Genomic DNA, 72,089 nt, shown 5'->3' on the forward strand with positions numbered 1-72,089 from the left:
GTTCCTAAGTAAAACTCTCAGAGGTAGTGTACCATGGACATCTCTGATGTTCATACAGGTTAGTTGCTGCTATTTGTATATTGGAAACTGGTCTTGCTGTTGCTGCGTGCGGCCAAGTTTCTTTTTTACAGTTTATTTGGACCTATGTTCCAGTCGTTGGTTTATTGCCTTATTCAGCTCCGTCCGTGCATTGGAAAGGGAGCCTGTCTCCGCGAGTAGACGAGGTTCTATTAAAGAGATAGATATTTTGTAATAAATTGCAGTTGTTTCGCAATTTCTCTCAACTAAGCGATTACCTAAGCCTACTTGCAGGAATTCAGATACCACCATGTCCCCTCTGAATGCCATGCAGCACATTGCTGCATGCCTCATCACTGGACATCACAGGACTTAAAACTTTCAACCAGATCACCCTCAACCTCAATGAGCTGCACTGGCTACCCCTTAAAACAAGCATCATGCTCTAACCTCCTGCATCATCTAAGAAGCAATCTACTTGACCAAGAATCTCAGCATCTCTGGAGGCCAGGACAGCACAAGAAGCCAACACATTGCCAGGATGGAAACAAAGAACTGCAAGTGGGGAAAACAGGAAATCAGCCTTTTCCTGCTTTGTACCCTGTCTATCGGAAATATTACCAATAAATTTACGACAGTCCCACAAAATCCTTCACTTCAGAAAAACCATATTCTTCATCGCTGTACTCAACCTTATTCTCCCCCTCTTGAATGCCCCACTCACCTTCCCCTACTATTCTCGGCTTCTCTGCTACCAATGCACCCTACCCGAAAGCCTTTGGTGCCCATCTTTGTCGCTGAGGTCCATTGCTTACCAGCTAGGTCACCCTTTATAAATCACACACAACACAGTGTCATAAAGTCTTCAACAAGTTCACAAAAAGGCCTGATGTTATGTTGACAGCCAAAAGGGAAGGAGAAGAAGAGAATTCCAACACTGTCCTGCTGAATGGTGTTGAGAATGATAGCTCAGTAGCGGGAATAATACACTCTTTCCCACTGCCATCAGAATAGAAGGAAAACCTCTGAGTCTTCTCCAATCAGCTCTTCCGCCTCTTCTCCCTGCAACCAAGTCTGATTCACTGAGGTACCCATTGTATGTATTGTATTGTATTGTATGCAGATTTATAAAGTGCAGCAAAGACCCGAAGGCATCAATGTGCTAGGGGCAGCGAACCACCAGAGAGAGAGAAATAAGCGGCTGGACACCAAGCATACATGTTCTGAAATGCCTGCGGAAATCGGATAGTGCCCGAATGCTCCTGACGTGCAGAGGAAGAACATTCCACAACATCGAAGCCAGCACCGAAAAGGATCTCCCCCTGCCCGGGAGTGACAGAATAGTGGAACAGTTAACATAAACTGGTCGGTCGAGCAAAGGTCTCTCTTAGGATGATACAGAAACAACTTTGATAGAAGGAACGTAGCGTCTGTAGAATGGATGGCCCGATGGACCATACAGAGGATCTTGAACTTCTCCCGAGACCTCACAGGGAGACAGTGAATACCCTGGAGAAGGTCCTGAGAATGGGCTAATCTAGGGATGCAGAGAGCCATCTTAGCTGCCGCATCCTGGAGGATCTGAAGTCGATGGAGCAGAACATCTGGCTGGCCCAAATAGATGCCTTTGCAGTAATCAATGGCACCGATAATGGCAGCGGTAACATTTTGCTCCTTGCCTTTTTGGGAAGAAATGAGGGCACCTTCTTCAGTACCCTAGGTTTTACGAAGCAGCTTCGGCAAACCGCAGAGATCTGCACCTCACTAGAACCTGACGTCATGATCTTGATTCCAAGACTTTTTACTACAGTAGTTGATTTGGGACAAGGTCCCAAACATGTAGGCCAGTAGTCAGGAGTCCAGCCAATGGATGACTGGCCGATAACGAGTATTTCAGACTTTTCACCGTTCAATTTTAGCTAATTGTCTGACATTCAATGGCAGACAGCTGAGAGGCAATCTCTCAAAAGTACATAGAGACTCTGCATAGGGGAGTTCAGGCGATGTGGATATCGTCCGCCTGCTGGCAGAATCCTGTGCAGTGCCCTTAGGGACCACTACACACAATTAAGACCACAGGTGGCAATACAAGTTTTACCTTTGGTACAAGCCTGTACTACTATGTTAAAGTGGTAGCAGTAGCGGAGCAGCCAGGCTTTTCTCAAGAGTATATGAGCAGTAGCAGAGATTACACAAAGGGACCACAATTACTGTGACTCAAGCAAACACTGACTCAAGGTTTCAGGTAAAAAAATATAAGTACATTTATTTTTAAACCGTTTGTTATAAACACGACACTTCTATTAATTCAAAACCACACTACAATCAACCAATTCACTTTGCACGGTATAATTTCAAGGTAAGTACCCTATGTTTTAACAGACCTGTGTTGTGAAACAAAATACGTTACCGGGAATACATTTGCAAACACTTTTTGACAGTAATGACAGTTCGGTCTTACTAAAGAAACGCGTATCCGCGGCAAGAAATGTTACTGGGGCAAAAACACACTTACCACCTGAGATACCTAGAGAGAGTTGGGGGCAAAAATCATAGGCAATACTTTTGTCAAGGCAGACAGAATCAGAGAACACTCATAGACAGAAATTCAAGAGTCAATAGGCTGGAGCCAGTGTCAAGTGGAACCGGGTTCCTGTTGTCGAGGATCACACAGTCGGAAAGTTCACGATTCAACGTAGCCAGGAGTACTTAGATATTACTTAGATATTGTCAATAGAGGAAGCAAAAGTTATTAGAAGAAGGGAAGACAAGGGCAAGCTTTGCAGGCAAAGAAAAGGGATTCACCTTAATTCCTCAAGCAGAACACAGTATCTTATTCAATGAAGAATCTGGTGCCACGGCAGTTTACCTGGTAGTTTCCTGCAGACCCATGGTTCCTGGAGCTGCGAAGGAGGACGTCTGGAGTGGTCTGCACCACACAGGGCTGAAGCCAGCGGCAGCGACAGTGAATAAAATGTGCTCTCCTAAAAAACAGGAGAGGCTCTTCAGATGGCTATCCAGACCACTACAGCAGGGTGCAGCGATTTCGACCACGAAGAGGATCCTCTGGCTGAAGAAGATGAGCTGGTTATCCCCACCAGGCTCAAGGGAAGAAGACTCCGGACTGAATCTTTTCTAGTCGTTGAAGGGTAGATAGCTTAGCACTGTAGCAGGGCTTCACCAGGACAGGGCAGTTGCAGCAGCCGACTTATTCTCCGCTTTTCTTCAGTTCCTTGTAGTTCCAGTGGCGACTCTGACTTCTAGCCCAAGAGTCCTGCCTTTTATGCAAAAATCCCCCATTCACACAGCCTGGCTGTCAATCAAGCAGCAGGGGGGTTGTCCAGCCCGGACAACCACCTCAGCCAATCATGGCAAAGTGCGACCTGGGTTTCCTAGGATACCCTGTGCAGGGGGTGACTACACCCCTCCCTCACATTCAGCCCACCTAGACACCCAGGCGCTTACAGGAGGGCCCGCCAAAAGACAGTGAACAAAGAAGGCAAACCTGGTTTGCCGCGCAAAGTAAAAAACAAGAAGGACTTTAACAAAAAGAAATGGTGAATAAACCCGACCAGAGCCAAAAGAAAAAGTATTTGGTCAAGCGGGTTTATGTTTGAGGCTAATATAATAGCCTAAAACAATACCACATTTTTATAGTATAATCGCTGTACAAAAGTTAGGGTAGACACCACTGCCAACAGCCCAGTCTAAATGTTAAAAGAGTGAAACAATGCTGTAGGAGGTACAGATTAAAAGGGCCAAGGATTAACCCTTGCCAGTACTCCATGTAAGATGGGGTGTACTGGATCTGTGGTTAAATGACTAAGTAAAGTTAATGGAAACTTTACCCTTTTCTGGGGACAGTAGTCAGCCCCAGAAATGGAGTCAGTGGGAAGTCTAAAAGACAACCCTGTCTCACTGCATTGAAGGTGCTGTGTAACACACAAAAGAAGGGCCTTATTGAAGTGGTGTACTCCAGAGTCCACAATCACAAAAACAGAGGAAATACGCATGGCAAAACATGGGTAAGAGTGGGGGAAAAGCTCACACTCTTACCAAGTGGAAAGAAATAACTCCAGAAATCCAGCAAAGCTGCTGAGGGACTCACTAGGTAAGGGGAATTAGCCATTGAATGAGAATTCTCCCTAACACCGCCTACATAAAGAAATGCACCCCGAAGCTGGCAAGAAGCCGCGCCAAGGCAGCCATGTATAAGTTGAAAAGCAAAGGGAAAAGGGCCTATAACTTAGGGACTCTGAAAACCATTTCAAGGGCGTTCCCGAAACACCAGTGTCTGGTAGACACTGTAGCAATCTCAAGTGGTCGATGGTATCAAAGGCCACAGTAAGATCAAGTAAGATAAGAACAATCGTCTCTCCACGGTCTAATGCCAGAGCAACATCGCCATGGAGAGCAACCATAACGACTCTGTGCCCATCCCAGGACGGAAACCCGCCTGGAAGGGGTGAAGCATGTTGTTAGCCTCGAAGTAGGTTGAAAGCTGAGGAGTAACAATTGATTCCAACAATTTGGTCATAGAGGGAAGAAGCGATATTAGGTGGTAATTCTCTGCTGCCAATGGTTCTAAATGGGGCTTTTTAAGTTGCAGGGAGGCAACTGCGTGCTTGAGGGAAGGGGCAATCAAACCAGTAGTACATGACTATTGAAGCGCCTCAGTAAGTAATGGTCCCAAATTCAAAGATCGATCCCGCAAAATATGCAAAGGAATGGGATCCATAGGAGAGGCGGATTTAACTTTGAAAAGCATATCTTCAACCAGACTTTCTGTAATGATCGCAAAACTGAACGTGCTAGAACATTTGAAAGCTGGGCAATTCAATGGAATAGCAGTATTAGGATAAATAATTCCCTCAGCACAAATTGTATCTCTAATAGTGCAGATTTTGATTTGAAAAAAATAAGCTATAAGATCGCACTGAGATTGGGAGCGAGAGGCCAAAGAAGGAGATTGAGCAGGAGTAGTGAGCTCCTTGGCAACCGGCTCCATAGAGGAGCATGAGGCATTAAGGATACGAGCATAGTGCTATGTTTTAGCTGTTTTAACGGCCTCTTGATAATCATTCTTTGCTTGTGTGTATGCCTGTTTAGATTCGGGATTGGATAGTAAGCACCATTTACACTCCAGCCGATGACATTTCTGTTTCAGTGACCTCAGTTCTGAGGAGTACCAGGGGGCTGAAGGAACACTACGCATGGGGCGAAGCTGAAGTGGGGCTAACGCATCTGCTGAGACTTTAAGGGTTGCAACCAAAGCATTGCATGTATTCAAGCCCTTAATTATGTTGTGTTGGGTAGAATCAATAATAGCATGAGAGATAGTCTCAATAGGAACATGAGACCATCGCCGTTCGAATTTCATAGGAGTAGGGGGCTTGACTTTAGGGTAAGAGTAGGGCAAGGTGAAAGGAAACAGAAAATGGACCAAAACGTGGGCAGAGGCTCAAAGACATGGAGACCATGAATATTAGAGAACATTGGGTTCAGTTGGTTGCCCCCAATGTGAGAAGGATTATGGTTAGAAAGGGGGAAGCCGGAGTCTGTAAGAGAGACAACCAAACTCTGTGAGTGAGGGTCAGAGGGCTGCAATAAGTGAAGATTAAGTTGGAGTAGGTCATGGCAAGCTCTGCAATAGTTTGTATAAATTCCACAAAAAAACTGATTGGAGACATAGCCCAGTGCATTCTGGAGAAACCTGCAGTTTAGTAAGAAGCAATTCACAGGGGAGATTGTGAGCAAAAGGTACAACCTGGCAGTTGTAAAGTTTCTTCACTATTAGCGCAATACCACCGCCAGACTTGGGCGGAGGTCGATCAAGTTGCACTATGTCATAATTTACTGGCATGAGCTGCACAATGTCAGGGCCAGAGTATTAATTGAACCAAGTTTCGGTGATGCAAAACACATCGGGCGCATGAGTTCCAAAGATATATCTCGATGCGCAACCGCAGAGCTGGCACTGATCATAAGAGCATAGAAGGCCAGTCAATATCCTTCTGAGGTGCATGAACAAAGGGAAAAGTGGTGGGAAAACAAAAAAAGCCCACAGGCCATGTCTAGTTAGCCGGTGCCAAAGCTGTGAGGGCACACAGTGATTAGGAGATATGATCCTGAGTATGGGCAAGATCAGCATAATCAGAAGCCCAGAGCCCAGACTTAGCACAGACGACCACAGACCTCATACTGTTGACCATAGGTTTTTGGAAATCTACAATGTTAAAGTATGTCAGACAAAATCAATGGTAGCTTGTAGGCTATGGTAACAAACATGTTGGACCCAGGTTTGAGCTCGCCTCGAACCCGCGGTCTAGTCCTCTGGTTCTTGTCCTAAAAAATGATCCACTCACCTTTGTTTCTGCATGGATTCCTGCTTTCATTAAGACAGAGGCTCCCTTCTTAACTCAAGCTACGGAACTCATTATTGAGTTAAGTGAAGCTCAGTTTCTGATTACTGTACACAGGAGTGACATTTTTACTTATCACTCTGTTTAACCGGTTGAAACGGCCATGTCATCAACGCATTTTCTCCATTGTTTTAGGTCCGGCTTTATTTCTACTACACACCAGATACAGTCTTCGGAGACGCTTTTTGTCATTTTGCTTCTAGGTGGCTACTTTTAATTCGATAGGTGTCAAAGGACCTGCACCTGTATGTGCTAGGGTCTGATCGCAAATGCACTATGGAGAGTTTGAGAGTGTGATGTAGGTATCTTTTAAAGCACAGAGAAATTTAGGGGCCTGTGGTTCACTGGTGGACACAGAGTTGAGCACCTGCCTCGTCTACCCATAGGCGCACATTTTGCTCCGTGGTGTAACGTGAATGAAAGGTGGAAAGGCTTGCTCAAGGCATTTACACCTTTCTTTCACGCCATGCCACATTTTCATCCATTTGTATGGCTGAGAGGAGAGGTGGAACGCAATTAGAATTTCTATGGCATCTGCACAAATGCACCCGGAATTTGTGCTCGCATGCATTTCCATGCTGGCACAAATGCTGGGGATCACTCTGGAGCCTGCCAGTTTTATGCAACAACATAAAGCAGGCAGACTCCATAGGATTCATTGTACACAATGCTTGCCATGCTCACATGGGTAGGCAGCGCATACAATTCAATGTTTGCTACTTTGCTCGCATGACAGGCAGCGTTTTATTGTAATTGTAAATGCTGCCCGCTATGTGAGCATGGTAGGCAGCATCTACTCATTTGCACAGTGGAGTGTATGTCTACTAGTAATGACTCCCCGCTGCCAAATTACGAAATGGAGCAAAATGAGCTCCATAGTAGATTGGAGAATAGGGTTCCGGCCTGGTGATCACCGCTTCAATTTATTGAATGCCGTATCAACTGGATCAATGCCTCAAATAACTGGGCATCAGGTTTCAATCCGCTCCACCAAAGTTGTTTTGAAAACCTTGATTGGTGTGCCACCAATGAACTTTGTCTGAATAGCAGCAAGACGGATATCCTCCTCATCGGCACACCTTCACCATCCTTTCCCCTCACTCTCTGGCCGGCCTCCTTTGGCACTCCTCCTACCCCGTCCTGCGACGCTAAGAACCTCAGGGTCATCTTTGACTCCACCCTTTCCTTCTCCATCCACATCTCTGAGGTCTCTAAAAGTCAAATTTCCGACTGCACCTCCTTCCCCCAGTAGCTCATGGTATCCCAAGCTCTGGTTCTCTCTAGCTTGGACTAATGTAACATCCTCTTTCTAAATCTACCTGCCTCTACTCTCCGCCCTCTGCAACTAATCCAGAACAGGACTACGAGACTTGTCCTTGGCCTCAAGCCCTGGGATCGTATCTCTCCAGCTCTGAAATCTCTCCACTGGCTCCCAGTGAATGCAAGGATTAAATTCAAAATCCTCAGCATTGTCCACAAGGCTTTCTGCGGCCTGGGTCAAAAATACCTTTAGCTATCCCTCCGCAAATACCTCCCCTCTCGAGCTCTTCGCTTCTCTACCTCCAACTCACTCAGGGTCAGTCGTTTTTCTAAGAAACGAGCTGGGGGTAGATCTTTGTCTTATGCTGGGGCCTCCCTCTGCAACAGCATCCCTGCCACTCTAAAACTTGAGGAGAACCATCTCCGGTTCCGGAATCACCTCAAGACCTTCCTCTTTTCTTCTGCCTTCGCTCCCCCTCTCCCCTGCTGATCTGTTCTCTCTTGGCACCGTGCACCTGGCCACCCTCTGTCTTTTGGGCCCAGGTACCTGCTCATCCTGCCACCCTCCCACACTGCCTGCGGGCCACCCCTTGCACTGGGGTCTGTATCTGTACCCATACAGCCCCCCCTTTTTTTCCTGCACTTATCAGACCTACCCTGTCTGCTGCCTTAAACCTACCTGCATTACCACTGTTTGTTGCCTTTATTATTTATTTATTGTTATTTATCTGTTTCTTCGCTGCTTCGCACTTTCCACCTCTCCCCCCTTCCATGCACTTTTCCCCTCCCCCCTCTCCCATGCACTCACGCGTTCTCATTGTCACTGGGCCTAGTAAGATCGCTGTTTTGTTCTCCCCTGTTCCCCTCCCTTACCTTGTCGCGCTCTGAAACACTTGTGTATGAGCGCGATATAAATAAAATATCAATCAATCAATCAATCAAACCTTCAGTAAATTGGATATGTAGCACCATCATCATTTATTTATTATTGGTTGTTTTAATGTATCCCCAGTTTTTGTTTCAGTTATTCTTTGGTGTGAAAAAAAAACAGGTGACCCGAGTGAAATGCGTTCAGTATTCATTATGACTTATTTATTGTTTTTATGTATTGCTTACTGTTTGTACAGTATTTTCAATGCATGTGTTATTTCTCCCCCGTGTTCCTGGTAGTCTGGGAAGGAAGTGGGGTGCTATCTGTGTGTTCATTAACCCAATAGGAGACAACAGAACTTTCTGCTGGCCCACTAGATTTTGAATGACGGGTCGGGTGGGGGGGTTTGTTACCCTGAGAGGGGCGTGAAAATGCTCCCGTAGTTGTACTCCCTAAATCTTTTTTTTCAAAGAAAGCTCACCTCTCTTGACCACAGATAGTCATTATCAGTTCAAGGTGATGCCACTTGGCTTAACAAAAATCTCCTAAGAGGTAGATATAGTCAAATAAAGTAATACATCAAATCCACAATTGTTGTTGGATCACACCCTGTTGCCTCAGCACAAGGTCAGTAAACATGAATCAAGTAAGAAACATAACTTAATCTGTTTCTGAGTGTGCTCGCTCCTTGCCCTCCTTCCGGAGTTGCTTATAGCTTCTAAAACAGGGAGTACAACGGCAATCAACGGACATCTCATGGTTTGGTCTCTCAATACATTTCACAAAAAACATCATACTTATAATAAAAAGCCGTCATAGCTGACGTCAGCCTACGTATTTGTTAACATAATCTTCGAGGCAAACAACAAAAACCTAGTGGCAAATGTGAAAGGCTTAAGGGGAACATCTAGGTATACATTCCATACTAGTCTAGAAAGTGATAGGTTCTTCAACGTCAGGTGGAACTGCTAAGCCCATCCTTCAAACAAGTCACTAAATACATGACGTCCTATTGGTTATACAAACTATATGGCTCTTAATTATACAGCCCCTACAATTGGTTGGCACTCTTGCATTTGTCAGTACTTTTCCACCCACGTTAGCAGCACGCAGGCTGGACTTCCAGGTGCTGGTGAGCTGGTCATGACCATAGCTTCCCACCAATTAGCATATCATCTATCATCACCTCAGTGGTCTGCACGTCAATTAAGACTTTGAACTTGGCCTTGGAAATGTTTTTTGCTCTGGAGAATACAGGGGAGTAGAGACACGCTCTGCCTCTCTGTGTAGGTGTGGTTCATCATGTTTGTCCAAGTTCATCCCTCCACGTGACTGAAGACCACAAATTTAAGCTCTGGTGCATTTAAAATACTACTATTTAATGAAACTCTGACATCTTCCTTGTTTTTGTCCATGCCTTATGCAGGAGTTTCATTCTTTCACACGATTGTAACTAATGTCTGCTCAACCCAGTCCGATAAGGCCTTGGCTTCTTGGGGCTGGTCCAGCCTCGCCTTTCTGAAATTCACTTCTGTAATTCAATTGTTTTTTCAACTGCGACACACTGGAAAAGGCCTTTCTTCTCTGGTCCAGCTCTGCTATAACATGTTGTGGAAACATCCATTCTTTACTTATTCCTATATATGTATACGTTGGCACATGCCGCAATCTATTCACTACATAGCTAGCCTCAAGAATACTTTGTCTGCTTGTGTTTACTTGCATCTGTACAGTGTAAAATAATTTGATATCTTCATTGTTTCTGTAGCATAAGTTTCTTCATCTCAAGTCAGAGATGTCACTTTTCTTTGATACTTTCTTGATGCCTTATAGAATATCTTCATTCTCTCGTCCCTGCATCTCTTATATGCACATCAGTCTGGCTTTGTGTGACATCACCAATCTGCTCTTTCATTTATTGGTCCTGCTTCTTCTGGGATTTCATTCAAATGGCCATCATAATGTCTTGTATGCAGGTATGGCTTTCTCAATGGGAATCTTGCCTCCAGGATTCTCCTCGGTATCAGTATTTTCACTGGTACTGCATGTGTTTCAAACTCTGGTTTACAACATATAGGCAATATGGGTGAGATGGTTGAGGTGGGGCTTTTGGCTCCTTCTCTACAGGCGTATCACCAGCTGCATTCCCCGTAGCAGAACATATTCAGGACCTAGCGTGCGCTCGCTCCTCACTTTCCACAGACTGCAGAGAAATGCTTGGGCTTCTGGCATACTTTTATGTGTAATGCTCAGGAATCCTTTCCACCACCCCAACATCTGCTGCCCTGTCATTTTCTGACTGCCCGAATGTTGGTGGGTCACTTCTGCAATGTCTTCGACTTACATAGATCTTGAGACTGTTGCTTCCATCACCATCTCTACAGTGACCTCTGTGTCATCCACGACCACCTCGTCCTCGAGGGTGGACATCCTCGAGTGGCATGACAAATTGTTAGCCAGATTGTCTGCCCCTGTTCTGAATATCAATGTCACATCATACTCGTGTAACTCAAGGAGCCAGCGCTCGAGTCAGATCGGCAGTCTGAGTGCGGAAAAACCCAGGATGGGGACAAGAGGCTTGAGATCCATGAACACTGTGACGGGGTTGCCATAAATGTAAATGTGGAAGTGTTTGCACCACCAAAGCATGACCAGCGCTCCCTCTTCATCTGTGAGTACCTGTGTTGAGTAGGAGTGAGCACCTTGCTTGCAAAGGAAACCAGCTTCCTTTCGCCGACTCAGTACCTCCAGTAGCACTGCTCCCAGCACAACTGGCTCGCATCGAAGATCACCTCCAATTCTTTTGCTGGGTCAAAGTATGCATTGTGGTGTCGTTGGTGAGAGCCTCTTCAGTGGCATCAAACTCCTCCTGCTCAACCTTGCCCCAATTCCAGTCCTGGTCTTTTTTTGTTAGGATGCGTAAGGGCTCCGTGAGGGTGGTGAGGTTCAGGATAAAACTCCAGAAAAAATGTACCATTGCCAGGTAACTGCAGACTTTCTGAAGGGGTTGTTGGACTGGGGCTACTTTAATGTCCTCCACCTTCTTAGGGTCAGGCGACAGTCTCCCGTCATAGAAGACAAACTCAAAGAAGTACACCCTTGATTCCATGAATTTACACTTTCTCTGGTTCAGGGTGAGCCCTTGTTGCTATAGCCTTTCCAACACTGCCGTGAGTCGCCCATGTACTCGTTTAGAGATCTCGAATGAACAAGCATGTTTTCGCTCACGTTGATGACACCTGGGAGCACTGCCAGCACACCGCTGATGGCGTGCTCAAATACCTCTGCTGCCGATGACACCCCAAAGCTCAGTCGTCTGTACCTAAACAAGCGAATGTGGGACCAGAATGTCATGATGGCCCTGGAGTACAGGTACAGGGGAATCTGGCGATAGCCAGCTTTGAGGTCCAGTGTCAAAAACAGTTGAGCTCCTTGTAGGTCAGCCAAGATATTGTCCAATGTGAGTGTAGGATGTCTTTCTCTCCTGATTGCGCGATTGGGTAACCTCATATCAACACAGATGTGCACCTCCTCTGGGCATTTTCGCTTGGTCGCCAAAACGATCAGCGACACCCATGGTGTAGCCCCCTTGACACATAATTGTACCAGCACCTTCCAGCTTGAAGATCTCTCCCACCTTTTGTCACAGATGAAGTGGTATGCATCTGTGGCACAGCGTGACCAGCTGAATGGTAGGGTTGATGTGTAGCCAGACTTCATGTCCCTTTAGGCAACCTACGCCTTCGACAAGTCTGGTAAAATGGTCCTGCAGACATCCAATGTCCTGGTGGTAGATTTGGAAGGCAACATTTACCAGCCCTAGGTCTTCCGCCATAGCACAGCTGAGTACAGTTTCCTTGGCTAACGGCATTACAAAGAATGTGGCATCGATCCGGAAATCTTTGTGGCATACCAAAGCGGTGAAGGACCCATCCAGTGGCAGAGGCAATGGACCGCCTTATGTGAAGATGCGCATTTTGGGACTCTGCAATGTTGGCGTTGGGCTGAGCTTTCTGAACTCCACTGCAGGCATCACATTGGCCGATGCCCCAGTGTCCACCATGATTGACATTTTCGCACTCAGGATGGTGATTGAACAGTAAGGGTTTCTGCGCAGTCGTCTGGAGTCTAGGCAGATAGCTAAGATGAAAATGCCTCCTCAATGTCACCTGTCTGTTTCATTCTTGATAGGGTAGGGGCACCCGGCCGTGAGTCATCATCAACGGCCGCCACTTGCCGATACTGGCTTCTCCATGGAATAGGGGGGGTCAGGATGCCTGTGCAGACTGCCAGGGTACCCTACACATATGGGCGTAGTGGTTAACCTTACTGCATCGCTGCACGTGGCTCCTACTGCTGGGCAGGTTTGATCATAATGGGTCGGTCCTCTGCAGGCATCACATGGCTTCTGCCCCTCCCCCAGAAGCTTTAGATAATTCAGCCTGTTCTGCTTTGCGTACCTTCCACAGGATCTCGGTGACCCCCTTGATGACACCATTTGCACCATTTCTAGTCTGCCGCCTCCATTTGCACCGCCCTGGACGTGGACAGTTCCTGAGTCCTTCCCAGCTCCAGTATCCTGTGCAAGGGTATGTCAGGTTCCTTCAGTATTTGGCAGTACAGCTCCACCAACGAGCAACGCTGAATGATCTGTGCTCTTATTTTCATCTGTTTCATCAGCCAACCGGCACGTCATGGCTAACCGGCATAGTTGTGTACGATACGCATCCAGAGATTCTGCTGATTCTTGATGGGCATGCCGCAGACAATTCTTTTTTTCGTAATCTCTGTTAACTAGCAGTCGGAAATATTCCTGTAGTGTTTCTTTGGCAGCATCGTATGAATCATCCCGATCTGCAGAGTCTTGAAAAGTTGATGTACCACGCTGCCCGCATAGAACAGGAGCATGGCCTTCATAGCCGTGACGTCGGTCTCCTTGCTGGTGGCAAAGCACATTTCAAACCTTTCTACCCACATGTCCCACCTTGGGCCGAGAGCAGCGGGTGCTCCAGTGACATCAAATTCCGGTATTGGACAGCCAGTGAAGCTCTTGTGGGCCTCACATGGTGCGATGCTGCTCTTGCGCCCCATTCGCTCCTGGATGCCGACAGCGAGCGCCTGGACATGGGTATTCCTGCCTCATCCTCCTGATTTACGTCACTCATGATTGCTGGATTTACCATCTTCTGCACACTTTCCTGCACGGTCCCTCTTTGCAGTCGCTGTTGTATCAGCCCCCTGTAGCTTCTCTTGGCGGCATGAGCACCCCTGTGTTGTTAGCAATGGACACTAGCTTAGTTGACGGGCCAGACTTTTTAGGACAGTGTCCTCAGGGCCACAGAATCCTCCACCTGCAGAATGAGCACCCATACGATTGGGCCCCTCGCTGGGATATCACTTCCTTAGCCACCTGCGGAGCCTGGCCTGCTCACCAGGATTGGGGTGTTCAAGTCGGTTTTGCGCAAGGTATGGCCGTGAGATCTATAGCGTCGATGGGCATGGAGAGGGTTGCAAGTCCTTCTCCTGTCACTTCCCACCCCCACGAGTTCACCGGAGGACAGTCCCAGCACCAGTATTTTTATTTATTTAAATGTTTTTAAGCACAGAGGGGGAGACCCTTCCATGGTTTAAACACTGTATTCACCCTGTGTTTTATTTTTCTTTTGAAAAAAGGAATTCACTGCGCAACAGTGCGCAGACTCACCAGCCTCCCAGAACTCACCGGTGATGAAGCGCGGTCTGCTGGCTGAGCGTGAGAAACACCCCTGTGTCTTTGTTCGAGCTGTGAAGACTCCTGTTGCGTGGCCCAACACCTACTGGGGAAAACCTATCAGCGGTGTGCCAAGATGAACAGGAGTGACCACCAGAGCTATAAGCTTGGCATGGCACGCTGGGACAAATCAGCCGTCTCGTTGCCAGTTGTTATATGAATGGGCTGGGGCGCACCCTATACCTCTTGATATAGTCATAGAAACCACTCACGTTCCATGTAACCAAAGTTAATTCACCCATTGATGAATAAAAAGCAGTCCCCACATAAGTACACATTAATCACAAACTATCACTACATCCAGAAAACAACAAAATAATATCTACACATATTGACAACCCAACAACATCTCCCACTCACCACCCAAAAGGGCCCTATAAGTTTACCTTAACCAAAGGTTTCCTCCCAACAATACAAGACAACCCGAGGTTCCGTGCACAGGGCTGGCTCCAACACCGGACCAAAAATTAGAACTTTGTCCAAACAAAGGCACAAGGAAGAGTACTGAGGTCCACCACTCGGACAGGCGACCAACGATCCAAATGGGGCAATACCTCAAACGTTCAACACATCATTCTGGCCTTCTGTGTGGCAATCAAGTTTCTTCCATTACAGCCCAAGCCTTTACCCCCAGTATATGTTCACTGAATACTTTGATTCCGACCTATCTCACAATGCATTGGAAAACTTAAACATCAGCATTAAAAATGTAACTGCCCAACACAATAAATATCATTCAAATTGGTTAATAGAGAACAAAGGACTAAAGCAGTAAAGAAGCCAAGGAAAAAAAAGTGGCCCACCAAGAATCCAATCCTCAACCATCTGTTGGAAGTTCAATCCCTCTGCTGCGTACTGGAAGGTCTTGGACACTTACGGCCTAACATTCAGGGGAGAAATCAATCGTGGATGGGTGCCGGGTAACCTTGTATTCTGCAGCCAGGAACAATTTGATGGTCCCTTACACAGATGTCCGCAGCCGTGTCGCCTGGACGTTATCTCTCCCCAGTTGAAGGCAAAACCAGTGATAGCTCCCAATCTCTGTCTTTCAAAGAGGATTCGAAAAAATTAGTTTTGCTGTAATGTATTATCTTTTTCTTAGCTTGATGAAATAACTTCATCTTAATCTAAAATTTAAAGAATGTGACCATCCATTCCCAAACAAGATTACGCATAAGATTTGCGAACATTGTACTTGCGTGGGTTTAGTAGCCTGCATGGTCAACCGGAAGTTCCTCCTTCATGATTTAATCCTTCATAATCATTTGGTATTGATTTTCATATCTAGATTTAGAATTCTAGCCGAATTGCAATCATAACTTTGAAAAGGTCATGTTCAACAGATTGACAATCTACCTTGAAAAACTGCTAGGAGAGCATGAAACATGTGCCGGTAGAGAAGGAATAAGACCAAATAAATACAAAAAGTGTCAAAATTAGATTAGCTCAAGGAGAGATGGTAGAGAAGATGTCAAACGAGAAAAGTACTGAATGCAATAAATATGTTATTATTAATGTATTGTGTCTTATAGTTATAAATGAACTTTTCACACAAACAATCACAAGCACATACATAACATTCATATTAAATAAAAATGCAAATGTAATTGTTCTATACAAAATGAATAAATAATCTTCATAGAGGTACATACAAAAATAAACATTGCATTGCAACTTATCATATTCATATCAGCCACTGAAAAGTAAAAAAAGAAAATATATTTTAAAAGAGTGCCAATACACTATGAACATAATTTGAGAGCGCAATAATTAAACATGTCTGTTGTCCTTTTAGGATACGATTCCAGAAATGTTTTGTATATTGAGATTGAATATCAATATAGTGCAAAGTGATAGAAAAGGTGGCCCTTAAATCGTGTTATTTAACACACTCTATAAACCAATGTTCCAGGGTTTTCATATGATTTAGAGAGAGACATAACCTACAAGTCCGCAGAACACATAACTTATATCTAGTCTACTTCCAATAATTTCACATGTATGAACCAGAATTAATCTCATTCTCATGAGATTAGCTCGTATCAACCTAGAAGGCATCATGTTAAATATGTTGGTACGGTATTTCTTAGCTTCTCTTTCAAATTCAAGTTGTAAAACAATTAATAAGAAGCAAATGCATCTCTGGTAATGCATCAATCATGATCCTAGAGAGACTTCACAGTCAATGTATCACTGATCAAAACATCTCTGGTCACATTAATATTGCTGGGAATTTGATCACAAATGTTTACCCTACTCTTTGGAACCAGAACATTACTATTAAGAATTATGGATCTGAGCAGACGAAATAAAGAGCAGGGGCACTTTGCGGCTTCATGGAGTAAGGAGTCCGACAATAGGGTGGCATTTTAACTATAATCTTTATTGAAATAAACCCTATCCTTAAAAGTCTTTCTGCTGATCCTTCCTGCCTGGTTACCTACCACCCTATATCCATTACCACCTTCCTAAGCAAACTTTTGGAGAAGTTGGTAATCTCCCAACTGATCCACCAAGTGAATCTGTTGGTTGTCTCCACGATTACCAGTCTGGCTTCAGAGCAGCCAGAGGCACAGAAACTGCTCTCCTGAACACCCGTGAAGACTTGGTCTCAAATCTTGATATCAACTCTCCCTCCATTCTCATCCTTCTCTATCTTTCCTCTGCCTTTGACACGGTCATTCATGCCACCCTTAAAAATCGGTTCTGTGATACCCTTGGCATCACGGGCATGCCACTGGCCTGGTTGACCTCCTTCCTATGTGACCGACCTTCCCAGTTTCAACTGGTACCTTTCCTCCCCTACACCACTCTCTCCTTATGCAGCTTCCATCAGAGCTCGATCCTCTCGCCAAGATCTACCTTGACCTTCTGGGCCAACTGATCTCCACCATCTCTCCCCACTTCAAGTGTTATGTGGGTGAAATGAGGCTCTCCTTCAAGCTTCCCTCCACTTCCTCCGCTTCTTCCTCTCTCATTCAGATTGTCTGACTTCTATTCAGGCTTGGTGCACTACTAACGATCACTGCCTTAATGCCAGTAAGATTGAGATCCTTCCCATTGGGGCTCCTTTTCCCTCCGTCCCTCCTACACTCTGGCTGCCCTCCATGGGTCCCCTCCCCCACCCTCTAATGAGGCTAAAATCATGGGCATCATCGTTGACTCATCTCTCTCTCCTTTTCTCCTCACATCGCAGACCTTTCCAGGAAGGCCCACTTTGAACTGCACCTCCTCAGAGGCTTTCTCCTTTTCTGCACCTTTCCCCAGAAGCTCAATGTCTCCACAGCCATGGTCCTCTCTAAGCTTGACTACCGCAACAGTCTCTTCCTCAATCTACCTTTATCCTCCTTTGTCTGCTTCAACTAATCCAGAATAGGACTGCGAGACGCATCTCTCTAGCCCTAAAATCTCTCCACTGGCTTCATCATCCACAAGGTTTTCTAGGGCCTGGGACCCGCACCATCCAACTCGCTCTCCCTCTATACCTCAATACCCTCAATACCTCCCTGGTAGAGCCCTTCGGTCTTCTAGCGCCAACTCTCTGCAGATCAGACACTTTTCCAAGCAGAGCGTGTGAGGTATAGCTTGCTCCTCGGCAGGAGCCTCTCTCTGGAATGGCCTCCCTGCCCCTCTGGTGCTTGAGCTAGAATTCCTTAAGATCTGGAAGCTTCTCAATACCTTCCTTTTTTCTTCTTCCTTGCCTATCCTCCACCTCCCCTGCTAATGCCCCCCTCTGCGGCATTGACTGGATGTCTGGTCCCTTTTGAGTCCTACAGTGCACCAGGCCATCCTTGCCCAGTCTTACCCAGCAACCCATTCTCCCTGATCACCCCCCCAACCTGCACTTACCATCCCAAGCCCCCTTCCTCTAGCACGGTGCAGTGTGCATCCTTACTGAGACTGGTATACCCCCGTCCTCGCACTTAGTATGTGGTCCTCACTCCCTGGATCCCCCTTGCACTTGCCCACCTGCCTCGCCTTAGCACTTGCCTTGCCCCAGGGTCCTTCTTCTTCCCTGCCTCCTCCCCACTGAACTTGTATGCCATTACTCTGCTCCACACGTCCCTCCCACCCTAGTTTTTTCCCTTCCAACCACCCCCTCTCCCCATTCCTAGCCTGCATGAACTTTGTGTTACTGCACTTGCAAAATCCAAATGATACAAGGCCTAGTAGGACTGTTACTGTTGTTTTCTTCCCTGCCACACCCCCTTTTTTGTCTTGTGGTGCCTTGAAACACCATTTACCGTATAGGCGCTTTATAAATACCAAATAAATAAATTAAATAATAATGAAAATGGCCTATCTTTCCCTATCCCTAAAGGCTTTTCCATACGAAACTAAAGAATAACTTGTGCTCGTCGTCAGGGTGGTTGCCAAACTCACAGTGTCCTTCCTGTGTCCAAACTAGCCTACTCTAGCTCTACCACTAACAAAAGGCATTTACATAAATAGTTCCAGGAGAAGGACTCCCTTCTAGTTCAAGGGATCAGCCCTACGGGAGTATTTCTATTACTTGGTAATAGTTGAACTTGTGAACTTACAGAGAATACTAAGAGAATTACTCCCTTCTCCTGGTCCAGTAGTTCAGCAACTGCTATCTTCTCCTTGTCAACATTTTCCAGGCTGCTGTTCGGTAAGCTTTTGCCTTTTGCCTTAGTTTCTGATTCGACAATTATGTGGAAAACCATCAATTATGGAGCACAGGAGTGAGCACACAACCTTGACAAAGACCATAAGAGGTGAATATGTTCTTCCTCATCATGGCAGCCATATCCAACCAAACCTTTAGGGAAGAATTAGCAAAAAGGATATCCAAAATAAACAGAGGCATACACCAAACTGCCAATTTCTTCCACAGTTTAGATCTATTTACATTGCCAAACGCAGTAAATAAGCCTACAAAAGTCATGTAAAACTGAGTTTTCTGTGAATGGGATTGTTGAGTTAAGCGATAAAGTAACAGCCCACTCAGGCCATTGTCCACCCCTTCCTAAAGCATGATTGATATATATCCAGTTATAGACATACGTGCAAAGCTCAATGCGCTCGTTCCAATTCAATACATAACTATGTTCTGTTTTTTGTAGTAGTAGCCGTTTTATTCAGACAACAAATGATAATAATCAGGAGAACCTTTTCCTGATTTCTCCCAGTATATACATTTGTTTACAACAATAATGTTTTTATACAGTTGCCTTTCTACAATTGCCAACATGTGTTTCTACCATTGTGGTCTTTCTCAAGGCAAAACTTTAACAGTGTCCAAGTTAATCTTAGTTAATCTAAAGTTTTGTCTAATGAAGTGCAGTAACTGCTTTGTATGGTGAAGCCCATTAAGGTCTTCAGTTATGACTTCATACATATTGCAATACTACAAACAAGAACCTAGTTCAGTATTGAATTGGGACGAGCGCATTGAGCTTTGCAAATACGTCTATAGCTATTTAAGGTTATAGGTAGGAGTAGCCTATTTGATGCCAAGCTCTGCAGCTGTTGCAAAAATTATGTTTGGTGACAAATCTATAACCGAAGCGCCCCAAATATGTGGCAGAGGCCCCAACTTTGTTTCTATTGATATATATCCAGTCTACCACCCTCTGCTGGCCAGGCATCAATATGCTGTAATAAGAAAGAAGAGATCATTTACAACTTGTATCTAAGAATGTAAATGGGCGATAGCGTGATTCAGGCGTTTCGCTTTATAAAGATAGGTAAAACAAAAGCAGAAACTACGGGATCACTTTATGGTTGACTAGTATAGCAAATTATCTACATAAAATGCACGCCTACATTGTGGGCTGTTTTTTTAGAACCTCTTTAGGAAGTCCAGGATCAGCTGCTCTTGAATATTTTTATTTGTTAATTGTAAATATTATGTCATCCAGAGTAAAATTTGTTTCCCAACTAATTGAAGCCATTTCATAACATAAGCTAGGTATTTTGTACATCATTGTAGAATATAGCTTACTATATTTGTTAGTCACAACAGACTCAAAAATAGGATTAATGTTTATTTTATTTATAATGTGATATAGTTTTATATATAACTAAAACTTTGCACATTCATCCAAATAAGACCAGGAAGAAAAAAACTTTGAAATATTTCACAAAAATAGATAAATAAATTAGACATAATATATACAATGATGTATATTCTTAATTTGTACATCATGTCTCAAAGAAAAAGTAAGTTTAATATTAATATAAAAATGAAACCAAAATTAAACCAAAGTTAAACCAATAATAACAAACCACAAGGTCCCCTACCCACTTTCGAAATCAATTTGAGATTTCATTTCAATTCATGTTTCTTTTGCTGCAGAAAATACCCCATAGATTAATCCAAACCATTGATTACCAACCTTTACTGCAATCTTTCATACGTTCCTAACCATGGTTGTTATCTCCCAGTAATCATGTCTATTATTACCTCCAATGTAAATCTTAATCTGAGATTAGATCCTCTAAATCAATGATGTTAACACAATACCACTTTAAATTCATGATTTTATCAGCTTCAGACCATACTCTAAAGAGGGCAATGTGCAGACTGGCATTAAAGGTGTTGATGCATTGATGCCAAAACTCAATGTCCTTGTTTCAGTCCAGATTATGTACATATTCACCATCATTTTTGATATAACTAGTGCCCATCACTGGGCATTGAGTTAATATATATTTAGCCATTTCGGGATCTGTGCCATTCTTACAAATTCTACAGTGTCTTTCTGTTTTCGGCATTGATCGCTCCAGCCTTATTGTCTCTAGAGTGGGTAAATGGTTAATACGTAGCAACAATATGAATCGTCTCCGGACGTCAGAGGGGAATACATTTAAATACATTAGCGCCCTCTTAAATGTTCGCAAAACATGCGATTTAAACCTATAACATTTTAAGTTCTCCATTTGTGCGTAGTTGTTATGCCAGTCTCACATATTTAGGTGCTTGTGAAGATGGTATTTCATGTATTCATAGTCTTCTCCCCATGGAGGAATCCAGTATATGGTTTCGAACAACGCATTCATAATCAGCTTCTAATTTAGATTGCCCTCTGTTGCCCATGTCCTCCTTTATACATAACAACAATGGATTTGAAGGGTTATTCCTGATTTTGATAAATAATTCTGCTCTTTTTTTTCAATACAATTGACCTCAGCGAGAGAATCCCTAGCTGCAGGCTAAGGATGGCCATGGGTATTCACTGGGGGAGACCCAAAAGCCTCCTCTAGAATTTGCCCTCTATTATCTACAGACACCCAAAATTCATGTTTATCAGTGCCTCTAGTCCATAGGTTACCATAGGCACCAGGCACTGGATATACAAGTGGCGTGCCCCCCAGATGGAATACCCACTCTGGTTGCGCATGAATTTATATATCATGGCCGTTAATATTGCTGCCTTGACTTTGAGTACCTGCATGCTTGAATCATAGTTGCCCTTGCTGTCATATCCCACTCCCAGGTATACATAGGAGTGGGTATACTGTATTTCAGCTGTTCTTATACACATGCATGGTAGCGCAACTTTGCCAGATGTGTATAGAATGAGTTCAGTGTTGTTGTGATTGATTACTAGTTAATTTGATTCTGCATACTGCCAGAGCCGCTCTGCTGATCTAAGTAAACCACCAAAGGTATGATCGAAGATCACAAGATCATCTGCATAGGCCATTATCACGCAGTGACTCGTAGCAATTTTAGGAGGGCAATTACGGACTCCCTGAATATATTCAGGGATATCTGAAACAAAGAGGTTATAGAGCAGGGGAGCAGTAACACGTCCCTGATTAACCCCTCTATTTCATTTAATTAGCCTGATCATGGTATCTCTGTTGTCTAATTTAAGTTGGATGACGGTGTTGATATGGAGGAGATCCAATTAGTGGAGTAGGCCTTCAGGACAGTCCAATGCTTTCAGTTTATGCCAGAGCTTTTCTATGTTCACTACATTGAAAGCTGCCCTGAAGTCAACATATAGAGCATAGAGTGGTAGACTATTAGATTGCATTGCTTTATTCCCCAGCAAGTCCATTATTAGTAAATTGTGGGACGTGGAGTACCCGGACCTAGAGCCGCTCTGAAAGCAATCAAGAACCCCGACTTTGTCTACCAACACTTGTAATTCTTTTAATAGCAAAGAGGCAAACATTTTGCCTGTGCATAGACAATAAGCAGTATTTTTCGGGGTCTGTTTTATTACTTTTTTTAAAGATTGGTACTAGAATAGCGGTCTACCATGTCTCTGGGATTCTTCCCTTCATACGCACTTTCTCAATCAATACTTTCAGTAAACTAGCCCAAAATTGAGGGTTGTTTTTCATAACCACATTAGATAATCCATCGGTTCCCGGAGCCCTAGATGATTTTAATTTGCTGATTTTGTCGAGGAGGTCTTCTATAATAACTGCGAATGGGTGTCAGGGGGTGACTTGTTTGATGCTGTTATGAGTCGTCCCAGTGAGAGTTTCTGTATCATTACATCTTTCAAGAAAAGCAACCCCTTTTGGGCACCGACGGGGTTGACACCGACGGGGTTGATCATAGGAGTCATCCTACTTCCTCTTTCCTGCCCCAGCAGTGCCCATATATTGCGAGTATTTCTAGAACAGAGTGTTTTAACCGTGTGTTGTCATTGTTCAATTTGTTTTGATCTTTTCTGCAGTTTTAACCATCGTCGGTATTTGTTGAACTTTCGTTTAGCATCTCTGATTTCCCTGTCATTGGCGGCCTCATTCACCGATGTTTTTGACACAAGGGGTAGTCTACTGGTGCCATGTTTACCAGTGAAGGTGAAAATCCACCTTTCTGTTTCTTCTAATGGCATGCCATTAAAAAAGCCTAAATGATGTATATCCCACTCTCCAATTGCTTTTGTAGCTTTGTTGGATGTTGTTTTCGGACCATGTTATCCTATTGGCAGAGCGGTTTACAAAATTATTGCCAGTAATAATCACATTTGGGGAGTGGTTCATTGTACCTATACTCATAATTAATAGATCATGGTCACTCCATATATTATCAAGTATTTTCATATCACTCACAATGGATGCCACCTCACCGCCAGTATATAATCAAGGGTAAGCTGCTGAGATTGTTGAGTCGAAGATAGATTACTTATTAGATTACAAAATGAATGGGACTGATGGGTCAAAAGAGCGTGAAGCACACACTCGCTATCCATCTGTCACATTAGATCTGTATGCACTTGTAACCAGTTTCTGTAAGTTCGTTTCAACTTTTTAGCCACAGTATAATGTATGGGGATTAACGTATGCATATTCCTGCGCAGAGCTCTCTTCATAATGACTATGTTGCAATCAGGAAATTGTTTGCGAATTATATTAGATTTCTTAGTATTATTAGAGAGTTTCTACCAAGTTTTGTTGAATAAGAAAAAGAGTAAAGAAAATAGAAATTGTTGACAACTATAGAAAAAAAAATATTCATCACATCAGGCGTCCTTGTATTAAAAATATTTTTATTTCTAGGAGTCCAAGTGAGGTGGTTCCTTGCATTGTTAACCATGGAAGGAGTAGGACACAGCTCTGTTCAACACTGTTAAGAGAGTATTGTAAGGAGCAGCTTAATAAGTTATGGTCAACTTTTGATGTGTCTAAAACCTCACAATATATACAATTTGGAAAAAATAAATTAGAGATACAAATATAATCAAGCATGGGCGTGGAAACCTGTTCTTCCACGTGGGCTTTGCAGGAATATCACCCAAAACAGTTACATTAGGTTTGGGAAGATTCCATTGATCAAGGATCGGAAAAATACTAACCTCCTGGGCAGGAAAGGGACCATGTCAAATGTCATCAAACGTATCTGATAATACAGGGCTCCCAGAAGAAGGGGTATTAAAATCACTCACAACAATCACATTTCCTTCATGATTATTCCCAAGCCAATGGAACAGAATGGAACTCAGACTAGGACTCAGATATACTGAGACCTTTGGGTTAGTGTTGCGCTATATAAGAATGTATTTAGTTAGTTAGTTAGTAGTTAGATATTTTGATAATGACAATATTATTCAGCCAGCCCATAACACAGCTCTTTGTAGATAAAACTAAGAGCCCCGGCTTCTCATCATGTAAGACTTGATAAAAAGCCCTTAAAGTGATTTGCAGTGAACACACCTTCGAAGAAACCACCCCTAAGGCCCTTTAGTGCCGGCTGGAGAATAGTAGAATAACCATCAATGAAACACCGAGCCCACAAATATACCACTTGCAAAAGGATAATAAGATCATTTTTAAGGTGCATATCCGTCCTCTGTAAATGAGAAGACCCCTGTAGTGTTCCAAAAGCACATTCTCAATACTACGATGTTAAAGATTAGTTAGGAGCAATGGATGGCTATTTTTGTCCAAGATCAGGCCATTAGGCAGCCATGTTCAACTGTCCAAATCCTTATGAGAAGGCCCATTTCACTGATTCAGGCAAATAGTATGTTTGCCAGGACACCATTGATATAGCGAATTTTCAATATGCTAGCCCAATTGGAGAAAGCTGTTACGGTACTCTTATTGGAGAGACCCTCCTCCACATTACCATAAAAAGATGACTACCTACTAGATGCTAAGAAGGACTTGTCACCCATCGTTGGAAAAGTGTCAGCTTCTTTAAAAATCATATTGTGAGCAAGTTTTGATTTGCGACAAAGCAGCACAAGATTGGCTCTATGATCCTTAGGAAAATGTTCCCACGTCTATATCAGCAGAATTAATTGTTCAAAGGCAAGGTTTATCATAAACAAAGCTAAAATGTGGCCCCAATTCAAAATTACATTTATTTATTTGCATTTATAAAACACACTGGCAGCCCAGGGGCATCGAGGCGCTGTTACAAGAGAATGACTTGGTTACAAGTTACGCCATTGGTACTGGTTACAAGAGGTGTAGCAAGTTCGTAGCAGGTTAGAAGGTTAGATGTATGGCACAGTTTACACAAGACAAGGTTATGCGAATAGGAAGCAGTTCAGGCAGTGATACATGAAGGACACGTCAACACATTTGGAGCCCTATGGGTCGCTGCTAGGAGATGTCAGATGAACAGCAGTGTTTTGATTTCTTTACGGAAAGCTAAGTGGGATGAGATCCTTCTTAGGTTGGGTGGAAGGGAGTTCCACTGGGTTGCGGTGATGGAGGGAAAACTGGAGCCTCCTGCCCATACTTTAGTGACCTTTATTGACCTTAGGTACAGAGAGTAGGTTGGTGTGACATGATCTGTTTTTAACACAAATTCAGTTCCAGTACAAAATGAGCTTTAACTGATCACTTTGTTTGGCCGGTGTGAGTTTATAAATTGTGTTTTTATATTGTTCATATATGTTTTTTTGGATAGTGAGGGACTCCTCAAAAACATCCCACACAGTAGGGAGTGTGTATAAGCAAAAGAGAGTTGAAAAAATCTGGAGTATAAACAAAAGAGAGTTGAAAAAATCTTTAGCAACATTAGCCCAGCGTCCCCATTCTCCCTTCACACCTATATTCTGTCACATAATTTGGTTGACCTCCTATAATAAGCTTGTGCCTTTCTGTATCCTTCTGTACAGCCTGAGTAAAATCTGGATAACTAGTGAGTGTTGCTATCTCTGACCCTGCACTTAAATCTCGCAAATTTAAGACGCGTCAATACAATTATGCCAGAACAGAATGAACAAGCCACTAATTTCCATTTACAGGCACATTTTCTAGACTACAAACTACAAAAGCTGCAGACAGGTCAGGCACTACACCAGCAAAAAAATGCTGGTATTTCCGGCACCGGTATTACCGGCAATCCCCCTACGACCATAGCCAGCTGCTCACAAACAGGCAAGCCAAATACGGGCTCAGCGTCCTCAATCTTGAACTAAATCTATTCATATCATCACCAATTAATTAACTATTCCAAGGCGTTGAGACGCTAGAGCAGACAACAGGTGTCACCATATTGACATACTTACAGGCCTTTTATTGCTTCTTTCTGCTGCCTCCCAATTACAGAGAACACTGAGTGACCATCTTTGGAATGCACAATATTGGTCAGAATCCTTTGGCCCCTGTCCGGTTCCTTGTGTTTCTGTTAAAATCTCTGCTATATGTGGGGCGGGCTTTGGAAAACTGAAAGATATATGAAACATTCTTCCTTTGCTCCCTCTGGAAAATCACACTACACTAGTAACCTCTTCGATAATGGGGACTGTAGATTACTGCAACGGTATCTACTTTGGGCAACCGAAGCATCATATTCCAAGACTTCAAGTTCTCCAGAATATGGCGGCCCGACTTGCTCTTCAAGCTCTGCGGCTCACCTCTTCTACTGCTCTGCTTTTCCAGCTCCACTGGTTGCCGGTGGGAGTGAGGATTCAGCTCAAGATTTTGTGTATAGTGCATCAAGCTCTCCAAAAACTGGTAAGTATTACCCTGCTAGAAGTCTATGGTCGGAAACCCAAATCTTGCTGAAAATTCAAATATTTCACTGTAAGCATTTGGGTGGCCGATCCTTTTTGGTACTGTCCCCCACCTTATGGAATGCCTTGCCATTCGATTCGAGAGCTCAGACCGTATACCTTCCCTTTAGAAAGTTACTAAAGAACCATCTTTTCGTTCTGTAAAACTGTTTTCTCCTCAGCGCCCTCATGCTCTCGGGCCATAGTTTGTGCTTTATAAATCCTAAATAGATATATAAATACATACTGAGGTGACTATTGGTAGTGGGCAGCGCTTTCCAAAAAAACCTTAAACTAAACAAATGAATGTAACATTGACATTCAGTTTGTGAAACAGGAAATTATATCGTGCCTCCTATTGCAATGAATATATGAATATTGGCCAGAAGAAATCCGTGTTGCAAGGTCCTGACCTTAGAATCAATGTAAGCCGCCATTTTAGGTCAATCAGCCATTTTAGGTTCTCTCTGTAAAGTCACCCTGTGAGTTAAAATGGTGGACGATGTCATTCTGAAATACAACATGGCCGTCTTGACCTCTGCGTACAACTAATATGTAACTTGCCTGCAGGCCACTTGTTGGGGTCGTGAACTGAGACCTTGTCCTTTGCTGACCGGGGTGTAAAGGATTACTCGTGCCAATGAAACTAATCCGCGAGCATATGTTAAGAACAATGTATCCAAATATTGAACTGAGAACACCTGTTTAACTACATTGTATTCATGTTTGAGAAGACTCTATGAGAAATCCTAAAATACACTGTTACCATGTAGACTTGTTGGCGAATGCATTAAAGGCAAACCCTAAGCATATAGATGTGTGAACTCGGCATGAACCCTAGATCAGTAATGATTTGGAGGAATATTTACCCGCAGTAGGGTTGGACATCATGTTCACAAATGGTATAAAAGTGCGACAAATTCTAATGTACAGTCCCACTCGCTGAGCACACCAAACCATGCTTGAGTTCGCTGTGGTGGACTGAGGGCCTATAGCTATCTGATTGTTTTTGTCCTTTGTAACTGTTCAGTATAAATTAAAGATCTTCTTTGTATGTTCCTTTGTAACCTGTGTTCGGTGTATTTCCTTTTGGGGTACTCAGCCTCGATATTTTAACTTTGTTTTCACAGTTGGCGCCCGAATAGGGACCCTCAAGATTGATGTCAGATTGTCGAAGGTTGACACACGCTATCGGACCGGGATCAGACGGTGAAGGGGGCCCCTTCTGAACGAGGCGCGACACTTCAGCAGCGCTGCACTACCCGATCTATGGACGAGAAGCGTGTGGTCCGAGACGGCATCTTGACGAGGGTCCACTTATCGAGGCGGGCAGATTTGCCGAAATCACCAAACACAAGGTAAGATTAGTTAGGTAAGATTCTTTGTAATCCGATTGGACCTCTTTAGGATTGATCAGGTGAGTCGTGACCCGATTCTTAAGTATCCTGATAATTTGATTTTGGCGCATTGTATCTGCAGACACAATTATCTGCAGACACAATTATTGACCCGTTAACACCAATATTTTGATATGCCTGGGAAATTGTCTACCTGCTTCAGGGTGTTATTCCGCAGTGATAGACAATCTTTGGAATTTAGCCATCCAGCACCACAGGAGGGGTCGCCGGCGTGTACTATGTACTGTATGCATTGGCATTGGAAGTGTGTTGATGATATTTGGCAAAGACAAACCAGACATGCCTCCGAACTTCAGTAGCCAATCAATGGTAGTTCTGAAATCCCTCGTATTGAGTATTTAGGGTCAATTCTATTAAAGAAAAAGGGTACACCTGCAGCATTCAATGCTTTCCAGAATTGGAAAAAAGAAGCGTTACAGCAACTTAAGAGTAGTGAAAAACATGCGCGCAGCCATAAAACAAACGCCGAAAAAGCATTGTTGTATGACCAAGATAAACAGTCTGAGTCAGCTAGGAATATTGATAGGGCTTTCTCACTTGGCATTCAGAAAATCTATCCTTCTAAAGATTTCCATGTTTCTGATGAATTTATTGATAAATTGTTAAATGAGCGAAGGCCTGGTGCCACTGCGCCACCTCCGTATGTTCCTCTATCCTGCTGCTGTGCCTCTTCCTGCTGATATTCCTGCTATTCCTGCTCTGCCTGTTGTTCCTGCTCCTCCTAATGTTCCTCTTCCTCCATTGTTGTTCCTCCACCTCTTCCTATTGCACCAGTAACAGTACCTCCATTGAATTTGCCTGCTCCCCCTCTTCCAAGTGGTCTCATACCGCTTGTAGTCGATCAGGTTGCGGGGTCAAGGGTTGTCACTCGTAATACCGTATCTCCAGAAAAGAAACATGAATTGATTGCATGGGCTAAACATTGTATGGAGAGAGATGATCAAACTAACGTTTTTGCCACACTTTCTAATAAGGATAATTTTCCTGAGAAAAATGTTTTCATTGAAGGTTTAGGGGTTCATTTATGTGTAATCTGAGGCAAATTAAATAAAACAGATCTCCCACAAGGATTGCGAGATCTAAACACTTTAGCGTTTTCAAGAGACACTGTGGAGAAAGTAAATGAGCATGTCGAGAGGATATTTGAGCATAGAAAAGAGTTGGCAAGGTTACAGAATGAGGATGACGAGGGGGGAAGTATGTAAGTACAGAAACGGTTTCTTCCTTGTCGAAAATCGATATCTGAGGAAGTACGAATTTGTACGAAAGATGCGCTTAGATGGATCTCAGATATGTCGATAACTCCAGTTGAGGTATATGACACATACAGTCAGTATACGCCGGAAATGCAGAGGAAAGTGATACAGGTAATGATAGACTACCTACAGGATGATTGTGTGAAGAGAACGATTAGTTGTCCCATAGAGTTATTGAGTATTTATAAGAGAGCTTTTTCCCTTGACACTTCTTCGACTGCTTTTGAGCTCGACTTAGCTCTGTTGCTTAGTAAGCGTCCGGAGTTGCCTACTTCTCAGTTGCCTATGAGAGAGGTTCCTCCGACATTTGTCCTGAAGGTTGAGATTGCGGCCGATGCTGCGGTGGGTATAGTTGCTGTGAACGTTCCTGCATATTATGTATAACAGTTTGTTCACGTCCCGTTTTCAAGACAGGAAGTGAATACTATTAGACAATCTATTCCTGACATTAGAAAAATCCGACAGGATTCTATAAAGAAATAGAGTCTGTCTTGCAGTCCTCAGTATTCACCCTGGGTGACATTGATTTGTTATTTCCTGTACTCCTGCCCGTAGATTTGTGGAAACAAGTTAGGACTATAGACGACGTACCAGGTTTGGGAGATACATGGGCTAACATAACTAGACTCGAAGGAGAAAGGCCAGCTGGTGAGAGACCGCCCCAGGTGATACTAACTTTGCCTGATAGAATCATTGCAAAATTGAAAACTATAATTCCCAAAAAGAGGATTATTTGGGACAAGCGTACGGCCTGTGTCCAAGGGAAGTCTGAGGGTGCTACCGAGTTCTTTAATCGGTTCGAACAGGTATTCTCGGATTTCAGCGGACAAGCCTTAGGCACAGAGTCTGGGAAAAGATTATTTGTGGACAAATTTGTGCGTGGATTGCTACCTGACATCCAGACACAAATTATGTCTTCTGAGAGTGCTTGGCAGGCGAAGTCCCAATCAGAAGTACTGCACATGGCTCAGTACTACAAGAATCGTGTCAATAATGAAAAAGATAGAGTTGAGAAGCGAAAAGGTGATTTAAAGACTAAAGTATTATTACAGCAAATTGTTAGAGGCCCCAGAGGGGGTACTTCGCAGATTAGAGGTCAGTATGTTCCACAAGGGAATGTGCCCTTGGGTCCTGTGAACATTAACCAGTGTGCCTATTGTCGACAGACGGGTCATTGGCGTGCACAATGCCCCGTCCTTCGACAGAGGTCGAATAACACATTTGGAAACATGGGTAGACGATCCATAGGTTGCCTGGGTGTAGGGGGCCCTGCTAGAGGTCAGTTTGCACAGGATCCTCAGCAACCTTTTTCGCAGGATAATCAGACTCCGAGTGTGGATACTAGAAACATATTTGATCATCCTTCTGCTGCATATCTATCTGAAGAACTTCCTTTTGATGATATTTTGTTTCATTAGGACTGCCCAAAAGCAGGGTTTGGAACCTACACCTATTCCTGTTAATAAAAAGGTCCCTACATTGAAATGGTAGTGGGAAATAGGAAACATCTGTTTTTGATAGATACTGGAGCACAGAAGTGTTCCATTGATCATTCTCGGGTTCCAAACATTCCACTGTCAGGGCAAACAAATGTTTCTGTAGGGTTTTCAGGCACACCAGTTGTTTGTCCAGTTTCTTCGCCAGTACCTATTTCTTTGGGTCCCTTTACGGACCACTGTCCTTTTCTGTTGACTTCGAATTTTGGAGAGAATTTGCTGGGGTTGAATCTGTTCAAAGAATAAAATGAGCTAATTCATTGATCTTCTGACGGAGTGCGTTTTGATGATTTCACCACAGCAACATTCTGTCTCTCAATTCCTAACCAGACCTTTGCCGCCAGAATTTATTGATGTACCAGAGTGCTTATGGGCAATTGACGACAATGATGTCAGTGTTTTACAGATCAAGCCTGTTAAAATAGTCTTGAAATATGGAATAAAGCTGCCACGCATTCCGCAATATAAGATTTCAGTTGAGGGCGAGCAAGCTTTGAAATGCATTGTTTCCGATTTTGTGCATCGCGAGGTGATTGAGGAAATTTCAGGAAGTGTGTGCAATAGTTCGATTTTACCCGTGTACAAAAAAGGAGATAATGCAATTTCATTCCGTGTCATAATTTATTTGCGTGCCATTAATAAAGTTGTCGCTCTGCAATTTCCAATTGTGCCTGATGTGACGACAATATTAACCATGATTCCAGCTACAGCTACTTACTTTAGTGTTGTGGATCTGAAGAATGCTTTATTTAGTATCCCTATACACAAGGACAGTAGATACTTGTTCGCGTTCACCTTAGGGGGACGCTCATTTACATGTATTCGTGCACCTCAAGGTTACACAGAGAGTGCTAGCATCTACAGTAGGGCTTTGAAAGAACAGCTTGATACTCTTGAATTGCCCTCTACTTGTACGTTTTTTCAGTAAGTTGATGACTTGCTTTTAGCTGCTGACTCTGAGAGCGCCTGTAAGGAGGGCACAGTGTTGTTGCTTATTCATCTTACTAAACATGGTCACAAAGCTTTGCTTAAAAAGTTTCAATATTGTTGCCAAGAGATTGCCTAGTTAGGCTGTCTCCTGTCAAAGGATAGAAGAAGATTGACACCTGAAAGAATAACACACATATCTGGCATGTCTGTCCCAAATACACAGAAGGAAGTTAGAGCCTTGATAGGTATGGCTTCTTACTGTAGGTTGTGGATCCCAAACTTCTCACTAGTGATTAAACCGATGTTGGCTTTGACAAAGAAGGGCATTTCTTCGCCATTGCTGTGGAACACGGAACACCAGCAATCATTTGATCTGCTCAAGACTACATTGTGCTCGGCACCAGTTTTGGGCACACCAAACTATGAAAAGGCCTTTGTGTTGTTTGTGCATGAATGTGATGGATGTGCTTTGGCTGTATTAACGTAGGAACATGGAGGGAAGAATAGGCCGTGCGGTTACTTTTCTTTCCCCCTTGATCCTGTAGAATGCACTTTGCCAAGATGTTTACGAGCTGTCGTTGCTGCGTCTGTAAAACAGAGTGAGGGAATGGTCCTAGTCCATGGTCTAACCCTGATGGTGCCTCACTCTGTAGATGTTCTACTGAACAGAACCCAAACGCAAACTTCACTTCCGCACAGTTGACGAGATATGAATTGATCTTGTTTGCTCCTTACATCCAAATTAAGAGGTGTTGTGTTCTTTATCCAGCTGAACTCTTACCTTTCCCCCAAATTAAGAGGTGTTGTGTTCTTTATCCAGCTGAACTCTTACCTTTCCCGCAAGGTACTTCTTGCAGCGATGAAGAGTCACATAACTGTCTGTATACTACCGAACAAAAGACAAAAGGTAGAATTGATTTGAAAGACACTCCTTTGAACAATCCACAAGGAGAGCTGTTTTGTGATGGCTCCTGCTTCAAACTCCCTGATGGTACATCCACAGCTGCTTATGCAATCACCACATTGAGCACGGTCGTGGAAACCAAGAGAATCACGCATAACTCTGCGCAGGCCGCAGAGATTATAGCATTGACCCGAGCTTATGAACTTTCCGAAGGGCTTACAGTAAACATATATACTGATAGTCAGCATGTCTTTGGGGTGGTTCACACTTTTGGCAGACTTTGGTCAGAGAGAGAGTTCTTAACTTCGCATGGCACAAAGATCCAACATGGCTCCCTAATAGTACAACTGCTCTCAGCGCTTGCGCTCCCTACTCAGTTATCTGTTGTGAAATGTGCAGCACATCGAAAGATTATAGATGATATAGGAAAAGGGAATGCTTTCGCTGATCAGATAGCTAGACAAACTGCCACTGATCTCATTACAGAGATGTAAGTTTCAAGGGAGACTGTAAATGCCTATGCAATGGACGAGGGTGTCAGGTCTGTACGGGATATCCAAGCCGATGCCACGTTAGAAGAATCCAACAGGTGGGCTGAAGGCTTGGGGAAACTCGATGATGATGGGTGTTGGGTGGACATAGTTGAACGGAAATGGCTACTCCCTGATGCTTATGTGATGATGATGGTCATTATGGCCCATGGCCCTACTCATATATGTGCCCAGAAGGTGACGAAAATGTTAGAGAAAGTTTGGGCAAATGACAAAATTTCGAAAATTGCCCAGCGCTATGTTCAGGACTGCATGATTTGCCTACAACACAATGTGGGAAAGGGGACATCAACTCCAAGGGGAAGTTTTGGGCCACCTTCTGTCCCCGTCAAAGTCATTCACTTCGATTTTATTGAGATGGAACGCTGCAACAATATGAAGTATGTATTAGTTGTCATCTGTGCTTTTAGTAAATGGGTCGAGGCTTTCCCTGTCAAAGATGCTACAGCCATGGCTACTGCGAAAACCATGTTAAAGGAATATTTTCCTCGGTTCGGGCTACCAAGAGTCATCTGGTCGGACAATGGTCCACATTTTGTTGCTGCTGTAATTCGGCAGATATGTGCGACATTACAGATCGACAAATGGTCCCATTCGGCCCGACACGCTCAGAGCGCCGGACTAGTAGTATCATCAAGAAGAAGCTCGCTAAGACGTGTGCCGGCACGAAATTAAAATGGCCAGATGCCGATCATGTTACTAGCCATGCGCACAACCCCTCAAACTAAGACTGGTCTCTCTCCATTTGAGGTGGTAATGGGGAGACCTGCCAATATCTGGAATCTTCCTAAATGTGTATCCTTGAAAAATGTTGAAAATGTACTTCTTTCAGATTATTGCAGCCAGTTGACTAAAAACCTGTATATGATTTATCACCAGGTGCGAGAGGCTTTACCTGTACGATACGGCCTGGAGATTGGGTGCTTACCAAGGCATTTGAGCGTTCTTCCTGCATTGCACCTCGCTGGCGGGACCCAGTCCAGGTCCTGCTGGTCACACAAACAGCGGTGCGTGTCTCAGGCAGAAAGAACTGGATCCATGCGTCGCACCTCAAGAAACTTCCGCACCCAGTGCCACACGATACAGAAGAAACAGAACCCCTCGCTAACGCTGCAGTCAACGATCCCAAAGCAGTAAATAGCGCTGAGAGTGCATCGGAGAATCTCTCTGAGCCCGTGAGGCTTGGGAAACCCGTCATTCTGTCTCCACACTCTCCAAATGTTTTGCTTTCGGAAACTGTTGTTTCAAATTCTGCATCTTCACTTGCTCTTGATACGTTGCTTCCAACGGGAAGTGACGACACATTGTTTCTGGATCAATCAGTACCATAAAAAGCAAGGTACAATCTGTATCCAAGAAAATAGACTTACGGCACGGTTTTGCTGTGCATCCGATAGACTTACGGCACGGTTCGGCTATGCATTCAGAGAAGGAAAAGAATCATCAAGGACTTGCTTTTGCCAAAATAATTGTGTGAGAAAAGGGGATTCTGTTGGCTAGGGTTGTGGAAGGGCTAAGAAGCCGCGTGGCCAGGAGGTCGGGAGGTTGCCAGCAACGAACATTGGCGTTTTCCGTTTGAACACTACAATGCCTGACACCGCTACCGCTCATATGGGACTTGTAAATGATCGTGTGACCAGTCGGGATGATGGACAAAGCACTTGGGCCCCGAAAACGTATTGCTGTGTTGTTATAATAATATTTGGTTTTTTAATAGTCACTGTCTTAGGCATATGTAGACTATCTATCCTAGAGGAAGTTCATATTTTAGAGTCTTTGTTACTGACTGAAAATGTACCCACTGTTTCTACACCCTTCATGCATTTGCATACTCTGTCCCCTAGGGACTCTCAGCATAGACAAAGGTATCATAACAATACTCTGTTACTTATCATGTGATAAGACTAGTAGCGCTCCAGAACCGGATGGCATTAGATGTCATTTTGGCTGAACGTGGTGGAGTGTGTAAATGGGTGGGGTCCGCTTGCTGTGTTTTTGTGCCAGATTCCCCCCCAACTATCTTCAAAGCAATACGGAATCTGCACGTCCTTAGTTCAGAGTGCATGTTCCCAAGGTAACTGGGATCTTAGCGCTTGGTTCTGGGACTTCTTGCGATCTTGGGGTTGGAAGGTACTTTCGGTCGTACTGATCATTTTGTGAATTCTGTTGTTCCTTTGTTGTTGTATCCAGTGTTTACCTAGTATATGTTCGATGCTAGGGGGATGTTGCGCACAAGCGATAGGTACAATAGGACATAAAGTGTATGCCCCAGATAAAAACTCCAAGGAATATGTGTTAAAAGAAATTTTAGCGAATGATCTGATGGCAATAGATATTTCTGACAGAGATTCAGGGTGCATGGACGATGATGCATGGAGATCAGAAGTAGTTTAGCACTTGGCATAGGCCAAAAGGAGGGTTTGTCAAACGGAAATTACATTGTGCCTCCTATTGTAATGAATATATGTATATGGGCCTACGCCAAGCTGCTTGTAACGCCACTTGCGAAGAAATCCGTGTTGCAAGGTCCTGACCTTAGAATCAATTTAAGCCGCCATTTTAGGTCAATCCGCCATTTTAGGTTCTCTCTGTAAAGTCACCCTGTGAGTTAAAATGGTGGACGAAGTCATTCCGAAATACAACATGTCTGTCTTGACCTCTGCGTACAACTAATATGTAACTTGCCTGCAGGCCACTTGTTGGGGTTGTGAACTGAGACCTTGTCCTTCGCTGACCTGTGTGTAAAGGATTATTCGGGCGAATTAAACTAATCTGCGAGCATATGTTAAGAACAATGTATCCAAATACTGAACTGAGAACACCTGTTTAACTACATTGTATTCATGTTTGAGAAGACTCTATGAGAAATCCTAAAATACACTGCTTCCATGTAGACTTGTTGGCGAATGCATTAAAGGCAAACCCTAAGCATATAGATGTGTGAACTCGGCATGATCCCTAGATCAGTAATGTATTATAGGAATATTAACCCGCAGTAGGGTTGGACATCATGTTTGCAAATGGTATAAAAGTGCAACTAATTCTAATGTACAGTCCCACTCGCTGAGCACACCGAACCATGATGGAGTTCGCTGTGTTGTACTGAGGACCGATAGCTATCTGATTGTTTTTGTCCTTTGTAACTGTTCAGTATAAATTAAAGATCTTTGTATGTTCCTTTGTAACCTGTGTTCGGTGTATTTCCTTTTGGGGTACTCAGCCACGATATTTTAACTTTGTTTTCACAAGTTGGCTTAAAACATAACTTATTATAAAACGTTCCATGTGTTAATATCCCCGCAAAAATATCACGATACAAAAATATTGCCATATTTTGCAGCGATATTGACCCATGGACCCTGCGGGGGTCACCCCCGTAACTCCTGCTTTATTTTAAAATGTGTGGGGACACCCCCACAACTCCTGCTCCCACAAATTATCCCCACAAAAAATATTGCCTATGGCGAGACAAATGGCCATATGTACGCGATATTTTTGGTGGGGATATTTTGTAGGGATACCTTATAAAAAACGTATCGCTCCCAAAACATGTTGGGTATTAGGAGATAGGCAACAGCATTATATTGCACCACGCTTCAAGACATGAATGGGCAAGGTTCGATTTCAATAAGAATTTAAAATAAATACATTCCATCCCCAATTGGAACTCAATGCCCCGGGACATTGAATTGTTCTTATGCCTGCATAAACCAGTAGTACCCTGCTGGAAGATGAAAATCATAGTAAAACCAAGCATTGTCAATGCCAACAGTTTGGGCTTTTGTGTAGGCTTGGGAAAGTAGCTTTACAGGCACAGCTGTAGTGGCATTACTACCCTTTGTTGGTAGCAGGTGCAAAATGGTGCAAGCACCTAGGCATCAAATTGCAGTGCCTTACAAAAGCTTAAAATGTATGCAAAAGGCAAAAATGTTGGCTTTGCCAATGCTGGTTTTCAACAGAACTTCAGTGGCTTTTCCAATGCTTATTTTTAACACTTCAGTGGCTTTGTAATGCTTTTTTTTAACAGGACTTCAGTGAAGGACACACACAGTGCTTATAAATCGATTGGCTGAAGGCAGGCCTGGTCAAGACAGTTGTATTACACCAGTAGCGTGTTTACATCTCCAATTAGTCATTAACACTCAGAAGAATGCCTTGAAAACACTGGCAAGCATTTCGAGTGCAAAGTTTGATTAAAGTGAGCTGAAAGAGATTCCAAGATGAGGTGTTTTGGGCGGGCAGAGGTGGGAAAGGGTGAGAATGGCCATATGGATTAGCATGGCCATGGGCAAGCAATGGATGGGCACATAACCAAGCAACAGTACAGACTCTGTGCCCGTGAGTATGACATGTGCTTGAGCACTCCTCTGACTCTCAGAATGACAGGTGAAGTTTTAGACAACAGCACTGTGCCTACTGAGACTTGATTGCCAGTACACGTAATGGGAAAAGTGAAACTACGCATCCCATCATGCAATGGGCTGTTAGCTAGAAAGTCAGGACTGGATGAAGGTGACTGTTGAGATCAGGCACGTAGGATCGAACCCCTCGGGTATGCCCGGTGCAAGAGTATATGCTGCTTCGGGAAAAATGCCAGTTGACACATTTCGCTCTCTTGCAACGGAGCCAGAGTTGAGGGTTTAAGACCAGTGTGCCTTCCCTGGATGCCTGCGTGGTCGGACTCGCGCCCATCCAGACTGATGGCGCAGAACCTTCCAAAACGGTCCTCCACGTTGTAATTTGCTTCCTATGTGGCTTAATTTGTCACTTGTAAATATCGCACCCATTACAGAACAGAGGATGCTTCAAGGAGCCAAGCCTGGGCGTGATCTGAAAAAAAAAATATTATGAGCACAAAAACGTTCTTCTGCATCAAAAGCTGCGCCCTGACAGAGAACTCGGGATTTCCAGGGGCTCAGCGGACCCCGCGCCAAATGCTCACCCTTACAAACCAATGCAGGGGTCCTCGCGGAGGGCCGAGGTAAGTATTTGGGGGAGAACGGCCCCACTCATCACCTGGCGCGCCCACGCCGCTTTTCTCGCAGGATGACGGGGCGTAGGCATCACTGAGGTCTGCAGGAGGGAGGGGGCATTGGCTGGCTCCGCTTTCCTGAGCTCCAGATCCATCTTTCCGGGCAGAATTTATGGCCGGCTTCTCGCAGCTCGAGGGTGGCGCAGAGTTCTTTCATTATCGGCCTTCTCCGGGGCCTGATGTATGGCATCTCTCCCGGCCGCCGACCCGCAGCTGGCGATGGATTTCAGACACATTTCTTCACCCTTTTCAATAATGGATGTAAACACCCGAGAAAAATGAGGGACCCCGGGCTCGGTGCGTACTCTGAGCCCCGCTTCAGTAGGATCTCGGTGAAGCCTTCTCCCGGGGTGTGAGAAGGCCTGGGTACAGTCTGTCCTGTGCTTCACCTCTCCCGGCAGAGATGGGAGAAGTAGGGGGTGGGAGAAGGCCTGGTCCACTCTGTCCTGTGTTTCACCTCTCCAGGCAGAGATGGGAAAAGTACGGGATGGGAAAAGGCCTGGGTGACAGTCTGTCCTGTGCTTCACCTCTCCCGGCAGAGATGGGAGAAGTACGGGGTGGGAGAAGGCCTGGTCCACTCTGTCCTGTGTTTCACCTCTCCAGGCAAAGATGGTAGAAGTACGGGGTGGGAGAAGGCCTGGTCCACTGTGTCCTGTGTTTCACCTCTCCAGGCAGAGATGGGAAAAGTACGGGGTGGGAGAAGGCCTGGGTGACAGTCTGTCCTGTGCTTCACCTCTCCCGGCAGAGATGGGAGAAGTACGGGGTGGGAGAAGGCCTGGTCCACTCTGTCCTGTGTTTCACCTCTCCAGGCAAAGATGGTAGAAGTACGGGGTGGGAGAAGGCCTGGTCCACTGTGTCCTGTGTTTCACCTCTCCAGGCAGAGATGGGAAAAGTACGGGGTGGGAGAAGGCGTGGGTGACAATCTGTCCTGTGTTTCACCTCTCCCAGCAGAGATAGGAGAAGTACGGGGTGGAAGAAGGCCTGGTACAGTCTGTCCTGTGGTTCACCTCTCCTGGTATAGCCGGGAGAGGTACAGAGTGGGATAAGGCCTGGGTGAGAGTCTGCCCCGTGTTTCACTTCGGAGTGGGAGAACTGGGAGAATTACAGGATGGGAGAAGACCTGGGTACAGTCTGTCCTGCGCTTCACCTCTCCAGGCAAAGCTGCGAGAAGTATGAGGTGGGAGAAGGCCTGGCATACTCTGTCCTGTGCGTCACCTCCCCAGGCAGAGCTGGGAGAAGTATGGGTTGGGAGAAGGCCTGGGTAGAGCCTGTCCTGTGCTTCTCCACTCACGGCAAAGTTTGGGGAAATAAGGGGTGGGAGAAGGTCTGTGTACAGTCTGTCCTGTGCTTCATATCTCCTAGCAGAGATGGCAGAAGTACAGTGTGGGAGAAAGCCTGGGTACAGTCTGTCCTGGACTTCAAATCTCTACGCAGTGCTGGGGGAAGTGAGGGGTTGGACCAGGCCTGGGTACAATCTGTCCTGCGCTTCACCTCTCCCGGCCGAGATGGGAGAAGTACGGTGTGGGAGAAGGCCTGGGTAACAGTCTGTCCTGTGCTTCACCTCTCCTGTCCGAGCTGGGAAGAAGTTCGGGGTGGGAGAAGGCCTGGGTACAGTCCGTCCTGCGCTTCACTTCTCCCGACAGAGATGGTAGAAGTATGGAGTGGGAGAAGGGCTGGGTATTAGTCTCTTCTGTGTTTCACATCTTCTGACAGAGCTGGGAGTAGTACGGGTTGGGAGAAGGCCTGGGTATCTTATCCCATCAGAACTGGGGGAATTAAGGGGTGGAAGCCAGCCTGGGTACAGACTGTCCTGCGCTTCACCTGTCCCGGCAGAGGTGGGAGAAGCATGGGGTCGGAGAAGGGCTGGGTAACAGCCTGTCATGTGTTTCACCTCTCCCGGCAGAGATGGGAGAAGTATGGGGTGGAAGAAGGCCTGCGTACAGTCTGTCCTGTGTTTCACCTCTCCTGGGAGAACTGAGAGCAGTACAGAGTGGGAGAATGTGATGAATTCGACCATCCGCATGATGTGTGTTTGCTCACTTGGGCTTTTTTGAAATATTATATAAAATTGAGTGATGGAAGGTCAACCTCTGGAAAATGTGTGGGGCTAATCTGCACACATTTTACTATGCTCACTGCATGACATACACATAGACCTGTGTATTTGAGGTGGACACAGTCTACATGCGCAGTCCTCCCTGTCATATTTAGTTGGAATATGACACCCAGGAGTACATCAAGGCATCTCAAAAGGGGGAGTGTAGAACCTTCCACCTGCCATGGCTAGCCTAATTAAATAAAAAAGGCTCCATGGATCCACCATATTCTTTGTTGGCACTGTAGAATGGTGGCAGAATTTAAACCCAATTATCATACTAACAGAGTATACCTCAAACAGGCCCCCATGAGGCCTAGCTGCAAAGACTAACAAAAGATAGGAAAACCACAACAGCCTTTGATATGCACTGTGTCAACCTGAAGCCAGCTCCTGCCACGCAGTATCAAAGGCAGTGTATTGTCATGTCTGGTATGTGTGTTTACAGTAGGGAAACCCCAAATGGGAACCTCACTTAGAGGGTGGGAGTATGTTATTTGATGGAGATAGAGAGTCTGTTCTTGCCACAACTTCAAGGGACACCTTCCTTTAATTAGGAACCACAGAGAGCTCAATTAACCAAAGAAAACCATTGATCCACATCAGACAGTAAGATGGGTGGGCATAGTATGTGTTTTCACCCCTTTACCTTTCCTGTTGCAAAGGACTCTGGTTATGACCTCACGCATAACAAAAGATTGTTGATGGGTACGCAGGATTGGTTCATTAAGGTAGGCATAGCCTACACCAATCACTGGGCCCCATTTGGCTTTTGAAAGAGGGCTGAATCCCTCTTTTGGCAGATCATCTGAGGACTTTGCAAGGAGTAACATGAAGAATCATTTGGACCCTGGCAGAAGGTTCAGTCTGCCTTACGTCTTCCGCCAGTGTTGGAATGCCAAGATTTACAAGAACGAAGCAAGATCCCTCTACTAAACCTCTCCCAGGGAACAGGGGGAGATATTGAATCCAGCGGACACCCCAGCAGCTCCAGAACCAGTGCCCTGCCAGCACACAGCATGCCCTGCTAGTTGCTGCAAGCAAGCTTTCTAGGTGGGAAGTGCCAGAGAGTCTCTGAACCAAACCAAGGAAAAGGCTGTTGCCTGCAACTCTCTCTTCAGCTTTGGGCCATCCACCTTTAAGGACCACACAAACCCAGTGAAGAAGCTAGTAGGAGTGTACCAACATGCAGTAACCAGCTTCCCCCTAAAAGGACATTTTCGAGGCAGTCAAGCCCCTCAAGCTGAAACTGACTGAACCACTGACTGTTGTCACACCAGAGTCACTCATTCCATTCCGAGATGCCTCGAATAGTGCTCCAGACCCACCAACCAGTATTGAGACAACGATTCCTGACCCCGAGCTGCCGTCCAGGCCAGCCTGCAGTAGGCTGTCCAGCCTTGTTTGCCGAACTGCCAAAGAGCAAGACAGGGCCGCCATAGAGCTGCCCAAGTTGGCTCTTGAAGAGAAGGAGGCCAACAGATCCACCTCTAGTGAAAGCAGCAGTAGTGGCTGAAACCAGTGTACCCAGGATAAGCCCTGGTGACACACTCCCAAAGACTTAGTGCAGGCTTACGAAGTGGGGGGGATATTTATGACTGGTTTGAAGCGCTTGCGCTTGCTTTTCAGCTACAGGAGGTGGATGAGGTATTGTGGGGTGCAGCCCTGATGAGTCCCATACCGCATCAGGGACTGATGCAATTCTTCAGTTAACTCCTGTGGAAAGGCCTGTTCATGAGAGCATGAAGGCGGCACTCCTAAGGAAGTTCTGGAAACCCCAGAACAGTATCTCAAGAGCTTCAAAGAGCTTGGAAATAAAAGTGTGCAGACATTTGAAGTGTTCATTCACTTGTCATTGAAATCTGAGTGGGTGGGTGGCTGGTAACAAAGATGATACATTAAAGGGATGTTCAATTTGATTACGTGTGAGCATGAATTGAAGAATTGTGAGTTTGGCCTACACCAACATCTTGTGGACAAGACTATGGCAGACCTTAGGGAGCTTGCAAAGGCTGCTGACAGGAAGCTGCTACCCGATCGAGGGACAAAGAGAAACCAGAGGTTTTATTGGAAGGACCGGCATTGCCAGTAGCCCCTAGTCCAGTTGCATAGACTGCTGAGTCGCCTACTCCTGCGAGTGAGGGGCACATAGCCGCTGAGGTACCTACTTTGGTAGCAGAGGACTCAGTGACTTTAGAGTTGCCTGGCTCAGTGCAGGGACCTGAGGTGGAGGACTAGGTGGGCGCAGATCTGAAGGGCCTGCCCAAACTGGATGAGTTTCCATCAACTGGGGACCCAGATCAGACTTCTTCACAGGTCAGAAAGAGTGTCCCACTGTGGCGTTTCTGCGGAAGCAGGTGGAGGAACTGGCTAAGGGCGAGGCCCCAGGACTGTTCCAAGGGTACTGTGAGGATGGACTCCTGTACAGTGAGCCAAAAGATGAGGGCACCAGAAGGTTTGTGATTCACAGAAAGTTCCTTTTGAATGTGGCTCCAGATTGTATTAGATGATCACTTAAGAATGACTAAGACATCTGACAGGTTGTCTGTGCACTTTTACTGGCTGCAGTTTGACGTAAAGGTTAGGAAATGTGTCTGGTCCTGCCCGACTTGTCAAGCTTCTGACAAGTTAGGTGTTGCCACAAAGGCTCCCTTAATTCCACTACCCATGGTTGGGCGGCCTTTTGAGAGAATAGGCATGGACAGTGTTGGTCCTTTGGATCCTCAAACTGGGTCAGGGAACATGAACATCTTGGTGGTGGTAGGACAGGAGCACAAGGTACCCTGAGGATATCTCTCTGAGGAACATCAAAGCCCTTGTGTTTGCGAAGGCTCTGATTGGGATATTCTCCCATGTTGGATTCCCCAAGAAAGTAATTTCTGACAGGGGATCAAACTTCATATCGGCATATATGAAGGCTAGGTTGGAAGAGTGTGGAGTCACCTAACGGTTCTCAACATCCTTCCATTCACAAACAAATGGGCGGTTGAGCGGTTCAGCAAGATCCTGAAAGCCATGATAGGTGGCTTTGAAGAGCACCTGAGGATAAAATGGGAAATTCTCCTGCCATGCCGCCTGTTCGACTACAGGGAGGTGCCACAGAACCGAGTAGGGTTTAGCGCTTTTGAGCTTCTGTTTGGACACCCGGTATGAGGTCCACTCATTCTAGTGAAAGAGGAATGAGAGGACAACCCCTTGTCCCCTATACAAGATGTGGTGGACTATGTACTGGCTTTCGGTCTAGAATGGTCCCTTTTTTCCCACTACACCAGCCTTCCCGCCAGTCTCCCATTGCGCCCGTCCTTCCCATGGTAGCACCCACTCAACGGACTACCTAGCGTGTAGACACCGATAGACCCAAGCAGGACCACCTCAGCACGAGGTCATCATGCCCCTCTCCCGGTTACAGCCCTATTAGAACTATTGTCCAAACAGACACACAAACTACCACTCCCGACTCAACCGAGCATAACAACAGACTAGGCCCTAGAATCCTCCATAAGAATAGCAACCATCTAGCTAAACTACCCAATAAGACCAACAACCAGAATGAAGTTTCTAACAACTCCAACCTACTCGCGCTAAAAGGAGCACGTTTAAACGTTAGATCCTTAGTTGCCCACTCCGCAGAGACTTCTGACATAATTCTATCCAACAACCTGGACTTCCTTGCTGTGACTGAAACATGGCTTCATGATGCTGCAGGACCCTCTCTTACCTTAGCCATCCCTGATAATTATGCCATCCTCAGAGTAGATAGACCTAGCGCTCGAGGAGATGGTGTAGCTATCATATTTAAATCATCACTTGACATTATACTAGCCACGTCCCCTACACTAAATTCATGTGAGCATCCCACAGTCAAACTGCAAACTTCCCCTAAGAGTACAATTACGATGCATCTAATATATAGGCCCCCGGGTCCGCCTGGTTCATTTGAGGAAGATATTACATCTTTAGTAGCCGCAAATTCGAAACCCTCAGCTCAAACCATCATACTTGGGGATTTCAATCTTGGGTTTAAAGACCCTCATGACACCTCAGCTACTTCCCTGGCTACTGCACTAGCTGAGAATGGCCTCTCACAACTCTGTTCCCAACCTACCCATTCAAAAGGTAGGACTCTTGACTGGGTAGCTGCTCTTAACTGCAACATTACCCTTAAGGACCCCCTACCTCTTGTCTGGACGGATCACCATTTCCTCCCATTAGATATCAATATCAGTAACCTAGTCCCTAAAAAGCCTCTTATTGCACCAGCCTGCCCAACTAGGAACAAGAGTAATATCACAGCTGAAGCATTAATACCCTTGGAAGTCCTCACTCTGAATGCACTACCAGCCACAGCTGACTTGAACCTGTTGGTCAATACCTACAACGAATCCATGACTAAAGCTATTGACAGCATTGCCCCATTAAAAATGCGCAAAGGGAAACCGAAAGCTCACCTGAACTCTTGGTACACCACTGAGCTCAAACTACTTAGACAACAAAAAAGTAAACTTGAAACACTGTGGAATACAGCTCCCTTATTAGAAAAAAGAACTAATCTTACTAATATCACCACTCTCTACAAAAATGAGATTATACGTGCTAAAAAAGAATCTTTCAACTCCAGGATAACTCAGGCAGGCTCTAGCACGAGAGAGCTATTCAACATTTTAAAGGAATTAGAAAACCCCAATCCTCCCACAGATACCTGTACTAAGGATAAACCTTGGTGCACAAGTATCCAGAATGCCCTCGCCAACAAAATCACAGGACTCCAAACTAAAATTGAAAATAAACGACAACAACTCACCCATGGCACTACTTCCAGTCCAACCTGACCCTCGCCCATTGCCAATAACTCAGGCTTCACCTTCAAAAAGGTAACTGTACCGGAAGTACAAAAAATCATAGCCTCCTTGAAACCATCGAACTGTAAGGGGGACAGCTGCCCTGCCCAGGTCATAAAAGACGCAAACCTATCATTCACTAGCAATGCAGTCCAAAGCAACCTGAAACAATCCTGGGTTCTACCATTGTTAAAAAAACAAACACTTGACCCGTCTATACCTACTAATTATAGACCTATCACCACCGTACCGTTTCTACTAAAAATTCTTGACAGAGTGGCCTACGTACAAATTCAGGATTACCTCGAGACAAATAAATTATTGGGAATTCGTCAATCTGGCTTTTGTCCTCAACATGGAACAGAAACGGCCCTTGATCTCAAAAGCCAGATCGACGAACTCAAAGATAAAGGAAAGGCTCCCATCCTTCTTCTCCTAGACCTCTCTGCTGCCTTCGACTTGGTGGACCATAAAATCCTATGCAACCACCTGTCATCGGCAGCACATTTCTCCCACTCTGTGGTCACATGGATCCAATCCTTCCTTGATAACAGGACCATGTGCGTCTTCTCACCATTAGCAGCGGCCGACCCGGTTCCCATCTCCTGTGGTGTCCCACAAGGCTCTTGTGTTTCACCCACTTTGAATAATATATTTACAAAGCCTTTATTCGACAAGTTGGACCACCTGTGTGTCACCTACACCAACTACGCAGATGACACCCAGATACTCCTAACTCTATCTGGTAACTACAATTCGGACGTCAGCCGGATCAATGAAGTCTTCTCCATCATTCAGGCATGGATGGCCACACATGGCCTCTGCCTGAGTGATGACAAGACGGAATTGCTCCTTGTCGGCTCCCCTAACACCATCCTGAAGCTTAGCCCCAGCTACACCAGTTTCATTATTGATGGAAACACTATTCCTATCGCAAAAAGTGTAAAAACAATTTGCTTCTATCTAGACACCAACACTAATCTTTCCAAACAAGTCAACATGACCGCCTCAGCCACTGCCTACACAGGTAAGCTGATCAGGGCCTGTAGACACCTGCTATCCCCCAGTAGTTGCCTCACATTAGCCAGAGCACTTATACAGTCTAAATTGGACTACTGCAACGGCTTATATGTAGGCGCAAATAAATCTATAATCAACAAGCTGCAGGTCCTCCAAAACAATGCTCTCCAAGCTGCTCTTAATATTCCTAGGAGAGAACATATCTCAGCCACTAGGATATCATGCAAATGGCTTTCCATCCAACAAAAAATGGATCTAAAAACTATCTGCCTTACCTACAAATCCCTTAATCACCTTGCCCCACCTTACCTAACCAACAAATTCACCTTAAAACCTGCTACCAGAATCACCAGATCCTCCAACACACTATACCTGATGGTGCCCAAATAGACCCTCAAAAGAGCCGGTGGAACTAGCCTCCCGGTTCTAGCCGCCCATCTCTGGAACACTATTCCACTGAACATCAAATCCATCCCCACCTTTCAACCCTTCAGAACCCAGGTCATCGCCTGGCTACTAAATAAATAATTCAGGGATCCTAAACTAGCACTCACTCACCACCACCTTGCATTTGCCGCTACTAGCTAATATAGCTCTTGTATCTCTGTGTATTTGTCATTTTAATGGCTCAACGTCTTATCATACTGTATGCTTGCTATCTACACTAATTGTATTTTTGCAAACTGTATACATTCCTGCACATTATTTCTGTAACTGTGTATATGTTGCACAACGTCCCTAATATATTGCCTGTAACCATATCCTTGAGCACCCACATACCCCTGGGTCTAGAGCGCTATACAAATCAATAAACAAACAAACATGGAACAGTCATCGAAAAACCTAAGGGCCAGTCAGGAGCTGATGCAGCACTGGCACGACCAGAAGGCCACAGTGACAGTCTATTCTCCAGGCCAGTGGGTGTGGATTATGGAGCCTGTCAAACCCATTTCCCATCAGGATAAGTGGACCAGGCCTAACTGTGTGCTGGGAAAAGTCAGTTTGGTAACTTATCTCAGTGATATAAAAGGACCTAAAGAGATGTACAGGGTCTTTCACGTCAACAGGCTAAAACCCCATTATAACTGGGATGACTTGGTTATGGCATTAGTGACCGACGGAGAGACGGCAGAGGAGACCCATCCCCTCCCAACCTCATGCACACTGAAGCCACAAATTGGTCAGTTGAAGGTGTCACCTTACAAGGGACCTGTCAGAACAGCAACTAACCGACTCTCACTGGTTACTGAGAGAGTTTGCCGGTCTGTTTTCACTGACTCCAGGTCATGCAGATTGGTGCACCCATGATGTGGACACTGGAAATAGTAAGCCGGTGAAGAGTAGGATTTACCAAAAGTCTGATAAGGTCAGGGACACCATTACGGAAGAAGTTTCCAAGGTGCTGTCCATAGGAGTGATAGAGCCATCCCACAGTACCTGGGCTAATGCAGTGGTACTGGTCCTTAAAAGGACCTGTGGTGGGAAGATTGAAATCTGCTTTGTGCGTACTACAAGGGGCTCAATTCTGTCATTCCTTGGGCAGACGATCTCATTAACAAGTTTGGCGCTGCCAAGTATACAAGTACTTTGACCTTACGCAGGGTATTGGCAGGTTGGCTTGACAGATGGAATGAGAGAGCGATCAGCATTCCCAACCCCAGAAGGACATTATCAGTTTTCTATGATGCCCATTGGATTGAAGAATGCCGAAGGTTAACCAGGTTTTGTCTGGGCTGGAAAAAGTCAGTGTCCCCTATTTAGAAGGCATTGTGGTGTTCAGCCACACCTGGGAAGATCACATATCCCACCTGAAACAAGTGTTTCAGGTCTGCAGGTTTGACCATCAAGGCCACAAAGTGCCAGATAGCGCAGGGGACAGTGACTTAGCGAGGCCACCTTGTCGGTGGAGGTAAGAAACAACCTCTCGAAAAAGTACAGGCTGTGAAGGATTGGGATATCCCCACCACACAGAAGCAGGTCTCACCGGGTACTACCGGTCATTCATCAAGCGGTATGGACCATTGCCATGGCCCGGAATTATGTAACTTCCAAGAAAATGCCAAAAAATGTAAATTGAACCCCCCTGGTCAAATCTCCTTTCAGGATTTAAACGACGGATTGTGCAGGGCCCCACTTCTGAAAGTGCCAGACTATGGTCAGGAGTTCTTTATCCATACAGATGTACGTGTTGTTGGGATTGGAGCAGTGATAGCGGAGCTGACCTCTCAAGGGGTTGAGCAACCTGTCACCTACATTAGCAGGCGCTTGACAAAAAGGGAAAGGAAATAGGCTGTCATTGAAATAGAGGCTTACATAGCCATGCGGGCCAAAGAAGCGAAAACCCTATATCTTTGAATCACATTTTGCGATCCAGACAGACCACTTGCCTGTGCAATGGTTAATGGCCATGCAAGAGGAGAACCCTACACTTTTGCGTTGGGACATACCCCTACAGGGATTAGATATGGACATCCAGCACAAGCCAGGCTGCCAGCATGGTAATGCAGATGGCCTCAGCTGTTACTTTTGCCTTGATTATGAACCAGACCCTCAGTAGGTTGGTGGTTCACATGTCGGGGCTGGGGGTCATGTGAGGATTTCGACCATCTGCTCTTTTTTTACATTTTTTATATGAAATTGAAAAAAGGGTAGGCCAACCTATGGAAAATGGGTGGGGCTAATCTGCCCACTTTTTCCTATGCTCACCGCACAACATACACATAGACCTGTATACTCAGGGTGGACACAGCCTACAGGCACAGTCCTCCCTGTCACATTTAGTTGGAATGTGACACCCAGGAGTACATCAAGGTATCTCAAAAGGGGGAGGGCAGATGTTAGGGAGAATTCTCAAGAATGTGCTAATTTCCCTTACCTTTTGAGACCCTCAGCAACTTTGCTGGATTTCTAGGATTTTCATTTTTACCTGGAAAGAGTGTGAGCCTTTTTTTCCCACGCTTTCATGTATTTTGATGTGTGTTTTACTTTTGTGTTCTTTGGATATGGGGTTTTAAACAACTCCATAGGCATCATCTTTTTCATGTGTGCCACACAGCACCTTCAGTGCAGTGGCACAGGGGTGTCTTTCAGACTCCCCAAGGTTTATAGACCTTCTCTGGGACTGACTACTGTCTCCCAGAGCATGTAAAGTTAAATTGACTTTGCTAGTCTTTTTAATTTCATAGACCCAACACACACTATCTTCCTATAGAGTGCTGGAGGGGTTGCCTGGCATCCCCTGTGTCTAAAACACTCATGTAACAGTCAAATGTTACCCTTTTAAAATGGCTGACGGCAGTGGTTTTACAACAAACTACCATGATTTTTCCCGACCGCGAACACTGGTAGCTAAAAATCAGGTTAGCCATGTTTTTCAATATGACGCCCATGACCCCTCTGTAAAAACAGACTCCGGTCATCTTTTTTTGCTGTTTCTTTTTGGAAAGGTCCTTCTTGTGTTTAACTCTGTGCGCCAAACCAGGTTTGGTCCCTTTGTTCGATGCCCTTTGGCGGGCTTCAGTGCTGAAGCCCTCCTCTGGCGCCTGAGTGTCTGCGGTGGACAGGATGTGATGGAGGCGCCCGAAAGAACCGAAGACAAGATGAAGGAAGATGACTGATGCAACTCCTGGACCATTGGATTGCCCAGTGAAGTCCTGCTGCAGGTCTGAATTGCCTGAAACTCCATCGACAGAGAAGCTCCTTCAAGGAAGACTTCTTCCCTTGAGCTGGTGGGAACAACCAACTTGTAAGCCACCTGGACCCCATCTCCATACTGGTAGAATTTTCATCAGAGTGCTGTTGAAAACCAGATAACCAGTGAGAAGAATACCAGTTTGTGGACTTTAAGGCACTCACACCTTAAAACCGACTCTTAGCCAAGCTTGTGGCCTCTTCCCTAGGCAGTGCAGGAACCTCCCGACATCCTCCTTCTTGTCCCCATGACTGAAGCTCAGGAACAGCGAGATCTGCAGGAACTGCCAGGAACAACTGCCTCAGCTACAGCTTTTCTTCATACTTAAGGTACTGTGCAAACACAGTGTGGAAATCCTACTGCTGCGGTGAAAGTTTGTGAAACTTTCCCAATTTTGGAGACCTGTTCGCTCCTAATCCGACATATAACTCTTTTTCTGGCAAACGTCTTCTAAGAATATTGGCAAAGACTTAACAGTTTACTACCAGAACTGTGCTATCGTATTTAAGACTCTGAACCATTGATGTTGGCCCATGCCTATTGAATTGAATTGCCTGATTGTAGTGAACTGAAACTATTTGCCCTGCCTATGAAAGTAATTGTGCTTTAATTCTTTTAACCTTTTTCTTTCTACCACTTTTAAAAGTTACTGAAGTGCCATTTTGCTCCCACTTCATGAGAGCCTAACTTGTTCAGAAATGTATTGGTTGTGTACTGTAGTGTTTGAGATTATGATATTGAGCTGCTTCTTCAGAGTGGAATGTTTTCCAAATGACTGTGTAAATAAATGTATATATCATATCATATCAGTGAAGGAAGACCAGGATTTCCAAGAGGGAAGCAAGCTCCCTCCCCTAAACATCTCCTAGGAAACACATGGAGATACTGAATCCAGATGACCCCCCCAGCAGCTCCAGAACTGCTACCCAGCCAGCACATAGGGTGCCCTGCTAGGCTCTGCAAACAAGCTTCCCAGGGAGTGCCTGAACCAAACCAAGGACAAGGATGTTGCCTGCAACACTCTTCTCAGCTATGGGCCATCTGCCTCAAAGGATGAGACGAGTCCAGCGAAGAAGCTAGGAGGAGTGCACTGACAAAAATCAACCAGCATCCGCATTACAAGACATTTCCGAGGCATTGGAGCCCCTCAGGCTGCAACCGACTGAACCGCTGGCTGTTGTCACGCCGCAGTAACTCACGCCATCTGAGACACCTCGACCAGTGCTTCAGACCCACCAACAAGCACTGAGACATCGATTCCTAGTCCTTAGCCGTTGTGTAGGCCAGCCTGCAGCCATCCGTCCAGCCATGCTTGCCAAACTTCCTGCCGCCTGATACCCGCAGCTGTCTCCCGTCTTGAACTCTGTCACCGAAGCTGTAAGCACCCTGAAACTGACTTGACGCTGTCATGCACCAATAACTTCTACAAGCACAAGGTACATTGTAGTTTTGTTCCCATGGGCCTCTCCCGAAGGCCCCTAGTGACATTCTATGACCTATTGCTACCCTGGTGTTGTAACCAAGTACCCTTAAACTGTTGAGATTAAGTACTTTACTGACTACCCACCTATCAGCATCCAGAGGTCATCTCTTTTCCGTCTTGAAAACTGTCTGTCATTTGCACTCCTTTACAGGGTGGGTTATATTTTGTAGTGTGCTAGAACCGTCTGTTGAATAATAAAGTAGATATTTTTATACAGCCTTGACTGGACAGTCCCTTTTATCATTGGGGAATAATTGTATATTCGCTGTGTTGAAAATAACCAACAATTCACGACCTTGCAGAGATAAGCCTGCCTTTCCGTCCACGTTATCAAAATTGGACAAGGAGGTTTATAATTGACTTGTGTTTCCATTTTGTTCGGATCCTTTCTTGTGTACTAGAGGTGCGAGACTGATTGATGGTTTAGAAACCGATATTCATCCCTGGACCAATAGTGCCCCTGAAGTTAATTCATCACAGAGAAAGTCTGGGTAACTTCTCCCAGCAGAGCTGGGAAAAGTACGGTCTGGAGTAAGCCTGAGTACAGTCTCTCCTGTGCTGCAGCACTCCTGGTAGAACTGGGAGAAGTACAGTGTGGGAGAAGGACTATGCACAGTTTGCCCTTTGCCCCACCTCTCTTGGCAGAGCTGGGAGAAATATGGGGTGGGTGAAGACCTTGGTACAGTCTGACCTATGCTTCACCTCACCAGCGAGAGATTGGAAAGGGTCGGAGAAAGCATGGGCAACTTCTCCCGGCAAAGCTGGAGAAGTACAGGGTGGGAGTTGGCCTGGGTACAGTCTGTATGGTGGTTCACCTCTCCTGGGAGAGCTGGGAGAAGTACAGGATGTGAAAAGGCCTGGGTAGCTTCTCCCGGCATAGCTGGGTGAAGTACAGGGTGAGTAAAGGCCTGGGTGCAGTCTCGCCTGTGCTTCTCCTCTCCAGAGAGATCTGGGAGAAGTACGGGGTCAGAGAAGGCCTGCGTAACTTCTGGGAGAAGACTTGGGTACAGTCTGTCTTGTTTGACACTTCTCTCAGCAGTGTTGGGGATATAAGGGGTGGGTGAAGGACTTGGTACAATCTGTCCTGTGCTTCACCTCTCCCAGCAGATATGGGAGAAGTACGGGGTAGGAGAAGGCCTGGGTAATGTCTACTGGCAGAGCTGGGTGAAGTACGGGGTGGGAGAAGGCCTGGGTACAGTCTGTCCTGTGCTTCACGTCTCCCGGCAGAGTTGGTGGAAAGTACAGGGTGGGAGAATGCCTGGTTACAGTCTGTACTGTACTTCACTTCTCTCAGCAGAGTTGGGAGAAGTATGAGGTGGGAGAAGGCCTGGTACAGTCTGTCCTGTGCTTCACCTCTCCCTGCAGAGTAAGGGGAAAGTACGTGATAGTGTGAAAACAAAATCAAAATATCGAGGCTGTGTACCCCAAAAGGAAATACACCGGACATGGGTTACAAAGGAACATCCAAAGTACTTTTATTTATACTGAATTCATTTACGAAGAACAGAGCAAAATCAGATAGCTATCGGCCCTCAGTGCAACACAACGGACTCCAGCGTGGTTCCGTGTGTTCAGTGAGAGTTGCTGTACATTAGAATGCATTGGTCTTTTATACTCTTCGTGAGCACGATGTCCAGCCCTACTTCGGGTTAATATTCCGCTAATACATCACCGATCTAGGGTTCATGCCAAGTTTCGCACATCCACATGTAACTGGTTTGCTTTTAAAACGTATATCAACAAGCCTACACGGCAACTGTGTATTCTGGGATTTTCCATGCAGGTCTTCTCAAACATTAATGCAATGTAGTTAAACAAGTGTTCTATGTTCAGTATTTGAATACATTGTTGTTAACATATGCTCGCGGATTAGTTTCATTGCACGAGTAATCCTTTACACACAGGTCAACGAAGGACAAGGTCTCAGTTCATGACCTCAACAGGTGGCCTGCAGGCAAGTTATATATTAGCTACATACAGAGGTCAAGACGGCCATGTTGTATTCCAGAATGACATCGTCCTCCATTTTAACGCACAGGGTGACTTTGCAAAGCAAAACTAAAATGGCGGATTGACCCAAAATGGCGGCTTAAATTGATTTTAAGGACAGGACCTTGCAACACAGATTTCTTCGCAAGTGACTTACAAGCAGCTTGGCATAGGCCAATATACATATATTCATTGCAATAGGAGGCACAATATAATTTCTCTTTTGACAAACCCTCCTTTTGGCCTATGCCAAGTGCAAAATTACTTCTGATCTCCTTGCAAATAACTCCATGCATCATCGTCCATCCACCCCGAATCGCTGTCGGAAATATCTATTGCCATTAGGTCATTCACTAGAATTTCTTTTAACACATATTCTTTAGACGTTTTATCTGAGCATAGACTACATGTCCTATCGTACGTATTGCCTGTGCACAACATCCCCCTAGCATCGAACATATACTAGATAAACAATAAATACAGCAACAAAGAAACAATAGAATTCCCAAAATAATCAACAAGACCGAAAGTACCTTCCAACCCCAAGACCGCAAGAAGTCTCAGAACCAAGCGCTAAGATCCCAGTTTCCCTCGGGAACATGCACTTCTGAACTAAGGACATGCAGATTCTGTATTGCCTTGAAGATAGTTGGGAAGGAATCTGGTGCAAAAACACAGCAAGCGGACCCCACTAATTTACACACTCCACCACGTTCAGCCAGAATGACATCTAATGCCATCCGGTTTTGAAGTGCTACTAGTCTTATCGCCTTCTGTTCTAATGTCATATTATAGAGTATGTCTGTGGTCCGGTTGATGGTTCTCTCCAGTACTCTCGCTAGTCCTTTAATATCTTCGGAATTCGCTATCTGCCCCTAAAATGGCACAACTGATTTTGCTATATCTCCCAAGATTTGTGCCGGAGTATCACCATTCTCGTCCTGCCGTGGACGAGCCTTCAAAACTTCTATTGTACTAGCTATAAACACCCCAGGTAACAGGATCCCTAAATAACAGGTTCCCTGCCAATCCCTGGGCAACCATGGGAATGCAACATTACCGCAGACAAAGTAGATAGGTTCGCCTAGATACAAAGGTCTGTTTTCCCCAGTCAAATTTGCAACGTTGGCACAACCTAGAAAATCTCCCATTGACTGAGTTCCATTCCTCTGTATGCAAAAAGAAACTGAATCGGGGCTATGGTTAACAGTGTTAGAAGGAGGTATGGCATCCTCAGTGCCGTTCGGAGCCATCTTAAAGGAAATCAAAGATTGGAAAGGACGAGACAGTTTATCAGAAGGCCTAATAGAAGCAATGTTAGGTTTACTCCTGTTTGCAAAAGCGAGCATCCCAGGGGAGTCAAAACACGTTTCTCAAAACTATTCAAATTAGTGCCGTCAAAGTTCCCTGAGATGCTATCATTCCAACGGCCAAAGAACAGTTCTCTAAGAGAAGCATAACAAGCAGTTGTCAAAGGTAAAGGATGAATATACCAACCTAGCCCCTTATCCCCATGTTGCGGTAAATGTGAGCAGACCCAACAGTTAGATTTATTAAAAATGGCATGCGTAGCATTCATGATAAGTAGCAGAGTATTATTGTGGTACCTTTGTCTATGCTGAAAGTCCCTAGGGGACAGAGTATGCAAATGTACAAAGGGAGTAGGAACAGTAGGTACACTTTCAGTAGGCAACAAGAATTCTAACGGATGAGTTTCCTCAAGGTACCACAACCAGTGACTATTATAAACCGAAATATCATTATAAAAACACAGCAATATGTTTTCGGGGCCCAGGCACACTGTCCATTGTCCCGGTTGGTCACCCCATCATTTACAAGTCCCATATGAGCGGTAGCGGTGAGAAGGCATTGTAGTCTTCAAACGGAAACCCCCAATGTGCGTTGCTGGCGACTTCCCGTCCGCGCGACTTCTTAGTCCTTCCACAACCCTAGCCAACAGAATCCCCTTTCTCAAATTTGGGCAAAAACAAGCCCTCGATGATCCTTTTCTTCTTCTAATGCACAACCGAACCGTGCCGTAAGTCTATCAGATGCCCACCCAAACCGTGCCGTAAGTCTATTTTCTTGGACGCAGATTGTACCTTGTTTTTCCCGGTACTGATTGATACGGAAACAATGTGTTGTCACTTCCCGTTGGAAGCAACGTATCAGAGACAAGTGAAGATGCCGAATTTGGGACAGCAGTTTCCGGATGCAAAACATTTGGAGAGTGTGGAAACAAAATGGCTGTTTCCCCAAGCCTCACAGGCTCAGAAAGATTCTTCAACACACTCTCGGTGCTATTTACTGCTTTGGGATCGTTGGTTGCAGCATTAGCGAGGGGCTCTGTTTCTTCTGTAACGTGTGGCACTGGGTGAGGAAGTTTCTTGACATGGGACGCGTGGATCCAGTTCTTTTTTCCAGAGACCCGCACCGCTGTTCGTTCAAATGCCTTGATGAGCACCCAACTTCCAGGCTGTATGCTGTGGCCCGGGCCCTCGTATCTCACAGGTAAAGCTTCTCGTACCTGGTGATGAATCAAATACAGGTTTTTAGTCAACTGGCTACAATAATCTGAAAGTAATACATTTTCAACATTTCTTAATGAATTACATTTAGGAAGGTTCCAGATATTGGCAGGTCTCCCCATTACCACCTCAAATGGAGAGAGCCCAGTCTTAGTTTGAGGGGTTGTACGCATGGATAATAACACAATCGGTAAGGCGTCCGGCCATTTTTGCAGAATTACAGCAGTGACAAAATGTGGACCATTGTCCGACCAGATGACTCTTGGTAGCCCGAACTGTGGAAAATATTCCCTTAACATGGTTTTCGCAGTAGTCATGGCTGTAGCATCTTTAACGGGGAAAGCATCAACCCATTTACTAAAAGCACAGATGACCACCAGCACATATTTTTTATTGGTACATCGTTCCATTTCAATAAAGTCAAAGTGGATAACTTCAAAGGGGATAGAGGGTGGCCAGAAACTTCCCCTTGGAGTTGCTGTCCCCTTTCCCACATTGTGTTGTAGGCAAATCATACAATCCTGGACATAGCACCGGGGAATTTTTGAAATTTTGTCATTTGCCCAAACATTTTTTTTGTCATCTTCTGGGCACATACATGCGTAGGACCATGGGCCATGATGACCATCATCATTATATACGCATCAGGGAGTAGCCATTTCCCTTCAACTATGTCCACCCAACACCCGTCATCATCAAGTTTCCCCAAGCCTTCAGCACAACTCTTGGATTCTTCTAACGTGGCATCAGCTTGGAAATCCCATACAGACCCAACACCCTCATCCATTACATAAGCATTTACAGTCTCCCTTGAAACATACATCTCCGTAAGGGGATCGATAGCAGTTTGTCTAGCTATCTGATCACTAAAAGCATTCCCTTTTCCTATGTCATCTATAATCTTTCGATGTGCTGCACATTTCATAACAGCTAACTGAGTAGGGAGCGCAAGCACTGAGAGTAGTTGTACTATTAGGGAGCCATGTTGGATTTTAGTGCCATGTGAAGTTAGGAACCCTCTCTCTGACTACAGTCTCCCAAAGTTGTGAACCACCCCAAAGGCATGCTAACTATCAGTGTATATATTTACTGCAAGACCTTGGGAAAGTTCACAAGCTCAGGTCAATGCTATAATCTCTGCGGCCTGCACAGAGTTATGCGTAATTCTCTTGTTCTCCATGACCGTGCTTAATGTGGTCATTGCATAAGCAGCTGTGGATGTACCATCCGGAGGTTTGAAGCAGGAGCCATCAGAGAACAGCTCTCCTTGCTGGTGCTCCGTGTTCCATGGCAATGGTGAAGAAATGCCCTTCTTTGTCAAAGCCAACATCGGTTGGATCACTAATGAAACATTTGGGATCCACAATCTACAGTAAGAAGTCATACCTATCAAGGCTCTAACTTCCTTCTATGTATTTGGGACAGACATGCCATAAATGTGTTTTATTCTTTCAGGTGTCAATCTTCTTCCCTCCTTTGACAGTAGATAGCCTAAATAGGCGACCTCCTGGCAATAATATTGAAACTTTTTAAGTAAAGCTTTGTGACCATGCTTAGATAGATGGATAAGCAATAACACAGTGCCCTCCTTACAGGCGCTCTCAGAGACGGCAGCTAAAAGCAACTCATCAACATACTGAAGCAATGTACGAGTAGAGGGCAATTCAAGTGTATCCAACTGTTCTTTCAAAGCCCTACTATAGATGCTAGGACTCTCTGTGTACCCTTGAGGTGCATGAGTAAATGTGAACGAGCGTCCCCCTAAGGTGAACGCGAACAAGTATCTACTATCCTTGTGTATAGAAATACTAAAGAAAGCATTCTTTAGATCCACAACACTAAAGTAAGTAGCTGTAGCTGGAATCATGGTTAATATCGTTGTCACATCAGGCACAATTGGAAATTGCGGAGCGACAACCTTATTAATGGCACGTAAATCAATTATGAAATGGAATTGAATTGCATTATCGCCTTTTTTGTACACGAGCAAAATTGGACTATTGCACAAACTTCCTCAAATTTCTTCAATGCACAAAATCGGAAACAATGCATTTCAGGGCTTGCTCGCCCTCAACTGGAATCTTATACTGGGGAATGTGTGGCAGCTCAATTCCGTGTTTCAAAACTATCTTAACAGGCTCAATCTGTGAAACACCGACAGCATTGTTGTCAACAGCCCATAAGCTCTCTGGTACATTAATGAATTCTGGCGGCAAAGGTCTAGTCAAGAATTGCGAGACAGAGTATTGCTGCAGTGAAATCGTCAGGCGCACTCCATCAGAAGAACAATAAATCACTGCATTTAATTCTTTTAACAGATTCAACCCCAGCAAGTTCTCTCCACAATTCGAAGTCAACAGAAATGGACAGTGGTCCATAAAGGGACCCAAAGAAATGGGTACCGGCGAAGAAGCCGGACAAACAACTGGCGTGCCAGAAAACCCTACAGAAACATTGGTTTGCCTGACAGTGGAATGTTTGGAAACTGTGAATGATCAATGGAACACTTCTGTGCTCCAGTATCTATCAGAAACTGATGTTTCCTATTTCCCACCACCATTTCAACGTAGGGACCTTTCTGATTGACCCTGCTTCGGGCAATCCTAACAAAACAGAATGTCCTCAAAAGGAAGCTCTTCAGATAAATATGCAGCAGAAGGATGATCAAATATGTTCCTAGTATCCGCACTCAGAGTCTGATTATCCTGTTAAAAAGGTTGCTGAGGATCCTGTGCAAACTGACCTCTACCAGGGCCCTCTACACCCGGGCGACTTCTGGATCATATACCCATATTTCCAAATGTGTTATTCGACCTCTGTCAAAGGATGGGGCATTGAGCACGCCAATGACCCTCTTGACGACAATAGGTGCACTGGTTAATGTTCACAGGACCCAAGGGTACAGTCCCTTATGGGACATACTGACCTCTAATCTGAGAACTACCCCCTCTGGGGCCTCTAACAATTTGTTGTAATAGCACTTTAGTCTTTAAATCACCTTTTCGTTTTTCAACTCTATCTTTTTCATTATTGACACGATTCTCGTAGTACTGAGCCATGTGTAGTACTTCTGATTGGGACATCGCCTGCCAATCGCTCTCAGAAGACATAATTTGTGACTGGATGTCAGGCAGCAATCCACGCACAAACTTGTCCACAAATAACCTTTTCCCAGACTCTGTGCCTAGGTCTTGTCCACTGAAATCTGAGAATACCTGTTCAAACCGATTAAAGAACTCGGTAGCACCCTCAGACTTTCCTTGGACACAGGCCGTAAGTTCGTCCCAAATAATTATTTTCTCTGGAATCATGGTTTTCAATTTTGCAATGATTCTATCAGGCAAAGTTATTAATACCTGAGGCAGTCTTTCACCAGCTGGCCTTTCTCCATTGAGTCTAGTTATATTCACCCATGTAGCTCCCAACCCTGCTACGTCGTCTATAGTTCTAACTTGTTTCCACAAATCTACAGGCAGGAGTACAGGAAATAATAAATCAATATCCCCTAAGGTGAACACAGAGGACTGCAAGACGGACTCTATTTCTTTATAGAATCCTGTCGGATTTTTCCTAATATCAGGAATAGATTGTCTAATAGTATTCACTTCTTGTCTTGAGAACGGGACATGAACAAACTGTGATACATAATGTGCAGGAATGTTCACAGCGGCTATATTCCGTGCAGCATCGGCCGCAATCTCAACCTTCGGGACAAATGTCGGAGGAACCTCTCTCACAGGCAACTGAGAAGTAGGCAACTCCAAACGCTTACTAAGCAACAGAGCTAAGTCGAGCGCTAAAGCAGTCGAAAGAGTGTCAAGTGAAAAGCTCTCTTATAAATACCCAATAACTCTGTGGGACAACTAATCTTTCTTTTTACACACTCATCCTGCAGGTACTCTATCATTACCTGTATAACTTTCCTCTGCATTTATGGCGTATACTGACTATATATGTAATATACTTCAACTGGAGTTATCGACATATCCGAAATCCATCTAAGCACGTCCTTCGTACAAAATCGTGCTTCCTCAGATATCGATTTATGACAAGGAAGGAACCGTTTCTGTACATTCATACTTTCCCCCTCGTCATCCTCATTCTGTAACTTTTCCAACTCCTTTCTATACCCAAATAACCTCTCAACATGCTCATTTACTTTCTCCAAAGTGTCTCTTGAAAACGCTAAAGTATTTAAATCCCTTAACCCTTGCGGGAGATCTGTATTATTTAATTTTTCCCAAATTACACATAAATGAATCCCTAAACCTTCAATAAAAACATTTTTCTCATGGAAATTATCCATATTATAGAGTGTGGCAAAAACATTTGCTCGATCATCCCTTTCCATACAATGCTTAGCCCATGCAATCAAATCACGCTTCTTCTCTGGTGGTACAGTATTGCGAGTGACAACCCTCGACCCTGCACCTCGATCGACTACAAGCGGCTCAGGCTCACTTGCAAGAGAGGGGGCAGGCAAATTCAATGGAGGTACTGTCACAGGTGCGATAAGAAGAGGTGGAGGAGCTGGAGGAAGAGGAACATTAGAAGGAGCAGGAACAACAGGAACAACAGCAGGTAGAGCAGGAATAGCAGGAGGAAGAGGCAAAGCAGCAGGAAGAGGAACATACGGAGGCAGCGCAGACGCACCAGACCTTCGTTCGTTTAACAATTTATCTATAAATTTGTCGGAAACACGAAGGTCTTTGGAAGGATAGATTTTCTGAATTTCAAGTGAGAAAGCCCTATCCATATTCCTAGTCGATTCAGAATGTTTATCTTGGTCATACAATAATGCTTTTTCAGCGTTCTTCTTATGACGGCGCGCATGTTTCTCTCTACTTTTAAGTTGCTGTAACGCTACCTTTTTCCAATTCTGCAAAACATCAAATGCTGCAGGTCTAGCCTTTTTCTTTAATAGAATTGACTCTAAATACTCAATACGTGGGATTTCAAAACTACCATTGATTGGCCACTGAAGTTCGGAGGCATGTCTGGTTTGTCTGTGCCAAATGTCATTAAACACTATACTTCCAATGCCATGCTTACCGTACATAGTACATAACGGCGACCCCTCCTGTGGTGCCGGACGGCTAAATTCCAAAGATTGTCTATCGCTGCGGAACAACGTCCTCAAGCAGGTAGACAATTTCCCAGGCATATCAAATTATTGGTGTTACCTGGTCAATAATTGTGTCTGCAGATACAATACGCCAAAATCAAATTATCAGGATTAAATTAAGAGTCGGGTCACAACTCAGCTGATCAAGCCTAAGGAGGTCCGATCAGATTTCAAAGAATCTTACCTAACTAATCTTACCTCGTGTATGGTGATTTCGGCAAATCTCCCCACCTCGATAAGTGGACCCTCGTCAAGATGCCATCTCGGACCACAAGCTAATCGTCCAGGGATCAGGTCGTGCAGCACTGCTTAGGTGTCGCGTCTCATTCAGTGGGGCCCCTTTTTGTCACACTGTCTGATCGCAGTCCGATAGCCTGCGTCAACCTTCAACAATCCGGCATCAATCTTGAGGGTCCCTATTCGGGCCCAACTGTGAAAACAAAATCAAAATATGCAGGCTGAGTACCCCAAAAGGGAATACACCGGATACGGGTTACAAAGGAACATACAAAGTACTTTTATTTATACTCAATTCAGTTACGAAGAACAGAGCAAAATCAGATAGCTATCAGCCCTCAGTTCAACACAACGAACTCCAGCGTGGTTCAGTGTGTTCAGTGAGAGACGCTGTACATTAGAATGCATTGGTCTTTTATACTCTTCGTGAGCACGATGTCCAGCCCTACTTCGGGTTAATATTCCGCTAATACATCACCGATCTAGGGTTAATGCCGAATTTCGCACATCCACATGTAACTGGTTTGCTTTTAATACATATATCAACAAGCCTGTATGGCAACAGTGTATTCTGGGATTTTCCATGCAGGTCTTCTCAAACATTTATGCAATGTAGTTAAACAAGTGTTCTATGATCAGTATTTGAATACATTGTTCTTAACATATGCTCGCGGATTAGTTTCATTGCCCGAGTAATCCTTTACACACAGGTCAACGAAGGACAAGGTCTCAGTTCACGACCTCAACAGGTGGCCTGCAGGCAAGTTATATATTAGCTACATACAGAGGTCAAGGCGGCCATGTTGTATTCCAGAATGACATTGTCCTCCATTTTAACTCACAGGGTGACTTTACAAAGCGAACCTAAAATGGCGGATTGACCTAAAATGGCGGCTTACATTGATTTTAAGGTCAGGACCTTGCAACACGGATTTCTTCGCAAGTGACTTACAAGCAGCTTGGCGTAGGCCAATATACATATATTCATTGCAATAGGAGGCACGATATAATTTCTCTTTTGACAATAGGAGAAGGCCTGGAAATCTTCTCCTGCAGAGCTGGGTGAAGTATGGGGTGGGAGAAGGCCTGGGTACAATCTGTCCTGTGATTCACTTCTCTCAGCAGAGTTGGGGGAAGAACAGGGTGGGAGAAGGCCTTGGTAACTTCTACTTGCAGAGCTGGGTGAAGTACAAGGTAGGAGAAGGCTGTTGGGGGTCTCACCCAAAATGAAGGATGCAACACTGGGTTGCAGTAGCTACCTCCACTTTATTACCTCCTTCTTGCTTCTCTACATAGGAACTGCTGTTCCCAGATCAGGCTCCTCCCCTTCCTCTCTCCTCCTGTTGCTTCCCAAACTGTGCCCTGTCCCTCCCTTAAAGGTGCAGAGACCTGTGACATCACCCCCGAACAAATGTTCTGTCATCTGGATTAACACTCTTCCACTAGGTGTGTGGGCTTTCTGATTGTGCGCTCTGGGACCATCACCATTCTGCAGTGCCCTGCCATTTCTGGGTCTTTCGACAGGTCTGTCATTGCTTGCCTTCCTTCCTCTAGGGGAACCCACACATCATCTCTGAGGTCCCTGGGTTTGGGGTTGAGTTCCGGCTGGATCGTTTCAGGCTCCTCGCTTTTGATGAGATGTTTGATTGCAAGCTACTTCTCGTTATTTCGTGGGATGCGTTTTGAGCTGTCACCATGGATCCTTTGAGGGTTACCACTTTCAGGGGGTTTGGTGAGTACCTGTTATCCGTATTTCTGTTCATAGTCTGTCTCAGTAGTACTTCATCTCTGATCAGGAATTCCTTGGGGACTGCTATTGAGTACTCGTCAATAAATACCATGAGGTAGTCTCCTGACTCCATGGGTCCATAGAAATTGACAGCCACTTGGTCACAAGGTCGTTTGGGTATGTGAATCTTTTGTAGTGGAATGGGAGCTTCCGCCTGCGTGGTACATTGGCAGGGCAGGCAGTTCTTGACCCAACTGTCCACTAGTGAGTCTACGAATGTGAACTAGATGTGGCATCTTAACTGTTTCTTTGTGTTTGCAGCCCTGTGATGACCCTTGTGTGCCATTTTGATAACTTCTGTGTTGAGCGTGGTGGGGATGACTAATCTGCAGCCTCGCAGCAGTTTGGACTGGTCTTTGACCATCATTGCTTGCCCCTGGGTTGCTCTGGATGGCATAGCAGTAGTCTCTCCACTTGTTGTTGCTTGTGAGGGCGATGGCTAGGGCCATAGACGGGTCAGCCGCGGATGCAGAGGCGATTGCTTCCAGGGACAGTGCGGGGGACAAAGCAGTGGCAGCAACGTAGTTAATGTATTCTGTGTCTCCTTTATGTGTCGTCGGTGCACCTGATGGGTGGTACAAAATGTAATCCACTGGATTCTGATTGCCTCCTGACCTATGGATGATGGTATAGTTCTATTCTTGCAACCGAATGCCCCATCGTTCAATCCTGGGCAACATTTTCATGCAAGGTTTCCAAATAGTGAGAGCAAGGCCTGGTGGTCAATTATCAGTGTAAACTTTTTTCCAATGTCAAAATTGTGAAACTCTTTGCACGCCCAGAATGCTGCTAGGCTCTCTTTTTCAGCTTGCGAGTATGCCAACTCTGTGACTGAAAGGGTCCTGCTTGCATGGGCGACTATGTGTCTGGGGTGTAGGTCGTCCTGCTTGTTAGCCTGAGGATGGCGCCCAGTCCCACCGGGCTGTCGTCTACTGTGATCTGTGTGTGCCATGTGGGGTCAAAATATGCGACCTGGCATGCTTCAGCAAATGCCTTTTTGATGTTGTCAAAAGCTGTTTGGCATTCTATTGACCAGTCGAACATGGAGTCCTTCTGTAGCAACCTTCTCAGGGTTTCCGTGTGGGACGCTTAGTGTCGGATGTATCTGGCACAGCATCCCGCCATGCCGGTGAATGACCTTACGTCTGCCACTTGCATTGGTGCCTGGAGGTTGGTGATGGTGCTAACCTTTTCTGGGTCCAGTGTCATCCCTTTGTTTGAGAAGATATAGCCAAGGAATTTCAGCTTCTTCTCGCTTAACCTGAACTTCTCCAAGATTGAGCATTAGGCCCTCTTTGTGAATCGTGTTGCATGTCTATATTAACGCTGCACCATGTTTCTCCTGAGATGTGCTGAACACAAGGATATTATCACTGTAGTTCAGTACAGACTTGATTGGGCAAATAACTTGCCTGATGGCCTCTTGGAAAATCTCTGCAGCTGAGGAGATACCAAAGTTTAGTTGACAATAATGGAAGAGTTTTTCGTGCATGGCAAATTTGGTGATTCCTCTCGACTGGGTGTAGCTTGAGCTGGTGGCATCCTTGTACAAGATCTAGTTTCAAAAAAGCAGTTGCCTTATTTAGCTGTACTCTCATGTCCTTGATACATGGACCTGGGTGTCGTGCCTGTTGTATGGCTGTGTTGGCCATTCTCATGATGAGGCAGAGCCGCAGGCACCCTCCTTTCTTTGGGATGATGACCAGTGGGGAGACCCAAGGGATGGGGCCAGTGGCTGGTTCTATAATCTCGTTGCAGAGCAGTTCAGCAAGCTCCTTCAAATCGGCATCCTGGAGGTGGAAACCTACTCTTCTGGTGTGCTGAGGGACCAGTTGGACGGATTCATTGATGTGTAAATTGATGAGTACTCCTTTGAGCTTCCCAAGACCATTGCACAGATCTGGGAATCTGGATTGGATGATGTCTTTTGTTGTGTGGTTACGGTCTATAGGGATGGCACACACCAGTTCTCCATTGTTGCTGGTTCTTGCGGTTGATTGAAGCACCTCGCCTTCTTGGAAACGGATGACGGTTGAGTGTAGGGACAGGGCTGCTCCGCACTGGAATATCCTTGAGTTGTTCTTTGAGAGTTCTGTTTTCTCGGGCATCTGCAGGAATTCTCGTGCCCCCATAATGTTCACTCAGCGCCTGAATCGATCAGGAAACAAAATAGTCTGTTTCCCACATTGACAGAGATACTGGGTGCCTCTTTCGCCTTGCGGTCATTTTGGATGAGGTTGACATATTCGTTGAGTTGACCTTGGTCATATTCGTCACTATATTGGTATTGGAAGTTGTGTTGGTGCTGCCCATATGCCTGGTAAGTGTTTGGGTGTTCATCATATTCATTACCAAAATGGGACTACGGGTCGTATGAGTCATATCCCCAGTCCGTGTCCCGTTGATTGGTCTGCTCCAATGCTCTTATGTATCTTCTCTGACCCTGATAATGCGGTACGTTTGATGTGTTTGGGAAAGCAGGAGTTGGTGTTGGGTGACTGTACGTTCTTCCTTACGGTTGTGTGTTCATTCAGGGTGTGGGGAATGCTCTCCCTTACCTGCAGACTGACTGAAAATGTCCTTCTCTTCCACAGTTTGAGCACTTTTGGGTGAGAGCTGGCCAGGTCTCTGAGTGTGGGAAGTTCATGCTACAACAGTAGCACTGTCTGTGTGGCCTGAAGGACATGTAGTTGTTTGGCCTTCCTGGTGTTGCCCTGCAGACTGTGGGTCATTGAGATTGCAGTTGGATGGCTGCAATACTCTCGCCCTTCTCAAGTTTTGAGTTTGGGTTTCCTTCGATGGAGGCTGCTTGTGCATCCATCCTTTAAAATATCCTGGCCATCTCACTTACTTCATCAATGGAAAGGGGTTTCTTAAGTAGTTATTTTCTGAAGACAGATGATAAGCAAACCTCAATCACACATAGTAGTATCGCTTTGTCAGTGGAAAATAGGTGGAACTGGCAGTGGGCGCTCTTCAAGCGGAGGCGAATGATGAACTCGTTGATGTTCTCCTCAGGTTTCTGTGTCCATTGGTTAAATATGTAGTGTTCATAGTCCCGATTGGGCTCGATGATAAGCTTTTTGTTGAGAGTGGTGATCAATGAAGTCAAATGTGCTTTGTCTTCCAGGGCAATGGTTTTGCCAATGGTTTCTCGCTTCCAACCACATTGATGTCACTTACTGCAGGTGATTTCTCCTCACCCGCAGCTTTGACAAAGTGTTTGAAGTCCTCCACCCACTCAATCCATCTTGGACCTTTCTCACCCTGGAGCATTAGTGTGAAGGGAAGCGGTTTGCACAGTAGTGCTGCTTTGGATGTGGGTGGGGAGGTATGTGGTTGTGCCCCGGGGAGGTAGGAGAACCTGGCCCACACATGATTGCCCGAAGGTAGGTAGTTGTTCAAGTAGGGGTCTTGGCGCATTCACTGTGGCACGTGTGTGATGTACCTCAGGCTCTTCTAGTGTCTCTGTTAGTGCCTCCACTCTGCTCCAGCTACTCCTATTGTCGTGTGTTGTGAACCTCTGCTACTGTCTTCCTTGAGGTTTATCTTTGCACAAAGTTGCACAGTTCCTGCTGTGTTGGGTGGAATCTTGGGCGTGGCCCTGCTGCTGGTTATTGATAATGGAGTGGCGGGATCGCCATGTGAGGGACACACCACGTGGTTGGTGCGTAATATAGCAGTTGCTCTGCCGCACCTGCTGCTGGTTATTGATATGGAGCGAGGGACACACCACTTGGTTAATCCTGCTGCGTTTTGTCATCGGGATAACCGTCAGGCTGGTGTGACGGTTTGACAACCGCTGGAGGATAGCAGATCCTGCTGCTTGCTTTTGGTGGATTGCCATCGGGCTGGATTGGCAGTTTGACGGCTGCTGGGGAATAACTGCCGGTGGAGTGCTGCACAGAGCAGGAGTGGCGGATGGCCACAGGAGCGGGTGCATGGCAGGATCGCTGGGCACTCCTCGGATGCAGGAGCTGAGGCAGGATTGCCTTGGAGTGGAAGGGTGCAGTGGGATCACCGCCCCAGGAGCAGATGGTGTGGAATCCGTGTGGAGTCCGGTGCATGGGAAACACATCTCGTCACCAGGTGTTGGGGGTCTTACCCCAAATGAAGGACGTGACACAGGAGTGCAGTAGCTACCTCCACGTTATTACCTCCTTCTTGCTTCTCCTTCATAGGAACTGCCGTTCCCAGCTCAGTCTCCTCCTCTTCCTCTCTCCTCCTCCCGCTTCCCGCCTTGTGCCCTGTCTCTCCCTTAAAGGTGCAGAGACCTGTAACAAATGCCTGGGTAACTTCTAGCAGAGCTGGGTGAAGTACGGAGTGGCTGAAGACTTGGGTACAGTCTGTCCTGTGCTACATTTCTCTCAGCAGAGTTAGGGGACGTACGAGTTGGGAGAAGGCCTGGAACAGTCTGTCCCGTGCTTCACCTCTCCCAGCAGCGTTGGGGGGAAGTGCAGGGTGGGAGAAGGCCTTGGTACAGTCTGTCCTGTGCTACACCTCTCCCAGCAGCGTTGGGGGAAAGTGCAGGGTGGGAGAAGGCCTTGGTACAGTCTGTCCTTTGCTACACCTCTCCCAGCAGCGTTGGGGGGAAGTGCAGGGTGGGAGAAGGCCTTGGTACAGTCTGTCCTGTGGTTCACCTCTCCAGGGGTTGCTGGGAGAGGTACGGGGTAAGAAAAGGCCTTGGTACAGTCAGTCCTTTGCTTCACCTCTCGTGCCAGGGCTGTAGGGGCAGGGGATGAGAGCATGAGGGAGGGCAGTTGGCCAGTTTGTCACGCGCTTAACGTCCCCTATTAGAGCTGGGGTGGGTTGGGATGCAAGATCACGAGAGAGGGGATTGGCTAATCTGTCCTTTGCTTCACCTCTCCTGTCAGGGCTGGGGAGATGGGGGCTGTGAGCATGAGAGCGGGGCTTGGCCAGTTTTCTCTGTGCTTCACCTCTCCTGTCAGGGCTGGGGAGATGGGGGCTGTGAGCATGAGAGCGGTGCTTGGCCAGTCTGCCCTGTGCTTCACCTCTCCTGTCAGGGCTGGGGAGATGGGGGCTGTGAGCATGAGAGCGGGGTTTGGCCAGTCTGCTCTGTGCTTCACCTCTCCTGTCAGGGCTGGGGAGATGGGGGCTGTGAGCATGACACTGGAGCTTGGCCAGTCTGCTCTGTGCTTCACCTCTCCTGTCAGGGCTGGGGAGATGGGGGCTGTGAGCATGAGAGCGGGGCTTGGCCAGTCTGCTCTGTGCTTCACCTCTCCTATCAGGGCTGGGGAGATGGGGGCTGTGAGCATGAGAGCGGGGCTTGGCCAGTCTGCTCTGTGCTTCACCTCTCCTGTCAGGGCTGGGGAGATGGGGGCTGTGAGCAGGAGAGTGGTGCTTGGCCAGTCTGCCCTGTGCTTCACCTCTCCTGTCAGGGCTGGGGAGATGGGGGCTGTGAGCACGAGAGCGGGGGTTGTCCAGTCTGCTCTGTGCTTCACCTCTTCTGTCAGGGCTGGGGAGATGGGGGCTGTGAGCATGACACTGGAGCTTGGCCAGTCTGCTCTGTGCTTCACCTCTCCTGTCAGGGCTGGGGAGATGGGGGCTGTGAGCATGAGAGCGGGGCTTGGCCAGTCTGCTCTGTGCTTCACCTCTCCTGTCAGGGCTGGGGAGATGGGGGCTGTGAGCATGAGAGCGTGGCTTGGCCAGTCTGCTCTGTGCTTCACCTCTCCTGTCAGGGCTGGGGAGATGGGGGCTGTGAGCAGGAGAGCGGTGCTTGGCCAGTCTGCCCTGTGCTTCACCTCTCCTGTCAGGGCTGGGGAGATGGGGGCTGTGAGCATGAGAGCGGGGGTTGTCCAGTCTGCTCTGTGCTTCACCTCTTCTGTCAGGGCTGGGGAGATGGGGGCTGTGAGCATGACACTGGAGCTTGGCCAGTCTGCTCTGTGCTTCACCTCTCCTGTCAGGGCTGGGGAGATGGGGGCTGTGAGCATGAGAGCGGGGCTTGGCCAGTCTGCTCTGTGCTTCACCTCTCCTGTCAGGGCTGGGGAGATGGGGGCTGGGAGCATGAGAGCGGGGCTTGGCCAGTCTGCTCTGTGCTTCACCTCTCCTGTCAGGGCTGGGGAGATGGGGGCTGTGAGCAGGAGAGCGGTGCTTGGGCAGTCTGCCCTGTGCTTCACCTCTCCTGTCAGGGCTGGGGAGATGGGGGCTGTGAGCATGAGAGCGGGGGTTGTCCAGTCTGCTCTGTTCTTTACCTCTTCTGTCAGGGCTGGGGAGATGGGGGCTGTGAGCATGACACTGGAGCTTGGCCAGTCTGCTCTGTGCTTCACCTCTCCTGTCAGGGCTGGGGAGATGGGGGCTGTGAGCATGAGAGCGGGACTTGGCCAGTCTGCCCTGTGCTTCACCTCTCCTCTCAGGGCTGGGGAGATGGGGGCTGTGAGCATGAGAGCGGTGCTTGGCCAGTCTGCCCTGTGCTTCACCTCTCCTGTCAGGGCTGGGGAGATGGGGGCTGTGAGCATGAGAGCAGGGGTTGTCCAGTCTGCCCTGTGCTTCACCTCTCCTGTCAGGGCTGGGGAGATGGGGGCTGTGAGCATGACACTGGAGCTTGGCCAGTCTGCTCTGTGCTTCACCTCTCCTGTCAGGGCTGGGGAGATGGGGGCTGTGAGCATGAGAGCGGGGCTTGGCCAGTCTGCTCTGTGCTTCACCTCTCCTGTCAGGGCTGTGGAGATGGGTGCTGTGAGCATGACACTGGAGCTTGGCCAGTCTGCTCTGTGCTTCACCTCTCCTGTCAGGGCTGGGGAGATGGGGGCTGTGAGCAGAAGAGCGGTGCTTGGCCAGTCTGCCCTGTGCTTCACCTCTCCTGTCAGGGCTGGGGAGATGGGGGCTGTGAGCATGAGAGCGGGGGTTGTCCAGTCTGCTCTGTGCTTCACCTCTTCTGTCAGGGCTGGGGAGATGGGGGCTGTGAGCATGACACTGGAGCTTGGCCAGTCTGCTCTGTGCTTCACCTCTCCTGTCAGGGCTGGGGAGATGGGGGCTGTGAGCATGAGAGCGGGGGTTGTCCAGTCTGCTCTGTGCTTCACCTCTTCTGTCAGGGCTGGGGAGATGGGGGCTGTGAGCATGACACTGGAGCTTGGCCAGTCTGCTCTGTGCTTCACCTCTCCTGTCAGGGCTGGGGAGATGGGGGCTGTGACCATGAGAGCGGGGCTTGGCCAGTCTGCCCTGTGCTTCAACTCTCTTGTCAGAAATGAGTAGGGGTGCGAGGGTGGAGGGAGACAGTGAAGTCTGCACTGCGGTGAGAGTTCACTTTGCCAGTGTGTCCTATGCTTCACCTCTGCTGTTGATAGCTGGGAGGGGGCTGTGTTGTCTTCCACTGAAGGTAAGAGAGTGAGAGGTGCTTAGCTTGGGTGCCCTGTTCCTCACTGCTGGTGGCAGAGCTGGGTGGCTGTGCACCGATGATGGCAGAGGGGCTTGATCGGTGTGCCCTCGGATTCACCTTTTTTGGCAGAGCTGGATATCTTGCACAGATGGTGAGAGAGGGGCTCAGTTAAATGCGTCTTGTGCTTCACCTCTCCTCTCACAGCTGTTGGACCTTTCACTGAGGGTGGGAGAGGCTTGGTAAATGTTGCCCTCGGGTTTACCTCTCCTGGCAGAGCTGTTGGGGCCGGATCCTACATTGAAAGTTGGGCTTGCCCATAGAGACGCCTCCGAGCTAGAGGGTAATTGCCCGAACCAGGACAGAGAGACAACAAAGGTTTACTACAGTTGAATTTCAATACAATACAAGACAATTTTTTGGAATGAAAAGTTAGATAAATATTGTCAAAATAAATACATGGAATACATAAATGTTACCTTCTCTTAAGTAGTGATTATTTTATTTTTCATATTGCTTTATGCTCTTGGGCTTCTCTGAGGGCAGGCATTCAGGTATGTTGCTGTTCTCTGTATTGGTTATGGCACTTGTACAGGTAAAAAAGAGTGTTGTTCTTGTCATCGGTTTACTCGCAAAGACTTCCTTTTTCTCCCAAAATGTAAGGGAATAAGTGGCTCAGATGTGCGCAGGAGGACACCTCTAATGTTCTACTCCTCCTAATTCATATTGCTCACAGATTCTCTCCTCCATGAGCTTGTTGTTTGATCTGTGTCCACCAGTTTCTAATTCCAGATTGGAGCCACTCAAACTGTGCAATTTCTTTTTTTTTTTAAACATCAGGTGCTCTTCAAGTTTAAAGTTTTACCCCAATAACCTGTTGGATTGCAGCTTTTTGTGAATTCCTAGTTCTGCAATCCAAGACATTGGGCCTCATCAGTTTGGTGGTCTGGAAACAAGTGTGCTGGTAAACTTACCGGCACCCTTGTTTCCAGACCGCCATGCTATGACATGTTTGACCCTGCCGGGCACATCGGCCCCTGCAGGCAGAGTTGCCATGGAAGCACCGGCACTCTTAGCAATGGTATCAGTGCTTCCGAGTCCCCATTCCCATTTCCATGGGAATGGGGACTGACAAAACCTGCCGCGTGACTTCCTGCTCCGCCAGGACTTGTAATGTTTTGTAAAGGATCTGTTTCAAGGTGTTTGCTATTTGTTCTTGCAGTTTACGTTAGTGTAGGGAGTTTAGCTTACTGCATTTAAAAACGTGCTTTTGGATTTTGTGCAATACGGGGCCTCTTGCTAGTTCTGTTCTGCACCCATGTGTTTGGTAGTTTCCATGCCCCTACAAGCCAAAACTATTGCATTGGAATACAACTTGGGGTGGGGGGGGGGGGTTGTCATATGCTTAGGGACAACAGTTTGGGGATATTATTTGTCTATTTACCCACCCAATGAATACCCAGGGGCCATGCTAATCCCTATGGCCATTCCCATCTATTAGTCCTCCCACCCCCTAAAAAAAAACACCCTCCTGGGATTTCTTTGAGCTAGCCCTATTAAGCAGTAAAATCAAACTTTGGGCTGCCAGTGTTCTGT

Source organism: Ambystoma mexicanum, chromosome 3q (assembly GCF_040938575.1).
Source record: "Ambystoma mexicanum isolate Mex_15411 chromosome 3q, UKY_AmexF1_1, whole genome shotgun sequence".
In the NCBI taxonomy this organism is placed as follows: domain Eukaryota; kingdom Metazoa; phylum Chordata; class Amphibia; order Caudata; family Ambystomatidae; genus Ambystoma; species Ambystoma mexicanum.